At 39.3% G+C, this 72,089-nt stretch overlaps 1 protein-coding gene across 1 annotated transcript; it reads right to left on the bottom strand.

Annotated features, from left to right (window-relative positions):
* Positions 1-8,842: 8,842 nt before the first annotated feature.
* smarca2 (SWI/SNF related BAF chromatin remodeling complex subunit ATPase 2) lies at positions 8,843-52,314 on the bottom strand. The gene is made up of 33 exons (XM_026320721.1): positions 52,081-52,314; positions 51,597-51,726; positions 50,813-51,241; positions 50,061-50,162; positions 48,846-49,098; positions 46,692-46,818; positions 46,091-46,264; positions 45,487-45,660; positions 44,856-45,026; positions 43,683-43,733; positions 42,392-42,522; positions 41,579-41,636; positions 41,224-41,321; positions 40,660-40,807; positions 39,019-39,182; positions 37,578-37,644; positions 37,369-37,479; positions 34,500-34,742; positions 33,353-33,466; positions 32,056-32,160; positions 30,477-30,563; positions 29,889-29,935; positions 27,829-27,995; positions 26,350-26,513; positions 24,445-24,672; positions 24,004-24,081; positions 22,779-22,997; positions 21,558-21,781; positions 18,209-18,314; positions 16,223-16,324; positions 15,531-15,657; positions 14,899-15,032; positions 8,843-11,117 (listed from the first exon to the last, which is right to left on the bottom strand). The coding sequence occupies exons 1-33, from the start codon at positions 52,312-52,314 to the stop codon at positions 11,082-11,084; spliced, it is 4,803 nt and encodes a 1,600-aa protein (XP_026176506.1). The 3' UTR covers positions 8,843-11,081.
* Between the last annotated feature and the right edge of the window lie 19,775 nt (positions 52,315-72,089).

Here is a 72,089-nt window from a genome sequence, read left to right on the forward strand (position 1 = left end):
TAAAATTTGAGGTCAGTGTCAAATACTACCCCAATATTCTTAACTGCTGGTTTAAGAAAAGGGGCTATGGGCCTGAGGTTTAAATCAGATCTGCGGAGGCCACCAGAGGAACCAAATCTCCAACTGCTGTTGATTTTCCAGGTTTTGCCAGGTTTTATTAGTGGAACAAGAAAAGATGACACCTCTGGTGCTGCTGCAGTGAACGGATTTTGATCTTTTCTTTCAAGCTGTCCATTGTGTGTCACACTGAAGCATCAATGTGAAATCCATGACACAAATACAAACGTATCAGAAGGCATAAATATACAAAACTCCATCTGTGAGCATCGCAGAAACAGCATGTACCAACTGTCTTGGCAGAGTGAAATTTGGTGTGAAACTGAGGGTTATTTGCTTGTACTATTGAGACAGTGGTGGCAGCTCTGTTAACAAACTGCACTGAGGAAAAAAAAAAATCAGCTTCATTACATCAAAGCCCAGATGGTGCAGCTGCAGAGAAAATGTTATCAGAGGGTTGAACCGCTGAGCCAAAAGGCTGCGATTGTCTCTTTTCACAATCCAGCCACCTGCTTCAGCGGCCGTTTCTAATCCGCTTCTCTTTCAGACGTTGAATTCCTCCTGAGCACATCAGGGTCAAACGGTTGAATAAAGATACGACTTGTCAACACGCCACAACTTCTTCTCATCTGTTTCCCTGCAGTCTTTCTCTGTGAACCCACTGCTCCCTTTCAGGTGAGCTAAAAACCAGCCATTAAATGAAGTCAAGCACGGGCTCTTTTATAAACAGTTACATGATTTGTCAACAAAGAAGAAACTGATTTTCTACTTATTCAAATACTTCTCATGGTCAAAAGGCTCTTTACATGCTGTTTAAAACAGAACCTCAAAGTGACACACAGCATTAACACAACACAATCAACCAAGGCCACACATCCAGAAAGTGATATTAACGTACAACAGGAAAGATAGAAAATACAGTTATATTTATATAGAACATAATGGATGAATACAGACGCATTGAATATACTGTTTGTATATGTGCATGTCACAAAGTTTGCACCGTAATGCAAAGGCAATTCTTGAATCTTTTATGCGTTTCCACTAGGTTTGAATGACAACGGCCTGTATTATTTGACATTTTGCATATTACATGGCTTCAGGTTAAGGTTGTCTATGGCTAAGACACATAATCTCCCTGACATAGTGTAAATTAAAGAAGAGAAGCGTAACATAGCATCTTGGTATTGATCATCACTGTGAAAATGAACTAATCACACACAATCTAATCTGCTGCAATTTCCTTCAAGCTAAGTTAATCAAACTGTGATTCCTCTTTCAAAATTCAAATAAAATGCAATCATGCAGAGTATCACCAGCCCGTCCATTACGTTTTTCATACCTGCTGACATCTGCCTTGTGTTGTCAAATCTATTTTCCACACACTGTACCTGCATGTTTGAAGAACTTGTCTTTCATCTGGCGATTTACGACTCTGGATCTTCAGCCATGGGAAACTGGGACGTCATCTCCCTCGAACCTCTCACCAGAGTCGAGCACCAAAGCTGTAAACAAAATTCAATAATTAATACTAAAAACAAGCAGAGACATTTCCAGTAATGTCCCATTTCATCTGCAGATATTAAACACTCTGAAATACATGCAAACACACACACACACAACACTGCTGATTCCCCCACTGTGGGTTTATTACAATGCTCCTTTCCCTCGGCCAAGTCAAGAAGTCATAATGATCTAACCCACTCCTCCACATGGCCCTTCCTGTGGGCGGCTTTCACACCGGCTGAAGGTTTGCACATTACAGTGAGTGTGAGGTCTGATGTACATTACTGCTGCAGTGGGTTGTTGGGAGCAGGAGGATGTAGCGTCATTAATACAAAAATATCTCCCTGTCAATCACAGCACCTCAGATCCACAGAGGCCCCCAGAGAGCCCAGATTCTGCTGCAGCTGCTTCCCAGCCAGTTCAGTTCAAACCCGACTGATGTTTGCGAGACCACTGCAACTGTCGCGACATCTCCGCTGTTGCTCTTGTGTCAGCTCCTTTTCCTAACACAAGAGCAGGTGCTGAGATGGATGAGAAGCATTCTGATGCCTGCTTCTACTTTGTTTCCTGTCAGTCCCACTTCACACCAGCGTCCGGCCGTCCTTGAGGACCTCTTGTCTTAACAAACACACCCTCCAGGATGGATAAGATGTTTACACACTTTGACAAATTAAAGGTGTTTTCTGGGCCTGAGGTCATTTTCTCTGAGAGGTGAGGTATGTTTGGTGAAATGTAAAGATTTGCAAAGTGCGGGAAATTATTTTAAGCGTCCCTGGTTCCATGAAGTTTTGCTGTAGACAACCGTGCGTGATTCACAGCACTTCTATGGCTTGGCTAGGCATAAACTCTTCCAGCTGAATCATCAGTTCAAAAGATTTTCAAATGCATCGAATCAAAGGTCCAACCATGTGTACTGTACATAAAACACAAACCCAAGGAACATTTCTGCATGAAACATCCAAGTGTGCTACTTATGGCAGGAAGGAGATTAAGCTGCAGCTTAATTCAGTTCATTTCTGTAGCAATTTTGGAAGAACTGAGAAACTACTGAAACATCTTTTGCTCCCAAATGCAGCAGTGCAGCCTTTTAAATTCTCCCTGATACCTCTGACTGGTTTTTCTCCTCCACAGCAACATTGGCCCTGGCTCGTGTGTACTGTAGCATTCAGAGACAAAACACGAAACAAATCTGAAATGATTTAAAGCCGTGGTCATAATATGAACTCACAGGGTCATTAGATTATCCAGGAGACTATGTTACGTTTCTTAGCTACACTGAGGATATCATTTACGGAGACATGTGACATGAAAATACAAAATTAGGAAAAAGAAAAACACCTCTGGAAGCAGCAGCCCATCCCATCAGGAACACTGTTATCAAACTTTAGACTTGTAATCATTCTGAAAACCACGACATCTCTCAAACCCTCGGTTTGTTTGTTTGTGTCTCTCTCCTCATCCCTGTCCTCTCTTTTCACTCAGGCTCTGTGCTGGACCACCTGCCATCTTGGAACCTTTCTCCCCAGCTGTTGGTGTCTCACTCCAGATGTTTTGGATCTGGGTCTCCATCCTCTGCCTCGTCTCTCCTTCACTTGTATTCATTTAGTCTGTCTCTCTTTCAACTCCTTCTCCAGCTGCGTCAATGGTGTGTTCAGGTCTTCATGGCAGAGGGCAGGAGGTCGTGTTCCTCCTCCCGTCTATTGGTGCCATCTGACTGCCACTCAGATCACGTTCTTCATATGTTTTCAGTCAATCATTTTGTTATTCTGGCTGTTCATCCTGCGAATTTAATATGTTTATCTGTACACATGGCGTTTACTGAATGTCCGTCCATCCTGGAAGAGAAATCCCTCCTCACTTGATCTTCCAGAGGTTTCTTCCATTTTTTTCCCCACAATGTTTTTCCCTTATCTAATCTGGGGTTTCTAAGGACAGATGGCATTGTGTGCTGTACAGAGTGTCCCTGGAGACAGATTTGTGATTTTCAATAAAATTTGACTTGAGATCTTCTGCAGTTTTCCTTGAGCACACTTTCATGGTTGGTCTACAGTCTGTGACATACAGTACATCAAACCCTGAGATTACACCTGTCTCAGGGGCAGCTCTGCCTCTGAAAGTAGTGTTTTGTCTCAAAAATGTGTGTGTGTGTGTGTGTGTGTGTGTGCGTGTGTGTGTGTGTGTGTGAAGGACAACCTCCAGCCCTGACTCTGTGGGATGTCTTTCAGCATTTCAAAGTTTCATTAAATGCCCCAGTTAAACCTAATAAAAATAAATTGTGGCTGCTTGTCTAATGTAATTATGGGATAACAACAACTGAGATCTGTAACTAACGCACAGGTTGAGACAACATGACAAATGAACTCATTAACAAGTATTAGTGATAATGGGGGAAACTAATTCAACATTGCAGCAAGCAGCTTATCTTCTTTTGGCACAATGGGAATGTGAGCTGTAAGTCAAACCAACCAGGCACAGCCAAAACAGGCCACTTCTTCTTCTCTGCTTTCAAGGCTGAAGCCTCAAACCAAAACTATATACAGTCACACTTACAAATCTAAACAGACCATGTTAACCAGATTAATCACTTCATATTTTCAGTTTCATTGTTATTTTAACCAAAAGGTTTTACCTGGCTACATCCCACAGATGTCAGTAGACTGACTTTGTTCCACTGACTTGGATGAATCTGCCAGTTTTCACCTTTCATGTTCATCAACTCTGAGACACAGGAGTTCCACAAGGGTCCACTTGAGTCGAGGGTTATCATGGTTGAAACTGGCAATTTGATGGATAAAACTTCAACACAGGCCCAGGGTTTTTCCTATCATGCAAAGGATTAAGTGAAGTATTTGTGCAAAGAGCCTCAAATGAGCGTGAACAGCCATTTAGGCGATTTATCCGAGTGAACAAAGGGTGAGGATCCTGCGAGCCAATGAGATATTTCTCTGGACTTTTAATTCCAGTAGAAGGAAATCAAGGTGAAACTACAGGACAAACATGGGGCCAGTCAGTTCTATTAAAATACTGACGCTGTCGGGCGTCATCTGCACTGTGCACTGTATCTGACCACCTGAAGGGCTCAGGAATTACGCACAGGGACAAGAGATTAGGAGGAAGGGGGGTCAGAAAGGCATGATGCCTAATTTGTCTCAGGGTGGTGGAGATGATCAGCTTTAGTATTTGCAAACATATCACTGTCACAGCATCAGAGGGTGCCACGAATTACAAACAACATATTTAGTTATATTATGTTCAGTCATGTGTTTGGGTGTTTCAAAGGACAAACTAAGAAATGAGCAAACCCATATTATCGTGAGTGTCTATGCACGGCTGCTCATCCCAAATTATGTTGAAATAACCATTGTTTCCTGACTCATTACTTGAGGACAGATGTGTAGACAGGCTTGTGGAAATGCTTTTCATTGGGGCATTTATTCATGAGCTCTTCTGAAGACAGCAGAATGCTAGAAAGTGCAAATTAGCTTTCTGATTGCACAAACGCTGCTAGTGTGACGGATTCAGGCTCATCTGATGACAAAATTCCTCAGCCTGAGGCTCTGACGGGGCCTTTACCATCCATTCTTATTGGCTTAATCACTTCCACTGCTGAAACCTTCCACATCAGAGGAATTCAACAAAACGTTGCATTTTCTTTGCAGTGCATTAGATATAGTCTATGTATGTTCATGCTGCTTTTAATTTATCAACCTATTCATGTGCTTTCTAAATTACTGACACGGTTCTCAAACATGGCTACAGTAGTTATTCTCTTTATAAATAAAACCTTAAGCCGCATCAGTAACCCAGGATTGTTGGAACCAGGACTCAGATCTGGATAATTGTAGACCCAAAACCTGTTGTTTTAAATATTTTGCCTTTGATAATCTTGATGATGTGCTGGATGGAGATTAAACTTCTGTCTACTGAGAGTAAACGGCCCCAATAACTTGTCATAAATCTTACCTTTCTCCGAAGAAACAATGCTTACATAGCGCCGCTCAATTTTCAAACAAATTTTGAAGGAGGCCAATCAGAATGCACAAACAGCCGCTGTCACTTGACTGACAGCTTTTCATCCAATAAAAATCATGTTGCTGAGAGGCAGGCGCTCGCAGGAAAAAGGGCGGGTCTTCAAATCTCGACAACAAACCTGATTGGATAGTTTCTGCGCTAATACGTACCTGTGCGTAAATCACAGCTGCGCAGAAAGTAGAAGCAGATATTTTGGTTCATTCTGAAAATGTTTTGCAGATTTTCATCACAGCATATTTCTACTACTGAACTACTGAGTAATGTGCTATGTGTTATTTGTTGAAAGGAAACAAAATGAGGCATTGGCTGCCAATTGGCCCTAAATTGTTGGGTTTTTATGAAAAAACAAAACTTCTGCTGCTACACTGATTATCGTCAACACACTGGAGCTGAAAACAGCCCCTACATAATCAACACATGTGCCTGCCTTTCACATATTACACATTAAAATCACATCCTAATGTTTATTTATTAATAAATTGAGAATTAGAATTAGGTGAAATAAACCAGAAAGATGCAGAAAGCCCTAAGGAGTTTTTAGTCAGTCACAGTACATGTACATGTTAGTTTCAGGATAAAGTTATTATTCATTTCCCCCATGGGTTTATCTATTAAAGACGACCTGATGGCAGAACAGATGCTAAAAAGTGATTAAAAACAAATGATTCTTACACCAAATGACAGGAAGTATAGTTTTAATTTTTCTTGCAATACAACTTTGGGTTTTTTGTGTCACTTCCATATTGTGTGTACATGTGGACAAAAGCTGTGGGAACCACAGAATGTGCAGTTAAAGGTTGTATAGGCTTCACTGTGAACACTGGCCTTTTATTCAGGTACATTTTATCATCCTGGTGTCCAGTTTAAGCCGTAGACCTATGATGTGTCCTTTAGACGTTAGCATGACAACATGAAAAAGTAGCAGAAATAAATGATTAGTACAATAATAAAGTGATGATTTAATCGTTTGACAGGGTGAGATAATGTGCCTGGCAGGTCGAGCCATCGGCTCAGAGTAGAGAAGCAGCAGCTTGAGTGACAAAAGCGCTTGTTGCTCTCCACAGGAAGCTCATCTTGACCTTTGGTAATGTGCATGTAATCTCATGCTCTGAGTCACGGCACAGAGCTGTGGCAAAAGATGAAGGTCAGGTCCCACATTCCAGATGTTGGTCTGTGACACTGCCAGTGGTCTAGACTGATGTCTGAAAATGTTGACAAGCTGTTAGTTTGAGGAAAGTTTTATTTATACAGTCCAAAAATAAAATTACAGATATGGTTCAAAGGGTTTACACACTGTACAACATCGGACACCATCTGTCATTAAACCTTTGACTTGGATAAAGCAAAATGGCCTTAATGAGGGGAAAATGTCCCATAAGGGGAGGAATCCCCCTCCAGGATTATAGGTACACAAAGTCAAATTACAGTATGAAGAACTTGAACTACAATATGAGGTCAATAAAACAAACACAGTGAGTTGTCTCTTGTTCCTTTGTGCTTTCTGCACCATATTTTGCACCATTTAAGAAAATCAGTTTCTGCAAAATGTCACATCAGAAGCTGCAGTGATTTGTCAATTGATTAGTTGTTTGTTAACAAGCAGCGACTTTGATAATTTATTTTTTTTGGCTCATTGTCATTTTCAGCTGCTCAGGATCTGCTACTTTTTGTTTTTCTATTGTTTTGTACTGTTAGCTGGACAAAAGCAGCAAAGATATTGGCTTAAACTCTTTGAATGTGTAATTGTGAATGTTTGTTGTATTCCTAACATTTAATAGACACAACAGTCTAATATAGTACCAATATTAAAAAGTTATTAAAGTGGGACATTTGCTGTTTCTAGCTTGTCCTGCCCTCATTTGCAGCTTTTCTCTTTTCTATTATTGTAAACTGAATATTATTGATGTCTTGCCTGTCAGTCAGACAAAACAAACTGCAGGTGCCGACAAAGACATTTTTAAAAATTTTGTGATATTTTATTGATAATAAAACATCAAAACGTTTAATCAGTGGTGAAAATAATTTGTTGCATCCCTCCACATGTTAGTGTATATGTCCTGTGTCTGTGATATAACCTCCCAGCCTCCGTGACAAAGCTCTGCAAAGAAAAATGAGCCTTTTCCTCGATCATGCGTTAAACTGATAGTGAACCCCGGAATCTGAACGAAGACAAAGCCCGTTCGCACTCTTCCTTTTAAGTTGTGCAAGCGTTAGCATCGATAGGGCCTGTTTCTCGCCTTGAATGCAGACGGGTTACAACACAATAATAACTGGACTCTCAAAAAACAGAGAGCCACCTGGCCCTTTCAGATCACCATTCATGAGTCATTAGGAAGGAAAATTCCCTGAATCAGTTTGGGTTGGAGGGACCTGCATCTGCTTATCAGAGAATGTGATGATGGTGGAGCCCTGGACAAAAGCTACAGAGGAATAGCAGAAATCACTCAACAGCACTGGCACCTGACTTTTTCCAGCTGACATCTCTGGCACTCAGACAAGGATTAACATCCACTTTGCCCCTCTCTTCCTGGGCTCAGGTCTGTCCTAACAGCTCGGCACTTCAAAGAGGCAGATAAAAGGGGGGCGATAGATGCTCATTCTTCAGGGGGAATTGGCTTAGTGAGGCTCTGTTTAAAATGGAAGGAATACAAAAAGGAAAGATGTTTTGATGTGCTGCGGAGTGTGAGGGCCCGGTCAGCTGTACAGTATGATGGCCTGACTTCTGTCCTGCCCTCCAGAGTTGCACTGCAACGAAATACAGTATGAACCCGACAGAAGAAGGGTCACTGCAGTGGTGCAGACGGGCGAATGTAAATCCCTTACAGCGTGAAACTCCTGCGCCTGTTGTGGAGAACTTGCCCCAGGTCTTGTGTGTATTTAGGCTGTCTCAGCACCTTCAGTCCGTCAGGACATAAAGAGCTTTTCACTACTTGCAGACACCGGGCTTCTAAACATGCAGTAGTTTTGCAGTGATGGAGGAAGTATTCAGGCCATAAGTAAAAATACAAATACCATACCACAGGGATGCTTACAAGGGCCTGCACTGAAAGTAGGTTTTAAGTATCTGTGGTTTTGTACACTAAGAGTTGGCGTCTGTCAGAGACCCATCTCCCCTGATTCCTGGCTCCCTCTTTGTAAGAGTATTATCTAAAAGGAAGTCAGGGGTTTAACATGCTAAAATAACAAATATGGTAGAAATTCTTTCTCAACAATAACAGCAACCAAAATAAGTAAACAAGAAAACGTATTTTGTGCTGACAGTTGGTGAGATTTTATTTGCCCTGGGCTATGAGATACAACCACAAAGACACTGTGCAAAGAAAGCAAAGATTAAGTCACACTGAAGGAGAGTCGGCAAGCACATAATCACACAAAGAAAAACGATAGATCTGCATGTACACAGGATATTGCTAAAAGAGTTCATGCTACAAACAACATATAAACCGATAAAATGAGGATTCAGAACAGAACGAATACACAAAGAACAGAGACACCTCGATCCAATTGTATAAATCAATACATTGTTTAAAATATCTGGTATTTAAAAAACATGTTTTAACCCCTAATACTGTTTTTCTTTGTAATATTTATCCACCATCTGCAGAAATCCAGCTAGGACTTGCTTTTCACAACCTGTTTGATGGAACAGGGCTGGTCTGTGCTTTCAACAGCTACATTTACTGCTACGATAGATGCTGGTTGAATTCCACATGGCCAGGTGTAACTGCTCTGAAGGCCAGTTTCTCAGACACGATAAGAAAAGCGGTCCTTTCTGAGCGAGTACAGCAAAGTTCAGTGCTTCTGCTCCGACTTACAACATGACTGCTTTAGAAAACATACATGGACTAAATTATGTGCTGCCACGATGGAGTGGGGTTATATTTAGCTTAAAAACAGCGGTTTTAAAAAGCACTGGGCACGTAAGAATGAGTCAACCAGCTCTTTGCTGCGCTGACTGTAAAAGCACACACTGACAATGGTGTTGTCTTGTTACTGCCTGCAAAGCAACGTCTGTCAAACATCAGTTCTCAGCATTTTCAGCGAGACAGAGGTAGACAACAGCAGGTTGCATGTTTCTAAACGTCAACCAGTGATTTTGCTGGTTTACGTGACAACTGGTGCTGGTCGATTTTAACCAGCTGCGCCTACTTCCCTGACTGTCTTACATAAGCTTCATGAGTGGACAAGCAGAGCTGCAGCAGTCAGTCAATTTATTGATTAGTTTAGACAAAAAAAATCATTTTCTGTGCAAATTGAAGCCTTGTTTGATTTACATATTTTCAGACAGGGTTTTTTACTTTTAGGAAAAGGTGCTGACAGTGAGGACTGACCAGTGAGTTTAGCAAACACTGGCTGCAGTGTGAGCTTTGCCAGAGCCAGTAAAAAAAAAAGGACAGAGCTGCTAACATTAGTGAGAACTCAATGCATCCAGCAGCGACTCTGACACAGTGGGGAAATACTACACAGTGAGTGTGTTGGTCATGACTGGAGCTTTTTAAATGCAAGCTGTTACTTACAACCTAAAGTAGGTAATGATATGCTGCTTTTGGGAGTAATGCTCAGTTGGTGCCAGGACACCAAATGTTATTCTCTTCACACTTCTTCACATTTGAATGCGATGTCTGAGTTTTGTTTGATCAAAAGTCCGAATAACTAAAAGTATTTAGTGTACAATAATAAACATGAAGCAGGAAATCGTCTGACTCAAAGGCAGGACACTGGCACAGATTCACTAATTTTGTTAAAAAAGAAGAAGAAAATGACAAACGAGTGACAAACATTTTTCTGTTGATACATTATTTCAGTTACTACCAACTTTACTGCTGCTGCAGCTCCACCCTTCACATTCTTTAAAATGTTGGTTGCATCTCTTAATGCTGCCTCGTGTGCTCGGCTCAACATGTGGAGAAATCCAAAGCTTGACAGTCCTGCTGTACCTGGTCTCAGCTGCTGAGCTATGATTGGACAATCGCTGGCTGGGGGTGGGGTTTCCATATGTTTGAATGTTTGGCACTGCACCAGGTAAAACAATACATCAGAAAATTCAAAGCTTAACTGATTGCCTTTTTATATTACCACTGGCTCTCAACTGTTTCTACTTCATCACACATTTATAAAATTTGGATACTATTATTTCATCTAAAAGTGCAAGCAAGTACAAAAAAAGCAAGATTGCATATGACATGACCAATTCCCCCCCCCCACACTTTTTTTTTTTTAAACCGAACTAAAATCTTTAAAGCACAGGGTTAAAAATATACTACAAAATTGTCTTAAAAACAGGAATATAAGCAGATTGGTATTGCTGTAGCTTAGCGATTATTAGAAATACATTTCAAAGCTGGTGGGAGAAGGGACGTTAATGTGCACAATAGACATAAACAACAAAGTAAAATAAAAAAATACAGAATGTGTACCAGACCAACATGAATGAAAGATATTGTCCTCTTCGCTGTGCGATAAACAATATCCTTGTGCTTCTTTCCTCACTCGTCATCGCTCTTGCTCTTGTCTGAATGATCCTGCAGAAACAGACAGAAGATTAAGAGGGAGACTTTCAGTCAGAGAGAGCAGAGACGAAGAGCACAGCGTGAAGGTTTACTGTCTGTAGAGAGCATTAGCAAGAGGCAGTGCCCTTCATCACAAGCTGAAAACATCAGCACCCTGAAAGAAGAAGAATCTCAGGAGAGGCTGATGAGGAGCTGAAGGAGGAAAGTGAGGAAAATGAGTTCAGTTTTCAATCTGCAGTTCAGTAGTGAGAGAAACAGAGAAAGAGACAGACAGCTGAGGAAACCAATCACTACATTCACTTCCAGAGTCATTTGACTGTTCAATGATCTGTTAAAATTAACTTCAAACCCACAACAGATCAGCATCACTGAGGCTCCACAGCAACAGTGCCTCATCCTTTGGCTGCACACTAGAGTTGAGCTGGACCAGAAGCTCACAGAGGATAAATGAGGGTGGGTGGCTACAGACTTAGCTGTGTTCAATGATATCTAAGCTCTGAGATTCTAAGTTACAAATGCAAAGGGATCAAGAGACTTCTATAGCACAGGAGTGCACTGATTTTGTATTGTACTTCCATAAATTTGTCACAGCAACAGTCGACAATAAAAAACTATATCCAAACCTCTCAGATAAATAAACACTGCAGAGCAACTAAGGTTTGACGTACACGACCAGCAGGGAAAGCAGGAGCAGGGGGTGGAAGGAAGCATGAGTCCATCGCATGAAACCACTTGGTGCTAATGACATGAAAATGGCTTCATTAGTGGTGCTGGTTGTGGCTTTAATGCCCCCCTTATAAAGCTCCTCTTCCCTCTGATTTACAGGATGGAGGTTTTCATGTTTGATTAAACCACTCCATGAGCTGGCAGCAGATTTTACTTCAGTTTACATATATGAATATGCTTCGCTGACAAATTTGTCCTAAATAACCACAACAGCAGAAGATGCTGAATTGAATTAACTTTGTTGCATCTTATATATTTCCCCACATTCCCCTCTGTGGCGATATAAAACCACTGCTGAATTATCCCACTTCCCATCAGTCTTACTTTCTTTGCCATGGCTGCAGTGTCAGAGAGAAGCAAAGGAAACTTGGTGCACAGTCGCCTCTTTACTCCTCAAGCTGACAGACAGCCTGAATTTGAAGCTATTCATTCACTCTTTACTGGGTGAATTAACATGGAAATGATACAACTTTTCAACAATTTTTCTGAAATTTTGTAGACTAAACAGTCGACTTCTTAATTTAAAAAAGTACTGTTAGTTGAAGCCCTCAGTTCGAGTGACTTGAGCAATATTCAAAGACAGACAGATTAGGGTTGCAGGGTTCCTGTCTCTGTGAAAGGACTGGGTTATGGCAGAAAATATCTGTATCTCATTTCACATTTCAAAACTAAACTTTCTTATTTGCTCCTGTGTTTCTTTCTTCCACAAACACCCATTAATTCCACAAATAATCCCTTCCAGACATTTCAAATCATAAAAAAATTGATTTGATATGAAAAATGTGTTTTTTTCACAAAAATAATTTAATTACTTGAAAGGGCCTGAAAACACATCTGGCCTTTTTCCTTCAATGCAAATTCATAAATATTCAACAATATGCAAATGAGACCAGGCATTATACACTGCCCAACACCACTGCTTCAGAGCAGGTAGACTGAACAAAATCACTAGTTTTTATGGCGTTCTTTTCATAAAGTCTCAACAACTACAGTGGGTACGGAAAGTATTCAGACCCCTTTAAGTTTTTCACTCTTTGTGTCATTGCAGCCATTTGCCAAAATCAAAAAAGTTCATTTTATTTCTCATTAATGTACACTCAGCACCCCATCTTGACAGAAAGAAACAGAAATGTAGCAATTTTTGCAAATTTATTAAAAAAGAAAAACTGAAATATCACATGGTCATAAGTATTCAGACCCTTTGCAGTGACACTCATATTTAACTCAGATGCTGTCCATTTCTTCTGATCCTCCTTGAGATGGTTCTGCTCCTTCATTGGAGTCCAGCTGTGTTTAATTAAACTGATTGGACTTGATTAGGAAAGGCACAAACCTGTCTATATAAGACCTTACAGCTCACAGTGCATGTCAGAGCAAATGAGAATCATGAGGTCGAAGGAACTGCCCAAGGAGCTCAGAGACAGAATTGTGGCAAGGCACAGATCTGGCCAAGGTTACAAAAGAATTTCTGCAGCACTCAAGGTTCCTAAGAGCACAGTGGCCTCCATAATCCCCAAATGGAAAAAGTTTGGGACGACCAGAACTCTTCCTAGACCTGGCCGTCCAGCCAAAATGAGCAGTCGTGGGAGAAGAGCCTTGGTGAGAGAGGTAAAGAAGAACCCAAAGATCACTGTGGCTGAGCTCCAGAGATGCAGTAGGGAGATGGGAGAAAGTTCCACAAAGTCAACTATCACTGCAGCCCTCCACCAGTCGGGGCTTTATGGCAGAGTGGCCCGACGGAAGCCTCTCCTCAGTGCAAGACACATGAAAGACTGCATAGAGTTTGCCAAAAAACACATGAAGGACTCCCAGACTATGAGAAATAAGATTCTCTGGTCTGATGAGACCAAGATTGAACTTTTTGGTGTTAATTCTAAGCGGTATGTGTGGAGAAAACCAGGCACTGCTCATCACCTGCCCAATACAATCCCTACAGTGAAACATGGTGGTGGGAGCATCATGTTGTGGGGGTGTTTTTCAGCTGCAGGGACAGGACGACTGGTTGCAATTGAAGGAAAGATGAATGCGGCCAAGTACAGAGATATCCTGGAAGAAAACCTCTTCCAGAGTGCTCAGGACCTCAGACTGGGCCGAAGGTTCACCTTTCAACAGGACAATGACCCTAAGCACACAGCTAAAATAACAAAGGAGTGGCTTCAGAACAACTCTGTGACCGTTCTTGACTGGCCCAGCCAGAGCCCTGATCTAAAACCAATTGAGCATCTCTGGAGAGACCTGAAAATGGCTGTCCACCAACGTTCACCATCCAACCTGACAGAACTGGAGAGGATCTGCAAGGAAGAATGGCAGAGGATCCCCAAATCCAGGTGTGAAACACTTGTTGCATCATTCCCAAGAAGTCTCATGGCTGTACTAGCTCAAAAGGGTGCTTCTACTCAATACTGAGCACAGGGTCTGAATACTTATGACCATGTGATATTTCAGTTTTTCTTTTTTAATAAATTTGCAGAAATTTCTACATTTCTGTTTCTTTCTGTCAAGATGGGGTGCTGAGTGTACATTAATGAGAAATAAAATGAACTTTTTTGATTTTGGCAAATGGCTGCAATGACACAAAGAGTGAAAAATTTAAAGGGGTCTGAATACTTTCCGTACCCACTGTATATGATTTCATGTTGTCACATTGTTAAACAAAGGATGTGCAGATATTTGATAGTTTGTCAGTATCTATGATCAGAGTTGATTCAAAATGTAAGCTAGTAACAATGAATCAGGAGACTGGGTTACTGGCAGTGGTTAACCATTAGCACTTAGGCTACGACCAGGTACCCAAATGTAATGCTCCAACAACAGGACATACATAAACACTGATCAAACAGCGCTCAGTGCTATTGTCTCCGCAGCCCATAGAAAAACAATGACGAAAGGCTGTGAGATTTCCTAAAATGAGTTTTTGACATTAGCCCGTTCAAAATTATGAATTCACATGAAAGAGACACAGCTGAGCTTGAACTTTGAAAAATTTGCTTTTTCCTGTGCAAAGTATCCATGGGTGATTTCTGCTGAAATATGAGCTAATGACACTAACATGTAAAGAATGACGTACCATATCTTCCTGATCCTCGTCGCTATCATCATCGCTGACCACCGGCTTAGCTTTCCCTCGGCTTTGCCTCTTCTTTCCTTTGTCATGGCTGCGGCCCTCTTTGCTCAGCTTGATCTTAACCCGCACTGACTTGGCTGAATGAAGGAGAAGGGGAAAGCTAATTTAATTCTTATGTACCTGGTTAGTCAAAAAAACTGACAGATTCTTAAATTTACGCTCAGTGTTTGGCTGCATTCACCATCTAAAGGGCAAAAATTTGTTGTTGGTCCCTGTTTCATTATTTCCACAGTGACCAATAACTAATAAATGATCAAATGATTATTCAGTTAGTTAACTGACATAACATTTTTTAGGCAAAGAGGCAAAAATTTCCAGCTTCTCAAACGGGAATATTCCTTCATTTTTTGTGGCCTTGGGGTAAATCATATTTATAAATTGATTATTTCAATTATTTTTCAACCAGAAACACCAAGAATTCTGCTTACTAATTAGTTGCAGCCTTTATGTTAATGTTGAAACAAGACATGATTTTAAAAAATATCAAACTGAACATATTAACTATTCACCTGAACAACAGGATGTATGTTTGTGTGTGACTGTGTTTGTATGCATGTCATGACGGTGCATCTTACCCTCGGCCTCTGACTCATCCTCGTCGTCATCATCCTCATCGCTGTCATCGTCGCTGTCTTCATCCTTGGCAATTTTCTGTCTGGCGCTCTTGAACACAGACTGAAGAACAATGGAGTCCTCGTATATCTGCAGGAACGAAAGAGGAGCGATTGATATAAGACTGATGCATGTGTTAGTGCAAACATGCTGGACAACAGATTCAGATGCAGTGAGTAAGAATAGGAGGCAGCAAGAGAATAGATATAACAATGGAAAAGACAAAAAACCCAGAGGTGAAAAAATAGCCAAATGGTTAGAAACGGATGCATATTGGAAGTAGAAATAGAGACCTTCTCTTGAAACTAATGCACTGCTGAAAAGCACGAACTCTTTATTTGTCTGTTCCTTTGGGTTGGTTTATTTCATTACAGGCTAACACCACTGGGAAAGGTGTGCTCACTAAATTTCAGCCACTTTTCATTTTTCTTAACCTCAGCAGCAAGGTGGTCGATCTAATGAGACTATCAATCTAATCATGTTACTCTGAGAACCTAAGGGTATATGCATATAACTGAACTAAATTATAATCCACCACCAAAGAGTTTTCTAAAAACATAAACTGACTCACAAACTTCTGACTCCACATTAAATATCTGTGAAACACCACATGAGCAGACACAAAGAAGTGAAGTTGCAGGGTGGTGTTTCTGACCTGAGATCCCTCCAAGTTAAAGGTCTGGGCGTTGTGACAGAGCAGCATCACATCCTTCTCCAGGTCCCCCACACTCCTGTATTTATGATTTCTCACACGTTCCTGTTGACAGAAAACACCAGCACAGAGCAACATGTGACTCACATATATCTCTCTGTGCAAGTCTTCGATTAAGGTGGTATTTATGCTTTCCTGCTCTGTCACCTTGTGTTAATTTTATTATTCAGAACTGTGACAAAGCATCAACCTTTTTCCGTGAACTAAAGATCTGATAAAACAGACGTCCTCAAATAATAACTGACTACATCTCTGTAAACGTTTGTTGACAGATGAGGTAAATAAACTCCATCTATGCATTATCTACCACTTATTCCTGCTATGGGGGGGGGGGGGCAAACCCAGCATGCAGTGGGTCCACCCTGGACAGTTCAGCAGTCTATCACAGGGCTGAGACAGACAATCACATTCACACCTACAGGTAATTTAGAAAACCAAAACCAACCTAACCTGCATCTTTGGACTGTGGGAGCAGAGAACCGACACAGACACAGGGGGAACGTGCTAACCCCTCCCTCCACTGTACCACCACAGGGTAACAAAAATTAAGTTTAACCCTCTGGGGTCGACGCACGCGCCGGCGCGTTTTGACGCATCTTTTTCTGATAAGGCCGAAACAAACTGAAATTACTCCGTCAATTCTGATCGTACAGATAAAAGAAGTATATCATTCAAATCTGTAAAGGGTCTAGTTTTAGTGGTATACCATCATAATAACAACAAAACATTGTGCTTTTTTTAAATAAAGAAAGCCGACAGGGTGCGCTCTCGGACTTTTCTGTCTCTGTCATTTCTCTTCACAGACGCGTAAATAAAACAACCAGAATCTCAGCGAATACTTGGCTCATAAAAATAAGAATTATACGGCTAGAAAGCTTGAAATGTTTTCTTTTGAGTGAAACAATTCAAGTCAAAAACAAATCAGCACTTTTTATTTAATCCGTATGAACGTAAGGAGAAGTCCGTTTTTTCCTGTCTCACCTCATTACAGGTAATGCGGTCCCGCCTTGTACACTGTCCACTGTTCACATGTAAATAATCTCAGGTGAACCAGGTAAATATGTGCACGCCCCCGAGAAATGACACAAAATATCAAACTTCATCATAGAATTCACTCACTTTTTAGACGCGTTTGGATGATGGCGCGTTACGCACGTGAAGCGGCGCTCCTTACATTCCACACAGAGACAAATAGTTTAGCTTGTCCTCAGAGTAAAAACACTGATTTTAACTCAAATGAGGATCGTTTGCTCCTCATTGTGTTGTATTGTGCTGCACTAATCCGTCCCATCTACATTGACTGAAAGGCTCATTATGCGCGGCTTTGTCTGGACGTTCAGTGCGTCTTTTGTGTTCTCAGGTAAATCACATGACTATTCATCCTCAGACACACCCTCTTGCATATGGCCTTTCTGAACAAAAAGTGTCTTAGAAAATTTAAATCAGTGTATTGTTTACTGTGAATGTGTGAACAAGATGACATTCACAGCACTCTGAAGTAAACACTTTAGCCTACAACATGCTGGTCTCCAAAGTCTTGTGAACCAATGTTCTGTTTGTGTTTTATGGTCTTATTTCAGTGAGTAAAAAATTGTAGTTTTTCACTAGCCATGCATAAACACTTTTTTCTCAAAAACACAATAATGTATAAACTTGAAGCTCACATATTATTGTAGCCAATTTTGTGCTGATTACAGTGTTATTAGACTTTAGACATTAATATGTTTAAAAAACACTGAAAAAAGCACAAATGTCAGGACATGTCAAAATTTGTCCAGGCCCCAAAAACCCCCTCAGACCACAGAGGGTTAAAAATGAAAAATTCAAATGTCCTGCATAAGATCATGTTTGAACTGTTATACAAAATAGCATTCATAGTGTCGCTGGACAGACATGTTTTTCTGCTCCTATTCAACATATTCATCATACCTTGATCTTTTTGAAGTCTACAGGTTTCCTGATCAGTTCGTAATATTCAGGGAGCTCCTTCCTGGATGGGAGCTGGACGAAGACCTCGCTCAGTTGTCTTCCTGACCTGCAAATGAACACAAGTAATCCCACATCTTTATTACATTTGGACTCCACTCAGTCGAATAGCAGCCTACAAACTAAAACTCCCTCTTAATTTTTTAGAAAATCTTTTGGACTCTGGAGTAAATATTAATCATTAAACTATTTTAATTCTTGGCTTCTACATGTAAAACTATGGATATGGCCTCAATTTGAATCTACAACACATGAAAAATATTTCCAACAACAAATAACAGGAGGTAAGAACAACACCTACACAATAAACTGGACTCTCCTACAAAGTGTCATAACTGTAAATAGCTGTCATCACTTCAGCATGTGCTCATATAAGTAGGATGCTGAAGAAAATAAAAAAGCCCAGAGCAAGAACAAACTTAGGTACACAGCATAAAAAAAAGGTATTTCTTTTTCACAAACTCAGCTGTGAGTTGGAGGCTACTCCAAGTCAAAGCAGAAAAGCAGAAGTCATTTTACATCTTATCACCAACAATTATATTTACAAACTAAAACTGTCTAATAAAATCCATGCTAAGATTCAGCTGTTTTTCCAGGTCTTTGTCACACAATAAGCAATACACTGTTGCAAACATGAGCCTATAGTAACTTAATCCTGAAATCATTTGTTCACTTGCAACTGAGATAAGTTAAGTGCCATTAAGTGAGACATACTAGTCAGGAAAAATGGGAATTGACGCTTTTGATTGCTCATCTGCAAACAAAATCCAAACAATCTCTCAAAGATTTTCTCTGACAACACCAAATTGATTCATCTGCCTCAAATGATTTGTTACATTCGGCCAATGTCTCATGGTTGTGACTATGTTAGCATTAACCCCAGTACCCCTTTGGTAAATTTACACTAATCTGTCAGGACAAAGATCATTTTGGGATCCACTTGTTGCTTAGTAAGCAAACTAGAGGCCTGAAAAAAAGCAGGTGTTTGGTTGCACAGGACAGCAATTCAAATCCAGGACCAGCTGGCGAAGCCATAGAGCAGGAGTAGCCAACTCTGGTCCTCGAGAGCCACTGCCCTGCATGTTTTCCAGCTATGCCCTTTCAGCTTCTGACTGACTCAACAAGTATCAAGTGGTCAGAGTAATTTGCTGTAAAACAAAGAAAAAAAAACATGTTTCAGTTGTGGAGAGCAATTATCCAGTAAAATAAAGGGATCAGGGGGCAGGAGGATGGCCTAATGTCCCACCAGTACCTCTAAGACAGAACAGCATATATGTTTATAGTGCTTGTAAAGAAGTAATGTGCAAATGTATGAAAACAACATACAGTCACATCATCTGCTCCATATGGGTTGCCTGTCATGTTCACAAGGAATCTCTGTTTCATCCTAATTAAGCTAATTTGCTCACTAATTGGCAAAGATTTGATGTGTTTGCCTTTGTACGCTACACACCTGCTGTCAGAAGTGTTAGTTTGAAGTGACCTGGAGAAGTTAAACTGTACTTTCAGGTCAATTAGTGTTTCCTCTTTATCACTTTGTGCAATTTAATGAACAAATATGCTTCAAAGTCTAATCAAACCATCTATTCCATATTGCATACATTTTCTTTGAAGTGTGAAGTCCTACTGTGCATCATTCTTGAGTATTGCGTTAATTAGAACAAAACATAGAACCAAAAAATGAGCCACAAAAAGAGACCTACCACCTAAAGGGTGAAACTTCCAGCAGAGGAAACTCAGATGTTATACCATCACACCACTGCAGTGCCTCTGAGTTCTAAACAAGCTGTGAAGCTTAGACCCCAGTAAAAACTGTGCTGAAACCACAAAGGTGGATGGATGTTCAAAATAAGGTTTTATACATTGCCTCTCAGCACAGTGGTACGGTTGTGGGGACCTCTGGGAACAGACCTGATTAAAATTTCAGTGAAAGACACTGGAATGACATGTCATCCTGAAGGCATCAAACATGGGAAGTTGAATTCTTCTAATGGTTTGTGATAGTAAGACAGTAACGGAACTGTTTAAAACGATCTCTGAGTAACATATTGTATTTGACATCACAGCAAACTATCAGATGTATTAGAAATCGCTGCACCTTTACAACCGAATCTGGTTTAAGGAGAGTGTATATCAGGAAGATCTAAATTGAATAGAAGCTGCAGTCACATTCATGCAGTTGGTAGGTGCAGTTTGCTTTTTGTAGAACAGCACTGCACCGGAGCAGTGCAAAGTCCTTGAGCGGAAATTCCATACTGTGTCCCAGTCTAGTTAAGTGAGAAGAGTGCCAGAGCAATGATTGAGATGCTCTGGGAAGTACAACCATCAACTGGGAGAGGAAAGAATTTGACTTCTGGAAAGGCAGGTAGCAGTTTCCTGGAAACGCTCCGGCACAGTATTCAGCCAGTGCATTTTTGAGTAATGGGAACACAAATGCACATGTTCTTCCATGCACGGCTGCATATTACAAATGCAGAGACACACACACCCCCACCAAAAAAAAAAAAAAAAAAAATTGCAGACAACAGATCAGACCACACACACACACACACACACACACACACACACACACACACACACACACACACACACACACACACACACACACACACACTTTCAGGACTGTTGGACTGAATCACACTGTACTGTTCCCAAGACATGACTTCATGTCTGCTCATTTTTACCACAGTAGCCAGGGAGAATTTTCTACTGTGCCTATTTGCAACACTCACAAACAGAGGTACTTTTTTGCACTCAAAAGTACATTTATCTAAAGAAATGTAGAGATGCACCAGAAGAGAGACAGAATGAAGAGAGCACACACATATCTTTTGCCCGATATATATGAATTTGGATTTTAGGCAAGAGCACACATCAATGTTACTGCAGTAACTGCTCACTTGTAAAACCCTGCACAACTGCAATGATTTCACATTTTGAAAATCTGTAGAAGGACTTACCTGCCAAACACCTATTAATCAAACACCATACAAATAAATGTTTATTTGCCAGCTGAGAGAAACTACTACTACTAATTTGCAAAAGAGAATTTACCATTAAATCTTCAAATTTCCTCATATACCCTAAAGACATTATACTGCTCGTCATGACAAAAGTAACATGATTAATGTGTAGACTATAAATTGAGATATATCATTTGCAGCTGACTTAAAAAGAAGAAAAGCCTTATGCAAATAGAAAATAGTTATCATAAACACCAACGTCAGAATGAATAATGCAGTGAAATAAAAATGGCTATTCAGTCTCACCACATAAGACAAAATCTCCTCACCCATCTCTGTAGTTGATCACAGTATCAATGATGGTGTTCATCTGCTTGGTGAGCTTGGGTGGGTTGGGGGACAGTTTCTCAGCTGGTGGACGTCCACGTCTCTTCTTGGCCTTGGTGCCCCCGTCGTCTCTGCTTGACAAGTCTTTGTCCTGACGTCTCTTGCGTTTCCGCTTTTTCAGCCGGATCTCCTCCTCCATCTCTTCCAGGTTGCCATCTTCAATGGCCTGCAGTTGAAAAGAGACAGAGCAGAGCTGGGGTTAAACCTACAATCCATGTCCATATATGATGTGAAATTATTAAAACCTCCGTTTGATTGCTGGTCAGTAAGGCGTATACATGTCATGTCATGTCATGTTACGCAGATGTCATGACTCCCTATCAGCAAATGTCCTTGTATGTATGTGTCATGTTTTCTTATCAAAAACGGGCAGCCTTGAAGTCTCTACACATTTTCTTCTTGTAAGTGGAGTCCTAACACTTCAGCCCCCATCACCACGGTCTTGGTTTCTAGGAGTGTGTGTAACTACAGGGGTTGAACAATGAAACTGAAACCACTGGCCAATTTAGTGTTGGAGGTTTCATGGATAAATTTGACCAGCCTGGTGGCCAATCTTCATTGATTGCACATTCCACCAGTAAGAGCAGAGTGTGAAGGTTTAATTAGCAGAGTAATAGCACAGTTTTACTTAAAATATTGCAATGCACACAACATTATGGGTGACATATCAGAGTTCAAAAGAGGACAAATTGTTGGTGGGCATTAAGAGACAGAGAGCCACAGACACGGTGGGGAAGTTAGAGAATACTGAGATAGACTAACAATGTTGATTTTGGTCTTTACATTGGACTGAAAGGAATAAATAAACCAGTGAAACACTTAAACGATATGAATGCAAATTGGACTGAAATAACGAGTGAATGACTGAATGAGTATGATGTTTCAACAAGTGCAAATTACCCAAAATGAGTTCATGCTACTCAAATCAGTCTGTGGTAAACATGAATTAATGCTGTTAATTCTGTTACATTTAAAACGATTAAGGGACTGACAGTTGAGTGAGTAAAAGAAAAATGTACTTTTGCAGCCACTGTGGCTTCTGCTCATGCTTGCTCTTCCATTATTTTAAACACTACTTGTTCACAGTTTTACATTTATCACTTGCTCTTTTATGTCTAATAATGTTATATGTCACAGGTTGATATGAGACACTCAGACTTTACCCGCAGCCACTGTTTCTCAGTCAGAGTGTCACTGTAGTCCACGTCGCGACGACAGCGCGATCCTCGGCCGAACATCTTCTCCTCCTCCTCTTCATATGTGAGTCGCTCCACCTCAGCATCGTCTTTGATGATCCAAGACGGCAGCTCGTCCTCCTCCATTAGACGAGGCTTACGTTTCGGGTTCCTGGCGTCTTCCCGGCGCCGGTCCATGTCCATGCGCTACAAAGGAGAAAAGGAGGATAATCACCACCATCATTAGGCCAAGTAGCTGATGGTGACACTATTCTTGGCTCCTTTCCTTGAAATTAATAATGTAGCAGCAGTCCTAGACGGCTGCATAGTACATGATTGGGCCATATTTTGCTCTAATTATATCTTTACAGTTACTGTTTACATTCATGCATTTGTTATGTAGGGCAGCGTTGGGCTAAAGTTAATATAACTAGAGTTGCAACTCAGATGACTACGTCTATGTGTCTCCTTAGTGAACAGGAGACACCATAATTTCCATGGTGTTCATTGCCTGTCACAGACAACTGGGGCTGTAGTGAAAAAGGGTTTGCAGTAGAAATGCTTTTGAGCTGCATCCACTTAACACCTAGAGTAAATGTAAACCCAGCCTTAGGTTCAGTATTACTAATACTACACCCTCAAGCAAAGCTCTTTTTTAAAAGCCATCTTGGTTCTAACCACATTCTATGGCATCCCAGATCTTCATGATGGCACTGATCAGTTAAATACACACTTTTGAACAGCTGACATCCTGCAACCAGTCAGGGAACTGGCCATTAAGAGATAGATGAAAAAGTAGAACACCTCCAGGAGCCTCAGGTTGTGTTGTGTCATGTTATATACATGGAATTAATACAAATTTGATTTTAAACGTCCACCAGACTCATAGTTGAGCCAAGAGACAGAACACCTGCACTAGACATTTCAAACACAGAGCTGTAAAGTGTAAAACTGCCAAGTGGTGTACTGTGAATGACACACTGACTAAGAGTCCAGTCATTCCATCTGCCATCTGGCAGGGGACAGTGCTGGAAAGTGCTTGAACAAATAATGACCTTTAACCAGAATTATGGTCCTGAGATGATGGACAAGCCACAAATATTTAGGAGTGAATGTAAAAGAAAGAGCAGGGAGCATGTCAACATTTTAAGACTCTTCAATTCAAGAGTTTTACTTTGTTGATTACATCTCACAAATATGTCATTTTTCTTACCATGAAAAGCTCAAACTCATCTTCAATGCGAGCTATCATCTGGTTAAGGGTTTCGTCGTCAGGAACTTCATCTTCCTCCTAAAATTACAGTGGAGAAAAACAATCAAAACATTCACAATATAGTTATAATAAACAGTTTCAGCAACAAATTATGCTCAGTCCAAAATTAATCAGCCAAGTACAGTGTACAGATGTGATCAAATGCCAATTAAACCATATAATGAGTGGTGGTTAATTCCTATATTATACTGGGTCTGTAGCAATTTAATCAAAACAAGGATAAATAATTTAACTGGGAGGGGGAAAAACATAGTTAGGACTTCTGGTATTTATTATAGTAAAATGTCTGATCTGACACAAATACTTCATCATAGCTCTGACTACCCAGATAAATAACAAAACATATAAAGAAAAACACCACTCAACACACTCAGACTGTACCTCATTCTGCTCCTCGTGCTCTAAAATGGCCTGGAGGAAGGCACGACGCTCGTGGCTTGAAGACTTCTGGTCAAACATGCCTGCCTGGATAACCTTCTGATCCACGTTGAGTTTGTATTTGGCAGCTGCCAAGATCTTCTCCTCCACACTGTTGACAGTGCAGAGACGAAGCACACGCACCTCATTCTGCTGACCGATGCGGTGAGCGCGGTCCTGGGCCTGAAGGTCCTGGAATCAGCAAATGAAAGAGAAATATCAAATGTCAGTCATCAACTCATCAAGTGCAGTGTAAATATATACTCTCTGTCAACACATAACACAATATATATTTTTCTGTAGCTGCATCAACCTGGGAAAAACCTGCTACTAATCCAAAGCCCTTCACCATAAAACAAACAAATGAACCACATTTATGGTACTTTGAAAATGGTCCAGTGAAAATGGAGAATATCTCTGATAAGAAGTTGCCATGAGCACTAAAAGGTGCAGCTTTACTTTCTTTGCATTTAGTGTCTTGGTGAGGTTAGTCTGTTGTGTTTTGTTGCTGGAAAAAGGAAAGATGGAGAGAAAAATAATTTAAAAATTGACTTGACAGCATGACGGACCAGTACGTTGGTGCCTAATGAGCACTGATAAAGGGCAACAAAGCTGAAAACAGATATTCAAGGACCACACAGCGGCGTATGATGAGATGATTGACAATTTGCAATGTCAGATGCCTTGAGCTGCTGTTTTCATCTGAATTCCAGCAGTTAGCGATTTCATAACTGTATATTGCAAATGGTAATCCTGTCACAAATTACTGTCAAAAAATTTCACATAACAGCAGTTTTTCAATTTAAGAGTAAAGATGTCAGTGAGCACAGGCACTGTTGATCTGGTTTATATAAAGTGCTGCTCATTAAAATATGCTGTTGTTTGCTGCAGCTGAACTTACAGAAGACATGATGTTTTTAGAAGTACAGGCACGCTTCATCCCACAAGACAAAGACAATTAGCTTGATGTTCTCAGCATAACAAAAAGATTATTGATTAAAAAAGAGAGTCAGAGATGCTAGGGGGAAAAGCCCTTAGACCAGGTTATTTCTGCAAACGGAAACATTACATGAAATGTAGCCATCCCACTTATCACTGGAAGTTTCAGCCAAGTCACATAGAACCGAAGCAATTTAAAAATCAGGAAAAACAGTGTGTTGTGCTTTTTCTTAACCAAATGGTACAAAAATAGAGCTTTACGTCAACTTTTCCAGCAATGCTTGAGTAGAGTGATTTTTGTGCCAGAAAGAGAGTAGTTGAAAGAAAAAAAAAAAAAAAAAAAACAAGCAGGAAAACGCTCCAGGAAGCAGAAATGCAAAATCACAGGAAAAATAAAAGTCTGCTCTGTGTTGTGGTGCTGAGTGGACAGTTGTGGCACTAATTTCACTCCTCCTCGCTATTTTGACCTGTTTTTTCTGCTTCTCAACTTGAATGCAGTAAAATATAGACTATATGAAATCAAACATTTAACATGCAATTCAATTCAATTCAATTCATTTGTATAGCGCCAAATCATCACAATACAAATCATTGCAAGGCAATTTACAAAAACAAAAAAACCCAACAAATTCCTTTTGAGCAATCACTTGGCGACAGTGGAGAGGAAAAACTCCTTTTAACAGAAGAAAAAACCTCCAGCAGAACAGGGCTCAGTGTGGTCCTTTATTAAATAAGGAGAAACATGAAACCCTGACACAAATAATCCTTTTGAATCTACATATCTAGGGTTTTGTTCTTCATTAGTGGCATCTACCAAGATCTGTCAGCACGATGAACCGAACACTGCACACTATCTGTAGCTGTGTGTTCACACTAAGCGCAGCCACTGCCCATAGAGATTATAATCAGACAATCTTCTGAGGAACTGACCTGGTGGGGGTTCCAGTCACTGTCAAAGATGACAACCGTGTCAGCTGCCTGCAGGTTGAGACCAAGGCCACCGGCTCTGGTGCTGAGCAGGAAGATGAAGTACTGAGATCCTTCCTCATTAAATTTCTTCAGCAGTGCTGCTCGGTCTTCAGACTTGGTGGTTCCTGAAACATCAAACACAATCATTTTGAAACGCTCGGTCTGTCAAGTGAACTTCGAAAAGTCGGCTTGAACTTCTTCTTGTTCTGATCCAAAGTATTTTGTGTCCAGGAAAGCATAAATATCACATGTATACTGTGACTCATCTCCAACCAATTAAACAGTTTCAGGGCTGTCTGGAAAGGGCAAGTAGTTGCTATATTTAAACAGGTTGACAATGTGATGAAAGAACCAGTTTATATGTGACTAAATTATGTTAATTCAGATGGTTCACAATCCACAGATGCGTATCAGAAATTAGTCTCTTCATTTAGCTGGTTTCTGACAGTGCTGTCTGAGTGGTATAAAAGCTAATTATCAAAATGATTAAACTCTTTCTTTGGTTGTAAAAGAAAACACATGAATGATTTGACTGAAACATTTCACCTCTAAGCAGAATAAATGTGTTTTGTGCTCTTCGATTCAGCAGTTTAAAGACTTCTTTAAAAATCCTGAATTGCTGCCCACAAAATACATAACACACTAAACTGTGAGTTACAGCATGGAGGCGTGAGGCTGGATGTACAGTGTTCAGTCCAAATCTCTGGCTTAAAATTGAAGACCACACAAGTATGGCACTTTATTTTTGACCACTGGCCAAACTTTGAAGGTCTTCTTGCTTCAAATGTTTCTCATGTGCTGCAAACTTTTCTTTCTGCTGCTCACACACAGTAGTCAAGCAAAACGGAGAGTGAGATAAATTAAGTGTCACAAAGCACATTTTATTCTCTTTCAAAAAGAGCCCAAAAATCAATCGATAACATGCCCTTGGTGAACTCTGGGCCTCTGCTGCCAGGATTTCCTTTTATTTAAGATGCTGAGTGAATTCTGGGAATTCACCAACACCTCAGTCTGACAGATTATTATTTTACTCTGACAATTTTGAGTCAGATCTTAGATCTGCAATGACACACTGATCTTTTTTAATACCTCAGTTACAAAAAGGGATAAAGGGATTACAAGATCTGACTTCTGATCTGATCTCAGATAATGACCATGTGTCATGATGCAGGGACTAATTGGGAAAAGAATTATTTCTTGACATCATATCATATAAGAACTGTAATGAATCTGAATACAGCTGCAAAATTGCTCTGACTCCCTCTGATATGTGATAAATATACTACAAGATGTCCTGGTTTTACAACAGGCAAGGTGGAGACAGAACAATGAGTGGTACTTTCTCTGCTGGGGCATTTTAATGTCAGAAAACATTATCACATTTTGACATTTACATTTAAAACAATCACAGTTTAAATGTTAGCAGAGGTGTGATCTCACCATCAAGACGTAAATACTGAAAGTTGCGGTAGCTGAAGTAGTCCTCCATGATTGTCATGAGAGACGTCATTTGGCAGAAAAGCAGGACTCTGTGGTTTGTGGCCTGGAGCTTCGGCAGAATGCGGTCTAAGAGCTCAAATTTCCCAGACGCTCGATACAGATCCGGGCTGGTTGAAGGTGATGAAGCACAACACCACAACATACCATTAAAAACGTCAATAGTTTTGATTAAAAATCTTAATTAAAGTCACAGTGGCCTGTAGTTGTGTTGGTTCTAAGGCTCAGTGTTTTTACTTAGATGGTTAAATATATTTATTTACTACCACAATGGTGGCCCTGTCAGACAAAATCAAGACAAAATCAAGACAACATCATACAAAATTAATAGGTTTTAAATTTTTTTCCTTTTGGCACAGATAACCGTCAGTGGATTAGTCCAATTCTGCTGAAACCTTAACAATGTGATGATTTTCATGTGAGTTCTGGTATTATAAGGAATTCCTTTTTTCGATGATATCTAAGCAAGCTCAGCTCTGTTGCTGAGTAGGCTGTCCATGATAGCGGCAATGTTTAGTGTTATTTACTAACACCGATTCAAGCCTACCAAGTTTAGTTTCTCTGCTGCTGAGTGGGCTGTCCAAGCCAGCAGCAAACTTTAAGGTAAGCTTGACAACAACCATTTACGTTGCCAGTAACATGTAATGCTATTATCATCATACCAGAAGCCTGTAACTCTGAGTCAGGTCAGGAAAACACTGATCATGTAGGTAAATGCGTTAAAGATACACAAATTTTAATTACTGAATAAATCTGTACTATTTATTACTAATAAATTCTTTAGGAACTTGATTTTAGAAATGAACATACAACAAATATCCAAATATATAACACACGCTTTAAGGTTTGACACACAAGCTTGTGTGCTTGTATGGAGTGGATGCCTGAGTACATGTTAGTGGATTTGTGAGCACCCACACAACAGATATGCAAATGATACTGGATTTCACACTTACTCTCACTCACCTACAAGTAATGTGAGGTAGATGGAACAGGGCTGCTGTTAGGGCTCTGATCCCATAGTGACACACAACATTCATGATACTTAAGAGAGCTGGGGTTTTTAAAGTTACCTTACGGTTTCAATACACTGCACATGCTTGATGTTCCTGTTGTCATATTTGATTGCTGGTATTTTGCACAGCACTGATGGTAAAAGTTGCAGGGAAACTCCACTGCTTCATATCCAAATCTCTGAGAAAGTGGTTAAATATGATGCCTGACTGAACTGAATTTTTACTTGTCTGGTTTGAGATGAATTGCTGCTATGAACAGTTGACATGCTCAATTACTTGATATGCCAGCTTTTCAGATGTGAACTTCAGATGTCTGCCTAAATTAGATAATAAATTACGGGATTGTTTCATTGTGCTTTCTACAAACTCTCAGAGATACTGACAGAAACACTGCACACACCTGTAAATAAATATCATCTTGGTACAATCTACTATCGACTCGGTTTAATAGAAGAAAATCACCTTAACAGAGTTGAGATTAAGGCTCGTTTCCTATAAACCAGGGCGTTAACTTGTGATGTTAAAATTATTTCTCTTATGAGGCATTACAAAGGCTGTGTCTGGTTTATCTATAAAAGGAGCTTTGAAGATCTGACCGTCAGTACAAATTTCTAGCACTTTTCTTTAACCCTTTTATCATATACAGTACAGCCAGTATATAAACATCTACTCAATGGTATACTGATTGTAATGTAGTCATAAGCAGACACGACTATTACTCCTCCTATGGGTACTCGTAAGTGGTTGCTGGTGAATAAAATGTAAATAGTTTATTAAAATAGTAAAACACAGTTACTTTATAGCAAACCTTTTAAGATAGGGTTATGTTCACAGTATTTGTGGGCACATATAAAGAATCCTCATCCAGTATCAGTCTGATTTTGTCATGCAGGTACCAGCATTTGAAAAATTTCCATTTAGTTCCAATTCTTTTTAGGACAAGAGGTTAAAATACTGTGAAATGAGGTGTGTAACTTTAAAACTTACCCATTGATGATACCGTTTGGATAACCCAAGTGCTCAGCAAAAGATTCCTATAACAGAGAACGTTTACTGGTTTGAGAAACTAGAATTATATTTAATTCTACTGGACACAGACGTTAGGACAAGCCTTTGAACTATCTTAGAAACAAAAAGACATGCCCTGGGTGGTTTGTTACGGGAAAGTGATCAGCATGTTTTTCTTAAATCTACTAATCTAACGTTTGCTTAAGATCTCATACAAAAGTTTTAAAGGAGCATGGAAAACTTTCAAAATAAGGTCTATTTTACTGAATGTGGAATTAGTTAATGCAACAGAAATGCAAACATGGACACCAGTTTTAAAATTCTGTGGTTTAAATAGTGTCAGCATTTCCAAGGTTTTAAAAGCCTATAACCAGGTTTACTTCCAAATGTTGAAATAATTCACTAAGTCTGTGTCAATTATACATTTTGTGTCAGACAAATTAAGAATATTTAAAATTGTTTTTCTTTTTTTATTTTCTGATTTTTTCATTTCTCTTTAGATATTTTTTTTTTCCAAAATGAACATGCACAATAAAAACAAGTGCATGGAAACCCAGCAGAACTCACCTCAATGTGCTGGAACATGTATGGGTGGTTGCAGATCTTCTTCAGCTGCATGATGGTGTTCATCAGGGTCTTTGCTCCTCCTTTGCCCTGTAGAGGAGTATTAGTAAATTAATTTCCAGATCATAACAATGATTTCTATCTTAATGTGTATTTAGACATGCAATAACTTTTCTTTTGCCACTTGGGGGCCACTGAACACAAAATCCACAAAAATACAGAGCCTACTGTATATTACCAATTATTTGGAGTCAGTAAGCTATGAATTGTGTAAAGGCAAGGGAAGCTACAGATTTAGCTGATATTTCTCTGTGGTTTCATCAGGGTGAACAATCGCCTCACACTGCATTCACATTCTTGTTAAAATATCAATTAAAGATTATTCAATGGCTTTAAAACTACAACAAGCTCAGTTTTCATTACCAGTAATATTAAGTGAGTGTTTGATTACTCCTTTGAACACTAGAAACTGATTTTGCGTAATTTATTTCAAAACTTCCTTCTAACATGGCGAGCTCAATCATGCAGTGAGAATCAGAGAATCAAAGAACAATCCTCAGAGATGAACAAAGAGTCCTGCAAGAGATGGCGTGGCCTTCGTGGTGGAGATGGATGCTGGAACAACCTGTCTGTTAAGTAGGGATGGGTATCGTTTTTAACGCTACTACTACTCTTATCGATACTGTTTATCGATCAATTATTTTACCTGTGCTCTTATCGATACTGTTTGAGGAAGAAAGAAATTTAGAACATGAATTGCCCTTGTTACACTTGTGACAGTGTACAGTGTCAGCATCAATTTTTGAGAAGTAGGGCCACATTTTGAAACACACAGCTCTCTCCTCCATCCTTGAGCTTGCGTCAATGTGTCTGCTGCTGCTGCGAATGTGGGCTACGTCACGTGTGTGTGAACAACAGCTCCGCCTCTCTGCCCTTCACTTACAGACACAGCAGACAGGTAGTCAGAGTGAAGTGCTGAGAAAGGTGTCTCATTTTCTGTGCGAATAGTAGAAATACACAGATATTTGACCAACACGGGCATTTAACATGACTACTTCAATATCGATAACAGCACCGTTAAGGCTGGAGCTTAACGGTGCTGGATATTGTGGTCTTCCAAAATTTTGCCCCGGGGTTTGTTTAATACCGGGTCTCGGTACCCACTCTACTGTTAAGGACTAGGAAAAACTGAGGAGACTGAAGAAAACTGTTGCTGTTGTAAAAGGTGATCACAGAAAATACTGATTTAACTTTTTTCTGTGTATTTCACCTTCTGTGATGTCAAGAAAAAAAAAGAACTATTCAGATCTTTATTTTTGAAGTGTCATCACTTCAGAGCCTAAAATTTCACACATTCAGCAAACACAGTATATAGTTTCATTTCTTAGTGTGGTTTTTTTTTTTTTTTTTTTGCACACGGCAACTGCAGCTACATTTTTACAACATTTTTTACTTTTACTGTTCTGATAAACATCAGTAAACATCACCGAGCCCTAAGTCACATAGCTCAGTTTGTCAGCATGACACACACTGATAAAAGTGCAGTCGTACAGTGAAGCCACAGGGGTCTCAGTATATTTACCTTCTTGTCTTTCTCTGATCCATCAGTGAGGAGGATGCCTTTCTGCATGTGGCGGTACAGAACCTTCTGTATGGCAGACATGTCACACTTTATCACATACTCCACCTGTGTGAATGACAATAAAAACACTGTTTGAGTGAAACAGTGAATCAAAATGTTGAGAGAAGCAGTGAAGCTCAGCCTATGCAAGTCACTACTTTCAGAAATTGAATTTCAATAAGTAAAGAGTCCGCACGCAGTTTCTCAGTAATGACTGACTTTCAGTATAAAAATCAAGTGTAACATGCAGGAATCATTCGTCATCTGTCAGCTCATTGCCCTGTATAATTCTTGTTCCAGGGTGGGTGACAGTTCAGGAAGTAAACCATGACTGAGGCAGTTGTCACTGAAGGTAGACATTACTCCTCAGCTCATAATAGGCCTAACATGAGAAAAGAACATCATCTACTGTATTCTGTCATTAGTACTGTATTAGACCTTGTGGAGCTAACAATATATTTACCATAAATAAAAGAGGAGATACATAGAGGAGATAAGTTCTGTTTTAGAACAGACCAATATCAGGAAAGTTAGGAAAGAAGGATGATGACAGAAACTTACAAATCTGGTTTTTAAAATTAATTTTTGTGTCAGTTCATTTATATTTTTTTAGACACCATCTCCCTCTAGATTTAAACATGAGGATATATAATAAAAACTTACATTCAAATTGTAGCTTTTGGCTCCTATTGCAGGTCCAAGAATCTCTAATTATTCTCTACAGTTGGTCAGTTACACTGCTTTTGAGAAATGGCTCTTAACAAGATTTATAAGGTGGATTTTATTTTTCAGATAACTGCACAGCTGATACAGTCATCTCTCCACTGTTTCTAATTAATACTTGAAGGTGGAAAACTAGTGGTTACTAGTTAGAAGGCTACAGCTTCAACTGTTTATTAAAGAAGGATGCAGTTTTCAAGGTTGGCAAAGACGGTGCCAATGTGCCAAATACCAGTGGGAATCAGTCGTACCTGACCATGAACTAAGCAAGAAAAGACACCTGGGTCCATGATGTAAGAACACACTGTGCAGAAGTTAGTTATTAAACACACCACAGGACATTTTTTTGGTAAGGCTTATTGTGGATTATACTTTACACATAAAAAATATGTTGCTAATCATACCAACGTTTACTACACAAACACAGACAAATTTAGCCATTAAAAACAGTAATGTAGGTTTTCAGCAAGGCCAACAATGCAGCAAATGTAAATGTGCTACATCATATCAAATTAGAAATGTTTGGTTTCAATCTCACCTTCTCTGGCAGCTGAGACTCCACCTCTTTCTTCAGTCGGCGTAGCAGGAAAGGGCGAAGCACTTTATGCAAACGCCGAATAATCAGGATGGTCTCTTCCTCATTCAGATCAACCTAAACACATCACAAAGTATATGTGATGACACCACACACTGCTGTTCTGCATACTGGGTGCTTAGATGAAAGCAGTGTCACATGTTATTAAAACTGCAGTGACCAAAATACAATACATAAGGAAAGGTATATTATACAATAACAATTTGTGTGACTACTCAAACAGTCGTGTTTGCTTGAGACGTTTTTGGCCAATGGTGAGCCCAGTTATATTAAAGGCACCATGTGGAGCACTGGCAGTAATATTGAGCAAGTCTCCACCAAAGGGTTCCTAGTCTGCATTAGGACAGAATACATCACAATGTGATGCACATTCCTGCCACCAGTTTCATGCTATGTCTGCAAAGGCAGGGAAAGCTGACTAAAGTGCTGAACTACTATCTTTATTTTACTCTCGTCAGTCAGAACCCACCCTAAAACATATCTGCCAATTCAACTGAACCAGCAGCTTGAATGCTTGAGGTGGGATGAAACATAACGTGAAGAGACTGGCTAGATGAGGCAGCGGTTTTGCTTCTTTTTTTCAGCTGCTTTGACTCGTGGTTTAAAAACAGCAGCATTTGCTTTTTGTTTACAGCAAAGTGGGCTTCTAGATTTCTTTATCCCTAAAGGTGACAGTTCAACCTACTATGACCTTTTGTGAACAAAGATAACAATACTATCAGTGCTCATGGAAAGATTTTATATTGTAGTACCCCTGAATCACTAATAATGATGCTAGTTTGTAACTGATCTTGTCTCTAACATTCCTGAGGCCAGAATAACAGATAAATTTATCCTTTTTCAGAACGTTTTCTGGGGGCTAAATGTGTGTATACAATAAACCTAAACAAGTAATCAAATTAAACAACCTCAGGAGATAAAAAATTTATGTTGAATCTTTTTTCTGTCTATCTTTAGATGCTCTGTTCTTATTGTGATTCTTGTAGTCAAGACAAACACAACAAATGCAGTACACCTGTCTAAATAAAAGAAAATATTTGACCAAGATGAAACAGACTTCACAATCCAGGCTGATTCTCCCAGCACTTACCCTCTCTCCTGTCATGGCGAATGGTGCGTTGAACCACTGCTCAAAGGTGCTGCAGCTCTTGAAGATGGTGGGCAGCAGGAAGTTGAGCAGGGCCCACAGCTCTGGCAGCTTGTTCTGCAGTGGTGTGCCTGTGAGCAGGAGGCGGCGAGGAGCTACATAATGGGTGTTCAACACCTGGGTCAGCTTACAGTGGTGGTTCTTCATCCGGTGACCCTCATCCACAATCATGTACTTCCAACGGATCTGTATGAGCAAAAAGATTTATTGGCCCCTATGTTCAGGCTTTAGGATAGTGAATGCCCTACGTCTGAATGTGCATTTAAAATGTTTTTAAATCACCATAAAACATTGATTTCCTGCACTGAATACCCTCAGGTTACACAACATTAATGCATACAAATATGAAGTTTCTGCTCTTATTTCTCTTGTTGTAATACCTGTATATGCTCATGTACTCCTTCTTTAATCAAACAGCATGTTTGCATTAAATATACTGCAGTTTGGACAGAAACTATAAAACAATGTTGTAATTAAAGGTTTAAAGTAATATTTTGAACAATATAGTTCATAGGTGATGCTTCAGATCTTCAAGCTGTTTAAGGGACTTGCTTTATATATTCCAAAGCCACTTCAACACATACCTAACATGCACTTGCTGAATATCAAGTAGGAGCCACTTTGACTTCTAGAGTCACCTATATACTTGAGCTTATCGTCTGAAAAAGGTGCTCAATCATTTGAAGGCAATTCTGTCACAAGTCATGAATTTCCTGCATAGTATTCCAACCATCCATTCATCGAACCTTTTCCATCTCTTTTCAAAGATTAAGTAGTAGAAACTAGACACTTAAGATTCCTAAAGTCAACAACTGGAAGCAATCCCTGACTATACATGAGATTCCAGAAGCACCACATTCAAAGTTTCTTGGACTGCATATCTCAGAGACTGCAACATACTAGTATAATATACTTGGATACCAATTTTGTAGGAGTCTTAAACAGCGACTTTCCACAAACCTCACACCGAATAACTCCTTCCTTTGGATAGCTACATGTTTGTGAGTTTATGATCGAGTTATAGGCCAGGTCCATGAAGGGCTAAGGAACTAAGCTCATTTTCATTTAAATTGCCTTTCAATCAGTATGCATGTACCTGTACACAAACAGAGCACACTAATGTCAACACAATGTGTGATGCAGCCCTGATCCAAGAATAAAGCTTATAGCCTTGAAACCAAATGCTACACAATTGAATTTGCTCAGTCCAATCCAAGCTCAGTGTCCAGCAAACATGGGATACATCCTATTAGTGCTTCTACATTCTGGCAGAGGATACAGAACAATCTTGCAGATTGTGTCAGACATGTCAGACAGACACATGAACAGCTTCTGATTATGAGCTGTAGCTGCCCTGAACCCCCCACCAAACCTGTGCACCAGGCACACTGCAAGCTGAACCACAACAAATTGGACTCATTACTCATGAACTTCTTTTGTATATTAAATTACTTGAACAATGTTTTTAAACCACTTATCCAGGCACTTTATTTTCTACAAATCTGGCATCTAGCCATTTAATATATCGTACAAGATATAGTATATTAGGTTTTAGTGACAGCAGAAAGTTTCAAGTTGCCAAACAAACCTTCATCATGTTGTGTTGGAACTGATTCTCGTCTAACCTTCCAGTCACATAAAAGAAACGCACCTTTCTATAATCAAAAGAACAATAAGAACCAGCCATTTTCTTTGTCATTCAGTAACTCAGAAGCTTGTGTATTCAGTGATTACAGGCTGGATTGACTACAGCAGATCTCCCTGAAAAGTCAATAAATCAATTACGGCTCATACAGAGTGCTGCTGCTGTCAGAGTTGAACTGAAACAAAGAGATCACCTCACACATTTTAAATTCAGCACTGGTGTTAATTTCATTTTTAATGATTCAACTGTTTGTCTAGAGCTCTCATGATGGGCTAGCCCTTAATTATAGTGTCTGTTGCTGTATGGTGCCATATGTGCCTACATATGTGTAGATCTAGAGCCTCTCTGCTCACTGTACCAAAAACACACAATGACCGATGACCAATTCATCTCCAACAGCATACTGTATAACACTAATACAAGTTGTTAGTCTTGAAAAGTTTCAAATATGCCCTCGCACCTGTGGTGAAACCTCAGGGCATCAGTGCAATGAAAGCTTTGGAAAATAAAATGAATGATTTAAATAAAAAAAAAGCATCTGCTGGTAAATGATGTAAGATATTCTGTCTAAGAGTATGTGTGTGTTTCTGAAAATGCATTTTCTTCCACCTGTTTTAATTTCCAATTTAGGCATTAAAAAACCTTAAGTGAAAAATTAAAAAAAAAAAAAAAAAAAGAATATTGCAAAAAGATTTTTATGCTTGGCTGAAGATAACATTCAAAGGAAAAAGACTAAGTGAATAAATCACTAACACACGTGAAGCATGTGACTTAAAACATCCACAGAAGTTTCAACTGAAGAGACTGAAAAGAGCAGCAAAAACATCAGATTTGTGTGAAGCTAAACATTATCAAATTAAAACATGAAACAAACATAAATGCCATATTTCCTTTATGTTTTGCTCGTGCTCATTTGAGGAAGTTTTTGAAGCACTGATTTAAATCATGTCATTTTGCCACATTCTAATAATAAATGCTGCTCTTTATCTTGATGAATTAGCACTTAACATTTGCAATAGTGGATGGAAATGTGCATGGTTTAGTTTGGTAAAAATACTGACTACATTTATGGACAGTTGGCTTTGAGAGAGAGTGTGTGAAAACTTATGGCAAGTGCATGACAGAGACTCTAATGTACATAGAGGACAGAGCTTTGTTGTCTTTCACCTTAGCCAGTATGTGCTTGTCCTTGATGATATATTCATAAGTGGTCAGCAAGACATTGAACTTCCCACTGCGGAGTTGAGGCACGAGCCCACGGCGCAAAGCAGGGGTGCCCTGCCAGAGACAATGAAAAAGAAACCTTCTGTCATTCTGTCATAAGACAATCAATCAATGTGTCTTTGATGGAAAACTAAAAATGCACTTTTTCTTACCTTGTAAGCAATTTTGACCACTGAGGGTGCCCACTTGTCAAGTTCGTAGACCCAGTTAGACAAAGTCCTGGAAAAAATGAAATCAATGGAAATTATTACGCATATAAAAACTACTCTGAATTTAGAGAGATTTTAAAGTCACTCTGTGTTTGACATGAGAAAAAGAGGCAAGAGCCACTTGAGGGGACACATATTAAGGTGAGAACTTTATGAAATAATTGGCTGGATAAAAATTTGAAAAAAAAAAAAATCTCTTGCAATGTCAAAGGAAACAGCCTTTAAAGGTTCAATTGCAGCTCACAATGACAGACTTAGAGAGGGCTTTGCTTAAAAATGGGCCCCCTGGCAGATCAATCTCTGCCTGTTTTTAATTTCCCCACACACAACTATAAGTGAAAGAGGGAAGTTTAAGGTTTTCCTCCACATTAATTCACTTTGCATTTTAACAAGCAGATTTAACACCGTGCATAGTTTGACTCCAAAAAGCAGTACAGAAAAAAAGAGCCCATTGTTCATTCTAATCCTGTATACTGACAGTTCTATATTATCACTCAAAAGAAATACTAATTAGGTGAAACGTGAAAAAACTGGAATTATTCTGAACTCTAAATCTATAAAAGACAAATGTGAGTATTAAGGGTGCTTTCAACTGCAACGTTTAAAGAGGCTGGAAACAACCCTGGAGCATTAACCCATTGTTATTATTTTTTAAAGAAGTCGGGTTAAAACTCCAGCAGCTGCACCTTGGTCACCTTAGAGAGACAGTGCCCTGCTGTTTGCAAGAGAAGGCTAGAGTGGTTTGTGCTTAAAGGTGTTTGAAGACGTCAAGGGAATAATGGTGGGAAAACAGTCAGCAAAATCACCTATTTTGTGAAGTTGAAAGACTGACTGAAGATATTTGCATGCTTTCAACTGAAAATTAACAATAGGTGTTTTCAGACCATAGGGAACAAGGTCTAGGAATGACCCCACTTCACAAAAGTGGCAGATTGGACTTATGGGTTTCCCTAACGGCTATTTTAGTGTTTCTTCTGAAGGCAAGAGTAGGGTTGTTATTATATTATCAGACACATTGTTCTGTATAGTCAGACCAATACAGTACTACACTATAGATAATTCCTTCTACAATGGGTGTATCCACAGCACACTTGTCTATTCAGCAGTCAGAGTTTTCACTTTATGCAAACTGGATGCTAAAGTATAGCACCAGTGATGCAACATGTGTACACTTGAGTTTCTTTCATGCAAACGTGCATGTGTGTTTCAATTAGACATGGAACTCCTGATTGTTTTTTTACAGCCCTATCACTGATGACTGATAGGTTTGTGCCAATCTAAAATGACTTAAACACTGTACATCTGTCCTTTGCTCAAAAAATGTTAGGGCATCATAACACTGCACAATATGAGTCCTGATTGATAGCAGCAGAGGAGTACTGACGAGAGAGGAACGATGATGAGATAGGGACCGTTGAGCCTCTTGTGCTCCATCAGGTAGGTGATAAGAGCAATGGTTTGGATGGTTTTTCCAAGACCCATCTCATCAGCCAGGATGCCGTTTAGATTGTTGTTGTACAGGGACACCATCCACTCCAGCCCTTGGATCTAGATAACACAGAGAAATATAGACATACCTGAAAATATGCTTGCAAAGAAAACATCAGCCACTCCACCTGCTCCACATCACAGCCCTTTTAAGTACTATTTCGTCTCCCTCTGTGCATAGCAGACAAGAAGCCATAAACAGATCACAAGACAAAAACCCTTTGAGCAGTGAAGTGTCATTTCAAAGAAAATTATGCAAAAAACATTTTAAATGGCAAAAGTTCATTGGTAAAGCATAGGTGTGATAATCTGAATATCAAAAGGGGAAAAACTGAAACCATCCTCATGGCTCAGATGAATAAAATGCATAACATCATGGCTAATATGCTGCTCCGCTCTCGCTTGTTAAATGTCTTGTGTTAATTTTAGCCATGACAACCTAAAAGAAAAAATGACCAGTTAAATGTGTTTCCTCTGCCTCTTCAAGTAATAGCACGGCTCTTTAGATGTATTTTAAGTTAATATGATGGTTTTCACAGATGAGCTTTGAAAATGCACTTTGATCTCATTGCTACAGAAGCATTTCACATCCCAAATCTACAACAGACAGTATGAAAAACCAGCAAGTACAGCAGGGCACCGGCAGCAGAAAAGGGCACTGGCCAACCAATTACTAACTCTTTGTTAGTTAACTAAACTAAAAGCAGAGCTGATCCTAGAGAAAAGGCTACCTGTGGCTAACATTAATTAACAAATAATGAACTAAAAACTGTAAATGTGCAGCTTTCAACATTCTTGTTGGTAACTCAGTCCAATTATCATATACATGAAATTCCCCCAATTTCCACTATAATATGGCACACCATAAGTGCTAGGACTACAGCCTGATTGGAAAAAAATAAAGATGTAAGCAGCAACCAATTACCAAATCAGTGTCTGTAATGATATACTCTCTCTGCCATTTTCAGTAATTAAAATAAGAATATAATGTAATGGACAGGCAGCAATCTTGAAGGTTGATTAAGATGATTAGGCACTCCACTGCTGTATTCTGTATGTTTCTCCCTTTATATGAGAATAACATGTATTTTACATAGCTGACAGCTATGCCTTGAATAGAAATTAGATTTCCATTCAGTTCAGATTTTCCATTACAGTCACCTCTGTTCAGCTGGTGTAAGTAATTGTTGTGTCAGACACAGCTGCCATTTAAAAACCCTTTTGTGTGATTAAGTCAAGGACAATTCATCATCCAAGGTTTACAAAATGTTTCAAAACTTATTTTTTCATGAGTCATGTTGTTAAAAACAAAAACAACCAACAAGAAATAATGAGTGAACCGAGTGAAAATGTTTTCTTCTTTTATTAGACTGTTTGTCACAAAGGTAACAAATATTCAATATGAAATATATTTGAAGGATTACTAATCTAAAATAAAAGCAACCACAGTTCAAAAGTGAGAAATAAAATGTTGCAAAAAGATGTTTAAGGTCTACAAAATAAAAGTGAATGCAGGTCAGTGTATGTGTGTGGATACCTGGTACTGTTTGAGTGTGCCATTGATCAGCAGTGACGACTGCTTCTCCACCCTCTCGATGACAGCATGGGCCACACCGTAGTACGACTGGGAGCTGGTCTGTCCAGTAGGAACACTGTATTCATCATCCACGTCTTGCTTAGCTGACCTGATGATGGATAAAAGAAAGAGAGCAAGAGAGCATTTGAAACCCCTAAACTGTACTGTCTTTAAAACCGATTTCAATAATTAGTATAAAGTCTTAGTCTCAGATTAAAACATCAAATTTATTTATTTGCTTATTTTATTTCACTTATTTCAACTTCAGTATCTATAATTTTGACTTACACCCACATGACTTCCATGTGCTGAGAAATCTTGAAAATGTTTCAAGATAAAAAAAAAACATGTTTTTAACAATATTTAATAGATATTCAATATTAAATATCTTCTTTAAATTTGGTAAAAATACTTCAACAAAGATCAATAAACTCCCATGCCAGGAACTGGAACTCAAAACCATTTTCTAATGCAGTTCCTGGCAATTAAATCTGAATGGAGAGATGGTGGAAAGGAACACAATACTCAATGATGTTCTTGGCAGCTTTCACAGTCACTTTGTCTCCATTGGGATCAATTATCTTCTTCTCCTCTGTTTCTGCCTTGGCCATCTCCTCTTCCTCCTTATAAGGCAGAGGTGACTGTGAGCATACTTAATAGAATAAAAGTAGATCAGTATTTCTGATGGAGATGAAACAAAAACATAGCAACACCACTGTGTACAGCTACAGCCCCCTGGTGGATTTTATGTGTTTAGAGTGAGTATGTACATGTGCAGTTGATCTGACAGATATGTAAAAAAAACCCTTCTAATCACAGGGGACGGAAGAAGAGCTGAAATAATCCACTGTTGAAGTTTATTAAAGTGAAACCCACTGACCTCCTCCTCAAACTCTGAGCCGCTCTCCTCACTGTCTGACCGTGGGGCGACTTCATATCTGGTTTTCAAAGGTGAAACCGTCAGGAAGAGAAAAATAAGGGAAATACAGAGAAATGGAGTCATGACAGGCTATGACTCTCACATTTACACCTTCAGCACAACTTATGCCATAACAAGCAGAAGCCTCATTTATAGGAAGGTAAGGGAATATCACCTTGTTAGGGATGGCAATTGAGTCCTCGCTCAACTTAAGCAAAGTATACAATATTTAAAAGCACAAAGAACTTGTAACTTTAAGTGTAGCCATTTTCATGGATTTCGCTTTGAGGACAAATATGTGTAAGGTTGAGTGTTTGAAAACATAGGCAATATTGTGATCTAGAATATCTGGAGCAACTTTTACTGCAGTGTAAAGCATTCGTCCATGTAACATGTAGATTGTTAGCACAGTGTGACTAGTGTTAGGGAGTGTTTAATTACAGTTTAAGCTTGTGGACAGAAAAGGAGCCGCTTGTTGAGGACTTAATTGCAACTTTAAGGAAAGCACTAAAGAAATGCTCTTTTCTAAGAGAAATCATTTGGCAAGCAAGATTTCTGTGTTTCTGCCATTAGTAACAATGGTTGGTTATTAAAAAAATAAATAAAATCAACAAATTAGTTACAAGCAGTAGTAATGGCTGAACAGAAAAAGTTCCACCAACAGAAACTCCTGAAGTAGACTTAATAAATCTTGCCAAAAAGACAAACAACACCTTCATTTGAAAGAGATATCAGAGTTTGAAAACAGTACTGTGCAATAATATGCCTCCTTACCCAGGATTCATTTCAAGCCAAGCCTCCAACTGACTGGATTTGGGAGCATCAGTTCCCTGCAAAACTTTCCCCGTCTCTGTCTGAATCACTTTGACGGGCAGCTCGCTCATCTGACTGCTTTCATCCATGGGCTGCAGAACAAACAAACCACAAGCGTGAATCAAATGGACCTCATGTCGTTCCATTTAACGTTCCGTTAACATTTAAGCAATGTTAACGTTTTTAACATTGTCCTTCAATAATCATTCAATTTTGAAAATATATGTTCTAAAATATATGATCTTAGGCTCTGTCAGATATAACCATGAAATACAATAACTTTAATTGTCCAAGTATGCATATGATTAAAAAAAATAGCAAATAGAGAAAAGATCATTTGTGTAGCAGACAGGAGGATTATACATAAGCAGCAGTAGCATAGAGTGTTAGAGGGAAAACAAGGTATTCACAGAAAAACCGACAGAATGCATATCTGGTAAATACACGAAAGAAATAAACCTGGGAAATTCAGATGCACCTGTGTTTTCCCTTTGCTTCACTGAACCATGCATTTAAATAATATTGAAAATGAGGTGGCGATAATAAATCCTACTCCCAAACCCATCATGACCCCATAAGAATTCAACATTTGGGACTTTTAAAGGCCTCTTTAAAAATTAACAACCACAGGGATATTGATCAGAGATTCTTTTCTTGCAAAATTGGCCCTGAGGGCCTTAATGTATCTCTCTGATGGAACACAGAGGAGAACAATACAATTAAAAGCTGTTGGAAGATGTGAATCAGGACAAACATTGAAGATTTCTATTGAATTTTTTTGCATTATTTATAAGATGTCTGATTTGCTTCAGCTCTACTATTACCTGGGGTGCTGTCTGACTGCGAAAGGATAATTACTGTTCGTTTGATCTGATGTTCAGATATTTCAGCCACAGCACATTTTGAGAATTGGGGGAGTGTATGTTTGGTTTAACAGCAGCCACTGCACAAGCACTAGTCAAAGTGGGAGAGCAATGAATATCAACCAGTTTTGCTTTAAAGTTAAATACACTTAGAGGACAAAGGACAAAATTAAAGCCATGTGTAAATTTATTTGAAACTTTAAATGTTGGATAAAACTGCAAAAATGACCTTAGGGTAACAGAAACAAGTTGTGAACATGGTACTGATATATCATCACCTAGACTTCAGAATAATATAAAGAAGGTTGTTTAGAGATGTCATTAGAAGCACTGTCTTAAAGAAGTGTGGATTATAGCCTAGCTGCCTTGCCTTAAACACTGCAGCTTACCTCTCCATCTGGTCCAAGACCACTGGTACCTTCACCATCTCCATCCAACTTCTAGATGTCAAACACAGAAAAAATGTCAGCTGCCATATTGTTACAAATACTGTTATTCTATACCATAAAATGGTTATGTACAAATGGCACACCAAACATCATGAACAGCTCAGAGTCTGCTGGTGTTTATTACAAAGATAACACCAGATGAGTTCAATGATTAGTTCTGCCTCTGTAGGAGAAGGTGTGAAACTATGTGAGGTGTGGTCTATTCTCAGGCTGCTGAATGTGAGACCCTTTTATCACATTAAATCACTAGAGTCTCACCGATACAGATTTTTTAAAACTGATAGGGATTCCAATATTTGATTTTAAAACCTGATACACCAATATATCGCCTGATACCTTTTGTGATTCCCCAAAAATATAGCATTAGCAAAGATTTCCCCTATTCTTTGCTTTGGTGTATTTTTCCAGTCATCCTCTCCAACACAGCTTGACATGCAGTTTGAAATTAAACTTGTAGTGATACTGAACAGGATACGAAAAGAACTTGAATGGCACTCAGGTATAACATCACTCAGGTATAACACTGAAGGATTCATCTTTTTTTTGTATTTGTCATTTTATGCTGATACCAATTTATCTAACATCTAACATTTAACAGATCATATCAGCTTCTTGTATTGGCACGCAGACTTATCGGTCAGGCTGTAAAAGGACCATGTGATCTTGGACAATAACCACATTGTCATTCTGGAGGACGCTTCGGATCAACAACAAAGGAAAAACACTGATATTATGGTCTGGTTTTCCTCCTGCGCTTGACACTCATTAATGTCAACTTTCAATCGAAGCCTTTGATGTTACATTGAATGCTCGTCTCCAGTTTGGGTTACTGCCAATCATTGATGAGCCATGCCCTCAGTAGGTACAAAAGAATAGTGGTCACAGTGCAGGACAGTGGACTCCATAACACATACCTGCTTTGTGCCTTTCTGTCCTTGAGAAGGATTTTACGGAATGATAGGGAAAACACTGACCAACACGTTGTTGGAAAAATACTGAATAATGAAACATAAAGTAAAACTCTTGGAGATAAAAAGGCTTTTCAGAGCCTACTTGAAAACGACCAGCAGTGTAAACACAATTGCTGTAACTATTCACCATTTCCCTTCCTACCTTCTTCCTCTTCCGCTTCCTCTTCTTCTCTTTAGCAGCTTGGGCAGCTTTGTGTTCATACACCAGGGTGGTGAGGTTTGCCACGTACTCATCTGTCTGCTGCAGGAGGTAGGCCAGACGCTTGTCTTTCTTTTGGTCAATGAGTTTTCTGTAGCCTTCCTCATCTTCTGCCTGAATGGGGGATGGTGACAGAAGGTTAATGGTGGAAGAGAGCCCGAGCTTCTTGGGGATGACAATCACCACATTATTGTCTACAGCATGATCATATTCATTTGGAGCTAGTTAGTCCTGGTGCTAACATATCAGATGAGCGCTGGTGGAAATACTAACCATATTAAATGGGTAATTTAGCTATCCATAACAAATACTTGTTCTGAGTCACTGTCACGACAATTAGTCCAACACATATCACAGAACTGTACAATTAAAAGTTTGGCACGCACAATTTGAACTTGGTATCAGTTATTGCTTAGTGTGGGATGAAAGGTACACAACCCCATTTGTAAAGAATTAAGCAGGTCGCAACACAAGCAGTGGTTTGGAGCTGTTAAATAATATAAAGCCTGCATCCAAAATTTCTTTAGGGCTGTCTTTCCTTTATTCACACATTACTTAATTTTTAGGTCCTTACCATAAGTCTCCTCATCCTCTCTTTCTCAATCCTCTCAGTCTCCTTCTTCTGCTCCCGCTCCGTGTTGGTGTGCCAGGTGGCAATAGCTCTGGTGAGTTTCTGGATTTTACCAGAGACTGAGCGGTGATACTCTTTGAAGTCCTTAGCATGCTGAAGGATACTGTTGAGATATTCCTGAAACATATGCCATAAAACTAAATGCACTACCTCAACAACATGGCACACTAGAAAATTTCATTAAGCACTGTGCTGTCCTATTTTCAGCTGTCTGACAAAGTTGAAATTAGTTTTCAACTTGAATGTCCAAGAAACAAACTGCTGAAGACTTTTTTTATTTTCTGAAGTCAGTCTTAACTTTTTCAGGTGCAGCTGCAAAAAGTATTAGTTGTATTCAGCATTAACATCTCTGGTATCATACTTGGTTATAAAGTTCAATGGCATTGCAGTCTGAACAAGTAGAACAACACATGGTGGAAAACAATGGTGCTGCTGTACTGGTTCAATATTTAAACTAAACTAGATCAAACTAATTTAATTCCTAGGCCCAGAAACTACACCTCTGGTGTTCCCTGCATGTCATCACCAACACTTCAGTGTGGCTCACCTGATGTTTCTGTCTGCGCTTCTTTTCCTGCTCAAGCTTCTGTTGCTTCTCCAGCTTCTCAGTCATGCGTGCCTCCCTCAGTGTCTGCCTCTTGCTGCGTCTGTAAGCCTTCGAGTTGAGGGCCGTCTCAAGGGTCGTGTCTCGCCTCATACATGCCACCACATCCTGCCTCAGCTGGAGAGATGCACAGGTTACGCATCACATCTAGATTCATATAAAATACTGTACATATACTGTAAGTTATTCTGTTACAAAATGTGCCCCCGTTTTTCTCAAATACTTCCTATCATCAATTATCCAGTACTCACCAAACTGGGTAGAAATACTGTTGTAAGGAAATATGAAATGTCATTACTATAAATGAAAAGCATAACATCACTCTTTCAACCCTTTTGGCTCAACCTGTCTGAAAACAGTCCATGAAAAAAACTCCCTGAGGGCCTAAACTAACACCTTCTGAGTAGATACAATGAATATGAATCAAGACTGTGGAGTGCAATTATATGCATTAAAGGAAATGCGGTGATAATAAAAACGTTTTTCTTCAATATTGGTACAGTCACAGTAAACTAATGAATTATACATGGTAGCTTTTGTGTACCTGCCGCTGGAAGTTGAGCAGACGCAGTGCCTTAAGCTCCACTGTGGCTTTTGTCCTCAGGTCAGGAGGCAGGGAGCCTGGCAGGCTTTCCAGTTCCTGAATTCGATGTGCAATCCGAGCCTGCAATCTAAAGAATACAGTCAGACTGTAATAAACTGGACTAGAAAGTGCATTCTAGAAAGATCAGATAAGGAATAAACTGTTTTTATAGTAATTTTTGTGACTCTTGGCTCCAAAGCAGAGACATACAATTATTTACAGTATGTACGAAAGTTTCATACACATGCCAACAAAAAGACTAATACTTAGTCTGATCATGTATTTAGCAGGTGATGGAAATTAGAACATCTACAGCAGAGGGGACAAAACATCAGTTAAACTGTAATTTTTTGTGTTGTTCCTGCATGGGAGCACAGTGGAAAATGTACTGAGGGGGTGTGCAGGGTTATGTGCTACAGTGCCATGCAGGTGGTGGCTCTGTTACAGATATCTGAGAAGTTAGGTGTTGGGAGATCAATTATTTTTGAAGCAGTCTGTGCAATACTCGTTGCCGACAGACAGCTTGGTGAGAAAACAGGCAGCAGAAGAGCAGGATGGGATGGATGATACTTTGTCAGCAGTAACAGATGGTGAGGGGGACAGAGGGGGCTTTTATTTTGTGAATGGCAGCAGAGTCTTTACTGGCAGTGTTTGTGGATGTCAATGCTGTGGCGGTCAAAATTGTATTTTGTTTATTGTATAGTGTAATTCCATACCTGAAACTAACAGTTTACTCAACAGATCGTGTTCATAGTGACAACAACATTATTAAACAGACCTGGGTGAAGGTTAGGGAAAGAGTAAAACCACAACTGGGGGACTATTTAGTTGCATATAAATGTGATTTCTATGATATGGTACTGACAAGTGTTGGCCCTCTCCAATACTTCAATGTCCTGACATCTAAGATGCATGATCTGAGTTCATTACTTTAACACAAGCTTTGTCCATTTAGAAATACTAACCACTACATTTTTGTAGTACTCCCCTGTAGCTTACCTCACCTCACACTAACCCAAGGGGAACAAAGCATAACTCACCACTTTTGATTATACAAATGTCTGGGTGCCCTATATGTTGATTACAGTGTAGCACTATTAAATGTGGCTGCTTTTTCAAAGAGTCTCACAGAGGTTCTATATGTTCACATGGTTTAATTGTGCAGATAAAGTGAAGACAGGTCAGCTCTCTCTAGTCTCTAAACATTTCTTGATCAATACAATTGTCAATGGTGAGCTAAGAACAGAAAAAAGAGCTCATTAAAACAGCCCTGAAGTCATGTGAAGAAATACAAGCCTTAGGGTCAGAGGAAGATTGAGCCCTCAGAGCTATTCTGTCTCCATCAGCCATCTGCATCAGAAAATGATACAGCTTGTGGGCTGACATCTCAGGGGATAACACTGAGCTGTGATTGTGTATGCACAGCACCTTCACCAAAGGCCAGAGTGGCTCCAACCTACATGATTAAGTTACAGGTAAGCCATTAAAGTTGAGACCTGCACTTCACTCCAAAAATCTGGAAGCAATCTTTTGTGTCAGGACCTTGATTTGATTTTCTGTAGAAGTCATGACATTAATCTGACTGGATAAGACTTAATAAGAGCTAGGTAAAATTTTCTTCACAGCTCAGAACCAAATTAAATCAGTTCAGACAACAGGATATGGTACTCCAGAGGTTGAACATCCATCTCTTTCTCTCTCCCTTTGTGCTACTGGGCCTCTAGTATGTTTGTGTGCAAGGTTCTTCCATCACATACAGACGTACTTTCACCCCATCTGACTCGTGAAAAAACTTCCCAAATGGATAAAGTATCAGACTTCACAATACACAAAGCATTTTCTTGACAAATCAATTACACTGTGCATTCTATGTACTTCCAAAGACCCAAAAGTCTTCAAGTAAAACACAGATCATGTTTTATCATGTTAGTGTTCCAACTATGTTTCCCAAAAGACATAATGGTTTAATGGTTGTTTGTGGTATATGTAGGACCAGAGGATGCTATATTCAGAGGTAATAAAGGCAGGAATTGTTCATGAATTACACAGTATGTGCAGTAAGCATTTTAATACAGTGCTGTTTGAAGAAACTAGTGTGAAAGTGGTGAAAAATACCTGTACTCTCTCTCCTGCAGGATCCCCACTGGGTCCAAACCCTGAGGCTTCTGGACTGGTGTGATGCGGTTCTGCTTCTGCTGCATTTGGAGCATGGGGGACACCTGCTGTCCAGGAGGCTGAGGAGTCACTGAACTGCCCGGCATGGGTCCAGCTGGTGCAGCAGAGGTTTGTGGTGGTGCAGGGGATGGGCGTCCACTGCCAGTAGGGGTGAGGTGCTTCTGAGCGTTAGGTTGATTTTCACCACCCTGACCTGGAGACCAAAGACTTGATCTATTACTGGGTCAGTTCTGAGTAGGGCAGGTTGATACAGACATGTCTAAAATCACAAACAGGATAATTCCACCTGTGACTGATGCAGAGACCTGGAAAGAACCTGTTGGTTTGAGTAAATACTGTAGTGATAAAAAGCTACAGAGAACTGGGAACGTTCTGAGATTAATAAAAATCCTTTACCCCTGGCATAATATCTAATGATTACACACAATGGTTAGATAAAAGAATACTAAAACCTACTTCAAACACTAAGAAATCAAAGAATAGATTTGTAATGCAACAGGAGAAAAAACTAATTGGGAAGACTCACAGGCCTAAATGTCTCATCCTACTGGCAATTTATTTTACTTTAATATTTATTTAATATTTTGCTCAAATTTCCATTAATATTAATGTGTGTGGGTCTCTATATTGTACATCTGCCCATAAGGATTTAGGTCTTGCTCTTCAGAAGTTCAATTTGTTACTGGCTTGGAGAGAAAACTGTAGGGTGGTTAACCCTAACCCTAACCCTAACCCTAACCCTAACCCTGTCCACAGTGAGCTGAGTAGATACGTTGCAACATACAGTAAATAACTGAGTTTAAGGTGGGAAATAATGCAGCATCTTCAAACTAGCACTAGTTTCATTATATTTGAAGTCAGCCTTGGATTGCAGCATCTTTGCAATCTATCCCAGGCAGCTTCAAAGAATTCACTTCAGTGTCGTTTCAAAGAGAATCTGATGTAAGACTATATATCAAACAGCGAGGTATAGCTTGAAGTGAGTCAAACCTTTCACTTTCATTCACACGCTGGATTTTCATGTGTAGAATGACAAGATGGATCCTAAGTCAAAGTTAATGCAGCTCATCATGGCTGAAGCTCATACCTACAGTTCATCCTTCAGCCCAGCTGCGCTACAATATACACAATCATACACACTTTTACAGTACTTACCATCAGACCAAGGCTTGGGTCCTGTGCTTTGACTGTGACCTTGCATTGCTGGGGTTGGGCAAGGACTTGACTGAGGTCCACCGACAGGTGCCAATGACATACCTTTCAACAAAATATTTTTTTTTAATTGCACATCTGTCTCTATACACAGCCCAGTTTTATTTTCAATTTCTGAGCCATTTTTGTGATTTAAACAGATAATGTGAGCCTGTGATGGGATGGTAGTTACAGGCTGACGAAAGTGTTTTTATTGTCCTGTTTGTTTGCTTGTGATACACATTAACAGTTTCCTGTTTCTAAATTTCCTGCTTTTCTGTTTTACATTGTTGGAAAGTTGATAAATATTTAGATTCTGGACTTTTGTTAGTCAAAATTATTTATTTAAATATGTCAACTTGAGTTCTACAAGATTTTAATGAGTGTTTTTTTACTAGTTTGTGACATTTTATAGACTTAAACATTATTCAATTACTAAATCAGTAGACTAATGAGTGATTAAAAATATCCATTAGCCATAGCCCCAAAACATTATCTAATGTATGTATCAAATATGAAATGATAATGGTTTATGGTTTGGGGATGCAACATGACAGCTGATGAAACACTACATAATTATCTAGTTATGTTTATGTTTGACCTTTAATCTTAAGAGCCCTTGGACTTTTACAAGAGAGTCTTGTACAGTACAGATTCACTGACTCACAATACACAGCATGCATTATCAAATTAGACAACTGTGAAACTCTTCTTACCAGGAGCCCTGTTGTAAGGACTAGCACCAGGTGCCTGCTGCTGTTGCTGCAGCTGTTGTTGTTGCTGTTGCTGCTGTTGCTGTTGCTGCTGTTGCTGCTGTTGTGGTGGCTGCTGCTGCTGTTGCATTGTGGGTAAGCTCCTTTTTCCCTGAACAGCCAACTGGAGGTTTTCAGGCAGGGGCTGTCCACGACCCAGGATCTTATAGGCCAGGATCTGAGCTCTGAGCTGCTGCAGTTGCACAGGACTGAAAGCAGAAGGTCCCCGTCCCATGTTGGACATTCCTCCTTGGGGATCCATGGGCATCATGGGGCCAGACTGTGAGGGAGGCATGTGGGGTGGTGTGGGTCCCCCACCACCTCCACTTCCCGACATGGGGCTGGAAGCATGCTCATGGACGCCCATGGGGGATGGATGGGGGGACATGTATCCTACAATAGACAGGAAGGCGTTTTAATGTTTTTAACGAACCCAAAATTCACATGTACATTTTTAAAGCAGCAGTTCCTAACAAGACAGAATACCAGAAACCATGTGCTCTTGAACTGAATTGAATTTCTGACATATCACTAATCTTTGCTTTTTTTCTGTTGAGGATTATTTGAGAAAAAGTAAATGCAATTTGGTTGATCTGCTTATAATATTTAAACATATGCAATCAGTGAAGAGGGACTGTTTTAACAAGGCAAAAAGTCTGCCTACCACAACTTATATTAAACTCTCATACTTACATTTGCCCGTTTGGAGAGCTTACTGCTCTTCATTTCAATTATAGAAATAATTTACCTTGGCTGTGCTGGTCCATGGGACTCTGCGGAGGCCCCATACCACCATGCAAAGATCTCATCCCGACACCTTTCATGTGACCAAAGTGCATTGCGTCTACTATGGTCTTATCATTCATCCCCTCCATGGGCTGTAAAAAAGTTAATGAAAAGATCCATAATTTCTTTGTATACAGCCTACTTCCATTCAAACTATAGTTTCAAATCTGACATCTAGAAAAATGACGACTGTGATGATCTGTCCATAAACACACTACATACTATATAAAATATTATTGATGTTCTACTACTTGGACAGAACAGAACCAAATGTCTCCTTCTAATAAGCTTATCTCATAACTCTGTCAAAAGTTGATGAGTGTAGATTGACTACTTTTTAAACTGATTTCTTTGGTGTAAATTTTCATTTTTCAGTTTTAATTGACTTTCATTTATTAAAACATTTGTAATGTCAGCAAAGTGTTGATATTAAAAGTTCACTGTACCTTGTGCAGAGGATACATGCTATCTTGAGAGTAATCAGTTTGACCCTGGCCCTGCATGCCATGAGGTGCATTAGGTGTTCCAGGTCCAGGACTGGGTCCCATCATACTGTGTACAGAGCCTGGTGAAGGGTCTGGTCCAGGGCTGGGGCCTAAGATGGGGCCTGGGGACAGACCTGCCCCCGGAGAAGGGCCAGGATGGGACATACCACCTGATGTATCTGAGGGGGTGGACATCTACTGAACTGCTGGATAGAAACCAGACAGCTCTGTGCAAAAAATCAAGGACATGATGTTATTACCATGAAAACAATACAAGTTCCATATCATTTTAATGTACAAAGGTGTATACGCTTAATGTGACATTTGTGCTAAAACTCAGGTGAACCATAAACTTCTGTGTTGTATTATTATTGTTTCTCTACACTGCTCATTTGTTTAAACATATTTAATCAACAAATCACTTTTGTTTGTATTTAGCAATTTAAGATAAAATACATATAACATTTCCTGTGTGCTAGGGGTTACAGATTGTCATTTACTGTAATGGACCATTATTCCCTCATACAGTTTTAACTATTTTATTGTGTGTATGTACAGAATGTGTGCCTGTAAATCTTTTAGTCATGAAAGATGATAAGAACACATATAAACATTGCTGAGAATAAAAGTAATGCAACAATGTTGAACCCAAGACAAACATTCTTAGTGAGGGATTCTGCCTGGTCCCAAATTCATTCTGTATCTTATCATAACTCTCTGTTTACTGTCAATAAAGGCAAAAACCTCCAAATAATTCTTAAATAACAGGCATCACTTCATATCAGCAGTGTGTGCATCTTAAGATCTGATATGTTTAAATGCATCTTTCTGTACAAAACCAACTTTCAAGCCTTATTACGGACCAGCATCATAAACCTTAAATCAACCATAATATACTGTACACTGTACTGTGCAAGAGTTCAGGTACTTTGGTTTATTATCCATCGGGCAATACCATCAAGGGGTCCTCTGAACAGTCCCAAATTCCTTCTGCAGCATGAGAACATGCTCAAACATACAGAGTCATAAAGAACTATCTTCAGAGACAAGAAAAAGGAGTCCTGCAAGAGATGCTATGATCTCTAGACCCCAGAGACAGAGGACCCTGAGGCCGCCTAAATCCACAAGTTCTCCAAGTGTAGCTTAGAGAATTGATGCTGTTTTAAAGGAAAAGTGTGTTCCCACCAAATAACGATTTAATTCAGATCTTCTCTGTTTATTGTATTTTGTAAGAAGTTAACTCATTCACGCAATTATTTGTGAAAGCATCCTCACTTTATTTCAGTGCAATTATTTGTGAAAGCATCCTCACTTTATTTACAGTGCACAGCATTGACACAGAGCTGCAGTAACAGTGGGGACTGCAGACCTTGGTGTTAACTGTTATCAGGATCAATCAATGTGACCACTTCTCTCTATCAAACCAGAAACTGACACTCTCTCAAACATACAGCCGCAAATATATCGTTTACTATACGATCACTCATACTGATTAAATTAACGATGTCAATACAGTAATCACGATTCTTACCATTGCTGACGACGCATTTCCAGCAAAAGTAAGGCTTAAAACAAAGCTGCGCTGAAACAGGGGTCTAAATAAATCAATGATCAATGAGAGGAAGAGATATAGACTTTGTAAGGAGGCCCACAGTCCCGTTATTTCGGCCGCTAGTTAGCTCGGTAACTACCCCTCTGCAGAACTAATGGCTTCCCCCAAGCCCGGTGGCCATCACGGATATGCAGTCAAAATCAAAGTTTAGATGAAAGTCAAGCTCATGATACGGTCCCAGCGACATTTCTAGACACAAAATCAAACTTTTATGTTAAATTTAGAAGTCGGTGGTTACGAGGAACAAATATTTAAGGTGTTTTTTAGCTTTGTCTGCTTCGCCCGACCGTTACGGAACTTGGCTAACGGCTAACTAGCGCAACGTTAGCAACTAGCCCGCTAGCTACTCCGGCTGGCGATCTATGTACCTGTCAGAAAGTTTGGACAGTTAGCAGTTTGCTGAGCAGTTACATGTCACTAATAATCTAATGTGAAGCGTCGTTAGTCGATTTACCTTTCGGCTGAACGATATCAGCTCACAATTAGATGAAAACACAATAATCTTTCTTCAAAATATGACTGCTGTCCGTAAGTTCACTCCCACTCGGTGTTGTTTTGCTGACATATGTGTCGCCATTACTGATTTGTCAATGTCACCGGAAATCCCGCCCACCTCGCCGCCGATTGGCTGTGTGACACGTCAGTCATCCTGCTTGCTTCTTTGGGCGTGTATCGACCCGGCACCCATTGCTGCAACTTTTCAGGTTGAGTGGCCTCGGCTGCAAACAAGGCGATTATACGCGTTTAAAAGTTTAGGAGATGTTGTTTGAGAAACCAGGGACGATGGAATTAAAGTAATATTGTATTAGTGCAACTGCAAAACAGGTTTTAATCTGCCAATAGCGCTGAAACCCCCTTCCTGGTTTTAGCAATAAATCGATTTTTTTTTCATTGCTCTAACAATTGAGTTTACAGCTATTTTTTTATTTAGTTTTACAGACTAAAAGTGGGAATGCATTCAAACTAATGCCATTAAAGTTCTGAATTATATGTGAACTTCATACAAAGTGCAGTGAACAGAAAAATCTAGATCAAATCAATCTGACCACCCTTTGCCTTTAAAACAGCACAAGTGCTCCTCAGAAAACTCAACGGTTATACTGTTGTAAGCATCTTGTTACATTATTGTAGATTTAGGATGTCTCAGTGCCTTCTGTCACACCATGTAATCCCAGATCAGACCTATGTGGGGCCACACTATCTGCTGCAGGACTCATTATTACCCTGAAAATAGTTCTTAATGACTCAGGCTGTAAGTTTGAGAACACTGTCATGCTGCAGAATACTGTACTGTACTGTACCTCAGTATGTATGTTACAGAAAAATCAAGAATAGATAGATAGATAGATAGATAGATAGATAGATAGATAGATAGATAGATAGATAGATAGATACTTTATTACACACACTTATTTCTGGATATGATCTCAGGTGAACCACAATCTTATTAGCAATGTACAGTCAGGCGAATACACAGACACTTGTGTTAAAACCTTTGACCCATATTTTGCATTTAATAGAAAGCCTAAAACGTCTGTATTTTCATGTATGTTGGTCAGCAAAAGCCTTTCTATGTGGAGTCTGCATGTTCTCCCTGTGCTTGTGTGGGTTTTCTCCAGGTACTCTGGTTTCCTCCCACAATCCAAAAACATGTATGTCAGGTTGATTGGTGACTCTAAATTGCCCATAGGAGTGAGTGTGAGTGTGTGACGTTGTTTGTCTCCATGTGGCCCTGTGATGGACTGGTGACCTGCCTTTCACCCGAAGAGAGCTGGGATAGGCTCCAGCAGATCCCTGTGACCCTGGTTAGGAATAAGCAGATATAGATAATGGATGGATGGATGTTGGTCATGTTGAAATGTTGTAAACCAAGTAGATGTAGTTCTTAAAGTGAACACAAGATGGGTGTAGTGTACAGCAAGTGGCAATGGAAACCACCTTCTGCAGCTCTGTGCTGTAACACAGTAGAACCTGGCAGGTAATGAATTACCACATCTGACCTCTAAACAAACATGTCAAGTCCAGAGTGATTGATGCTCACCCACATTTACATACACTTACTTAGTAAGGATGATGATATCACTGTGGAGTTCCAAAGTAAGTCATGCAAATAAAGCACACGTTTAGTCAAGCTACATTTGCATCCTTATGACACCAGAAACTTTATTTTGTCGTCATTCTGGAAAGACAAGGCTGTGTTTACTGGATATTAATTTGTTTAAACTTAACAGAGCAATTATGTTTTTTTTTTCTACATTGTACACTTCATAATTTGTCTGCATTTACATCAAGTGTATCTTATCCAAATACATTTGAATTATTCTAAATAGAATTTTTTTTAAGATGGAAACATCAATATTCAAAATGTTTCTCTGGAATCATTCATATTTTTTGTGCAAATACTTGCTGTCACATTTTCAAAATCACATAAGTAAATAAATGATCTTAATAGACAAAGATAGACTGCTTTGCCAATAGACAAAGCAGTTCACTTTCAGTGAAGACAAGAAATGTATGAAATATGTTTCTGCACTAGTTTTAACAATTAACAAACTGACACAATGAGGCCTACACTGATCAAATTACTAATTTAATATGTTTAATATTATTTATATATATATATATATATATATATATATATATATATATAATGTAATATTTACATAAATAATTAAAACCAAAAGATTAAAAAAAAACATGAGCTACATAATTTTAGAAATACTACAGAAATAAAAATCAATAGTATTCTGATGCTGTATACTGATACTATTCAAAACTCAACAGTGTTTTAATACGTTTAATTTTACTTGGTACATGCTGTCTATCCATGATAATGACAATCCAGTGACCTTGAAAGACATTCAAAGCACTGCATCGTGGCAGCCTGTCATTTGAATACCTGTCAGATCAATAAACAAAGCCACACATTTAAACTTTGATCTTAACTTCCCCTCCTCAACAATTCTGTCTTTTCTCATATGTCTCCATAAAGGATGCGCACAGAGTTCCTGAATGTAAATTTTACCCAAATAAACAAAATATAATTAACTTTGTGGTTAAAACCGCCACCCCCTTCAGATTCACCGAGCCAGGAAAGGGCTCGGCCACAGTCATTTGGCAGTAAAAGGACTAGTGGTTGTGGCTGCCATTTACCTTGAACCCCCCTGTAAAAGGCTCCGGTGAATCACTGGCGTGACATTTTATTCAAAGTAAAGGTTTTTAAATGGATGTGCTGAACAATGAAATTCATATTTACAGATGCAAAGAAGGTCCATTTAACTTGTCCTTCTTCATCCTTTTCCTTTAATAAATCCTTTTTTTGTTCATGTGTGTGTAGATAGGGCAACTGGAATAATTTGAACCGGAATTAGGATGCCCTCAAAATGTAGACACCACCATTGTATGTGCAAGGATTCAATACTCATTGCATTTTTGTTGCTAGTTGCCTTTTAAATACCAATTCATCATCTTCAGCAAAAGTGCTGTAATAAACTAAATTACTTAGCAACATTTAAACAATTATTTTGGCAGAAAGTGATTTGATAGCTTTAATTAGGAATTATACACCAATAATATTGGAAACTTAAGATAGATTCACTTGTTCCTCTGAGGGCATTTGTTTAAGACTTTAGAATATAATTATTAGAAAATAATGTATAATTTAGTGTTTGTGTGTATGTGGACTCCTCTGGGTCTTTTCATGCTGTCATCCAATCCACTTTATGGGCTGCAAGGCAAAACAATTAAGTTATAGATTGTATTTGACAGGAATGGTCCTAAAAAGATTTGTATAAGACATGGAAGATCAAGAATAGCAAATTAAGCAAAATTAATTGAAAAATTAAGAGAGACAACCCGTCACTTAATTTCATTTTTTAGAAAATATATCTAGCATCCACTGTACAATGTAGACTATATGTAGAGCTGCCAATCTGGATGTTTTATTATTCTGCTGTCTTTTAAGGAAATATTTTATTAGACAAACATGCCAGGCTGCTTTAAAACACAAAAATGAAAAATTTGAAAATAGCCATTTCACAAAAAGAAATGCCAAAATCTCTATGTAGCGTATATAAAACAACAAATGTAAAGTATTAATTATTATCTCTTTAAATTAAACACATTTCTAGCACTGGTTCTTATATAAATATGATAATTATATCATGTTTGTATTCACAATTTTTTAATAGCTTTACAAAAGACAAATTCTGTCTGCTCTGTGAATTTAGTTTTACTGTGAAGCATCAGACGCACAGTGACATTTATTTTTGTACTTATGTGTACTGTATATATCGTGATGTACGACTGACTATCTGAGAGTCACAGCACACTCAAATTCCTTATGTGTTCAACATACTTGGCAATAAAACAGACTCAGATTCTGATTGTTCAGAAATGCTCATGCACTTTGGTGTTATTCACAGGCGTGTGCAAACAAAGGGTGTGCTGTAATTAGTTTTACATGGGCCACATGTTGCAGCGAGCTGTTTTCTTTTTCTCTGTGCTATCTGAGAGTCCCATTTGAATAACCAATGCTTACATTGTGGTGTACTTATTTTATTTCTGAGTGAGATGATGGCGCGTCTGTTTAAAGAGAAGAAAGATGCCATCAGAATAATAAAGAGGCCATATTTACTCTGAGTAGACTTGCTTAGTGTGCTACAGTTTACATTAGATGTGTTGCCATCTGGACTGAGGTTTTTTTTTCTTACATACAATTTATTTTTATAGAAATTAACAGCAGAAAGAATGATCATCTTATGTCCTGTCTTGTCTCCCTTTTCTTTTACTTCTGACACTCTCATCTATTTTATTTGTACTCTTGTAATCTTATTTTTTGCTTCAACATTTTGATTCTCTTAAAGTCACACTAGACAATAGGAATCTCATCCATAAATCAGCCAGTGAGCTAACTGCTAACAACAAAACTAGCTAGTCACAATAGCTGTCCCAGCTTCTTTCAGTTTTCTTTTTACTATGCAGTCTAATCCCATCTCATGCTTTGTCCTGAGGTTTGCACATCATTGAATTCAATAAAATGAAGAAGGAAAAAAGCTTGTTAACTTCCAGTTAACAAGACCTGTTTGCAAACGGACAGCAAACTATTATCTCAGTTACTAACAGGCCAGAACGTTCATTATTTAGAGTTTTTTTTAGGTGGAACTGTACGATCGATTCTTGCCTCATTACTGTCTGCAAACTGACTCACTGGCTTGTCTTGAAAAGCAGTTTTTGATACCTGAGCATTTCAAGCCTTTAATAATCTTCCTATTAGTCAACAAAGCTAAATTGTGTATAACCAAAGTTGACCTTGACAATTTGCACAGAGTTTTCATCTTTTTAAGCTGTTAAGTCTGAATTATAAGTAATATTTGGTTTATTTTTGGTGAAGGATGTCCTACTAATTATTTTTAGTCAACTAGTTGCTCTCTTGGTTTTATCCCCTGGCCGTCTAAGCAGTGTTTGTTATTTTTTTCTTTAAGTGCTTCTCATGAAAGGAAAACTTCAGCAGGATTTACGGGCAGGTGCACTGTGCCCTCCTCTGTACCTCCACTCTCTGTATCTGCCTGCTGGGGCTCCGTTTGTGAAAGCTGCTTTTGAGCACTCTCAAGGGACGGGCTTCCAATCCAGAGCAATGGCGCTGAGATCTTTTTCCAAGATGCTGCTGGGGTCATGTAGGAGGCTGCGAACAGAGGAAATGCTGTCAGAGGAATCCTCTTTGTAGTTGCTCTTGTTGCAGGTGTTCTGCCATTCATTGTTAAAGCACACTGTTTAATATTACAACCTGCCTGACGTCTGGTGGCCTGGACCAGACTAAAGCAGCAGAATGAAGATCAGGGATAGTCCCGGCCTGGTAATATCATCTCAGAGAATCACCTAAGCACAGATGTTGTTTATTAGCAGGTAATATGTGAGCATTCTGCACATACTGTCCAGTATTCTGACAGAAAATGTGCAACAAATGTCTATAAATAAATCCCAACTTTTGGTCCTACTGGAGAATCAGGGACAACATATGTGGTTTATCTATCCTCCAAACATTTTCTAATCTCAAACTCAATAGGCAGGACAACATTATCTGAAAATGCAAAAGTTTTCTTTCCTGACACTATTACGGTTAAAATTTGGTTATACATTAGTACAGAAATGACTCAAGAAAATCACACTAATTTCTAATTTACTTTCAGGGGGTATGAGTCACACAGCTCTAAATGAAAAAATCCAAAATATGGTGACACATTCCAGAAAGAGAGAATAAAAGTAAGAAAACATTTCCACTTAATGCCAAGTGATACAGTCATAAAGTAATAGGTTAATTTACCTTCTTTCTCATCGTGGTAGTGAAACTGTTACAACACTAAGTCTAACCACATACTGTAAACACTGCAGCAGTTGGGTTCATTTTCTGTGTCAGCTAAAATATTTTATCCACTTTTTGGACAGAGCATTTATTACTTTGCTGGAATATATTGCACAATAACGTCTACATTTAATGCAGCTCTTCTTTATTAACAGACACGGGGTAAAACAAGAAGATGTTAAAGTGTGTTTTAACCTCTGTTTTGAAGGATTGCTATAAGTTTTGCTAAGGCAACAGGTGGCTTTCTGCTTAAAACAGCACAAACAAAAACAAATGGCCAAAAATATGTTAACTGAAAGGAGAACTCTGAAAAAACAGCACAGAATCTAATAAAAAAATCAAACTGAGGTCACAGTCAGCAGTAGCAAAAATCCACTAAACATTTTACTGTAACTCTTTGAACTAAAAAAAAAAAAAAGACACTGCTTCTGACACGTCTGTTAATGACATTTGTAATTGAGTTGTGTTCAGTTTGTAAGTGGATGAAACAGATGAAACAGGGCGGAATAGCTAGTTTGGCGTTTCCAGCTTTTTCAACTTGTAGCGAAGCTGTAAGTGCAAAGCCAGCATGTGTTTTGAACTTGTCACAGTGAATCGCAGCAGCTCAGGGGGGATGAAGTCAGGCCTGAATACCTGCTCACCGTCAGAGCTTGGTGAGCATCTGTGAGCTGTTAAGACCACTGCATCTTAAGCACATCCACAGGAGTGGGGTTAGTGGTGCTAAGGTGTAAAGAAAGGTACAGTGTCTGTCTGCCTTTGTAAAGAATGGATATATTGTTGCATGACTAGTGTCGAAGAAAATGTGCAAATTGTGTTTTATTTTGTAGTTCCTCTCTGATCTGGTGCAGAAAGGTGAAGCTCAGGAATGGTATGTGTGTCATGCTGGGACTAATTGCTTGTTTCCAGTCACTAAATTTACCGTGGAGTCCTAACGATAGGTAGTTTACTTCTATGGAATAAACATTTTCCACCCCTAAATCATCCAAAGTGCCATTGCTGGAGGAATTCCTGGTTGTTGCAATGGAAAACTGGAAGGACACGACTGAAATAAGTGTTTGCTTTGTTTGGTAAAAAGTCTCCAATCAGATGTCAACATGCCTAGTGGATGTGCAGTAGTCCAGTCCTGGTCTGATGCATACTTTAATCCTTGGATTTATCTTTATTGCCACTTTCCAGCCTTCCATAAAATTTCTCCATCCAGTCTTTATTAATTCCCTCCACAGCCCTACACACATTCTCTGTTCTTATAGTCTGGTACAGAAAATTTGCAGACACTCTTAAACACCTAATTTGATTCTCAAGTTTCCATCCAAAGTTTAAATTTTAAACAATATCCAGGAAATCGTCAAAATACAATGCAAACAATTCATATTTCCATCTGCCATTGTGAATGTTAGGAGCTGGCTTCATTAACATTTGGTGACATTCATTCTCCATTTGGATGCTGTACCCTGTCATATACCCGTCATACCCTAACTAATGGAAACCCTTGTGCACAAAGCAATGGAAATATATTTTGTCTTCATATTCATTTAAGGAAGTTCTCATTCCTTCACACAGATGTGATCTTTTTGTCTGCTGCTATTTTTCATGTCCTCAGTGAGGCATACAGTAAGTTTCAGTGGCCATTTGAGGACATGCTTTATGGATGTCATGATTTATTTGCTAAATCTAATTCCTTTGCACTTCCATCACAAATTTTCACAATATTTCAAGTTTCTGTCATTTTTACTGAGGTTTTATGTGCAAATTGAGAACACAGATAAAAACAGGTGAATGGAAATAGAAATTGAAGTATTTCATTCTTTGTACTGATAAAACAAACAAGGTGTACAGTTGCATGTTAATTTATGAGCTTCAGAGGGACTGATACATTCCCTTGGACTTAGCCAGACTAGCCGTTTCCCCCTGTTCCTACTATTTGTGAGGAGCTAAACTAACCGGCTATTGGCTTTAGCTCCACATTCAGAGCATGGGAGTTGTATGATCTTCTCATCTGACTCTCACTCTAGACCGTCTGAACCACAGTACATCAGTCTTGCAGTTTGTAAAGACTTGACATTGTGTGTTTGACCATCTTGACAGATATGATATATTGTAGTATTATGTGGCGTATTTTCACATGGATTCTGGTCTCTGTGTAAACTCTGCTCCATTTGTCTGTCTGTGTACTCAACAGTCCATCATGTATCTGTTGTCTGTCCAGCTTTGGGTTTGTTTCTGTTTGGACTGTTTTTATGTCTTTTCTGTATTTCTCTCGTTATGTTAGAACCCTGAAATTTGAAATGTTTTAAAACTGCACTTTGATTTGTACATTTTTTGTAATTACATATTCCTTTGTATTTTTACAATTGTATAACATTACATGCACTTGTGTTAAATGCTGAAAACCAGATTTTCTATGTGGATAGCAAAGTGCACTTAAGGGACAAAAGGGTGATTTGGTGAACTTTCAGACTTACTATGTATTGTGTATTAGTGTTAGGTATGTATACAGGTTATCACTTGCTGTAATGCACACCATTCTTATCAGAGTTAACAGTGTCGAAGTTGAAGGTGATGTATGTTTTGCAAGCCCTGTGCCATCTGACAGGTCTCGAGGCTCAGCCCATTACTGAGGTAACGACAGATGTGTTTTTGACAAACAGGATCAGGAGCTGCATTCAGATACACCAGCATTCATCTCTTCACTCAAGACTCAGATCTCACTTTGAGAGAACAATACAAGAGATAAGTGTTTAATTGCTGAATTGAAGCCTGTGGTATTTCACCTGGCAATGCAGCCTATTGACACTGACAGTGATGGCGGCCACCCGGCGCTGCAAATCATATGATTCCTCTGCTCACAAAGAGCTTGTCAACGTGCTCCGCCTCGCTCCTCTGTGTCCTTTCACAATACAAATCCCCTCACCATTCTCTGGACTGCAGTTAAAGGCGGTCGGCATTTCCCTTTTGTGTCTCTCAGCAGATGTGTAAGTAACTTTTTCACCTTGGACAGGAATCTTGTGATGGCTTGTTGTCGCTCACAAAGTGCCCTGTCATATTTGTCAGGCTCATGTTTTGTTACAGCAGGGTAACCTGAGTAATGTTCATTGACTGCTTCCTCCATGTTACTGTACATCAATGTCAGCTGATACACTTTCCTATGTGTTACGCTTCGACTCTTTGAATATCAATTTCAGGGAATTTGGGAATTATTTCTAACAGGTAGTGATGAGGAAATAACATATACCAAGTCTAATTTATGCAACCTTAAATTATGGGAACGCTGAGCAACCACGGGATACTCTAAGCAAATAAATAACGATCTGTCCCAGGGGCACAGGAAAGACTGCACGGATGGAGGGATGAATGGATTCCACTAAATATCTGCAAATTCTGGATGCAAATGTCCTGCTGTCGGCCAACAAAGCGAAAGGGAAAAGAGGCTTTTGCAATAGGACAACGATCCAATGTGTAATAGGTACACTTAGGAGGGTGTTCTAAGTTTTTATTTCTTTTCAATTTTAAGTCAGTTTACAGCATGGGGTTATACAGACTTCGAGAAATTAGAGTAAAACTTGCCTCAGAGGAACAATTTTGCTTAATGGCAACAGTCAACAATAATACAAATATAGTACAACAGAGAAGAAAAGAGCACAAAACCAAAATAAATAAGACTAATTGTAACCAAAATCTGTTATACTTACTGCCCAAAATGAAAAACTGCAATGAATCCGATCCTGATTTTTATTTTGATGGGATTTTGCTGTCTGACACACCAAACAGCGTCATAGCAGAATCATGATGTATGACGTACCGTAAGACTCATCTCAGTTTCCCTGGTCTAATTTAGACCATCGACAGTGTCCTGACTGGGGCAGTCTGGGCAGAGTGGAGGATTAAGCTGCTGTGTAATCGCAATCTTCCCGGTTTAGACCTTTGCCTTGGCCAGACTTGAGCCTCTTCCCTGATTTCCTGTCAGCTCTCAACTGTATCCAAACCACTGAAGGCAAAAAATGACAAAAACATGTTAAAAAAAAAAAAAAAGAGGCTCACCCCCAAACCTGAGCTAAATCTGACAGTGATGTAACGTATGAGCCAAAGTGAGTCATTTCACATATGTTTCAGAAGAAGTCAAGCATGGCAACGCTGAGGCACAGACAGTGGTTTTTCAATAAAAAACATCTTGGGATCCAGCTCTACTTCTGAAACTCATTCAGCTTCTGTTCCCAGTCGAGCACGCTGCTCCATGCTGCAGTAATTAACCACAAAGTAAATCAGACCAGGCACCAGCAGGGCAGGAGGTCAAAATTCAAATGTTGCTGTTTTCATTTCCACACTCGTTGTAGCTGCCAAATATAGTCAGAATGTTGAAGGTGTACAATGATGATTAAATTGAAACAGATCAAATAGTGTTGTGTGTTTTTGAGGTAACTTTAATTTGCCCAAGCCTTTCTTCATCTACATTCGGCAGAGCCAGAACACTTATCTGTACTCTATCAGATAAGTACTGGCATGTTTTTGGCCATTTTTAAACTACATATCCACAGAAGCACAACATCAAACTCTCAAAAAACTTCAAAAGCAGAACCGTCTGTTCCATTTTTATGGAAAAGTTATTTATGGTGGTGTCATTTGTGTTACATTCAAAGCCTATATTATCCTGCTATTCATCTCCTGACAGGTTTCCGCTAAACTCAGTGTTACTCGTCTGAAGAGATAAAGCTCACATGAACTGAATGCCATCTCTGAGAGGTGTGCTGACATAAGTCAAGTTGATTCTATTTTTATTCTGACTCAAATAACACAAGTTACAGGAAGGAATATCTCTGAAAATCCATTTGAAAAGCCAAGCATGCCTGAAATTGTCACAGTGATGTGTTTTCCAGAGGTTTAGCCATACAGCTGGGTTAAGTTTGTTCAGGCAAATTGCTGTGAGTCCATCAGTGAAATGTAGACAGGCCTGGCTCAGGGCCAGAACATAGCAGGCCCACTGCAGTCATCAAGAGGAATTCGCTTTGCAGTCAAAGCAATGAGGAGGGAATAATGATGTGACCAGTAGAAACCTGTTGATGAAAGAAGGTGAAAAGTGTGAACACTGTTAGTAAAACCGAGCGGCCCACTGCTGTTTTAACACCGCAGAAAAATTCAGTTTTAGTCATTACTGTTGAAAATATCTCAACCAAACAGTTTGTTTGTATGATTTCTCTTTGCCCTCAGGACACTGACACTACATGCAGACACGATGAGAGATGAACAACACTCCCAGAAACTCTCCCAGGTTCTAACCTAAACTAGCAGCCCCACCCACCCACACACACACACACACACACACACACACACCCACCCACACACACACACACACACACACACACACACACACACACACACACACACACACACACACACACACACACACACACACACACACACACACACACACACACACACACACACACACACACACACACACACACACACACAGTCTCAGTTTCAGACCACAGATGTTTTGCTGTGTGTTGAGCTTTTTGCAACTAAAGCAGCAGTAGAGTTATAAACTGAACTCTTGAGAGAAATGCACACTGATGGCATCACAGCATGTTGCTTCATGTGAGCAGCAAGCATTCATTGCAGGACTGAAATGAATATTTCCAGTTTGATTCACCAGACAATTTCTTTTCTAATATTATATTTATTATAATGTCTAGAATCTGTGTCATACTGCTCTGGGTATTTTTCAGACTCAACTCACTAACAAGTTTTCGCTATCCATTTCATTATTAGTCCAACAGCCAGAAGGCGACAGAACATGTTAATCCAGCTGGGAAATTAGGACAGTAAGGTATCCTGACGCGCATCAACCTGCCAGTGTGCAGGCTTACATAGGAATTAATGGGTGCGGGTGTTTTGACGCATGGTACACACCACCGCTGTGTGTGTTGCCCTTTACTCTGAAAGTCTAAGATGATTTTGGTCCCATTTTAAGCAAAATATGATTACTGTTCCTGTAACTTTAGCTAAGCGTGACAAATTTATCGCTGTTTTTTCTATTGATGGTGTTTATACCAAATAAAAAGTGAGAAGAAAATCTAATAATCTGAGCATCTTTCAACTCCTGATGGCTATTACATGTCAATATCCATCTTTTCATACCCTAAGCTTTTACTTTTTTGGGTTGGTTCATTTACTGTTTAATCAGTTAATCGACACAGTTTCTTGGATGTCACTGTGCTGTTACTTTGTTTAAGGAAAGGAGGATTAAAACGTTCAATTCTACCACAAAACTGCTTTATGTGGATATGCAGCAACAAGCTAATGCAGGTGGCAGTGCATGGAAGCATTCACCAGATGCTCAATACAGCTCTAAGTGAGCGTGAATATCATGTTTTTAGTTTTCATATTTTCTCCTTTCAGTGTTGAAAGGTTTTTACTTACTGTGACAACATCACATGTACTGAGCCCCCTCATTTCAGAAACAGTCAAAGCACTGAAATTGTTTTCATGTTCAACCTCATCACTGGCTTTCTATGGCCCTGCTGTTGTGTACCAAAAGAGCTTCACATGCATGAATCAAATGTGGTGAAACATGTAATTAGTTTAATAACAAACCTTTCTTAATGTACATCCACTCTTAAATTTTGTTTACAATGAGTAAAAAAGAAGACGCTAAATGTTTCTCACCTCATTTTAATGAAAACTTTGACCAAAAACGATGGAACAGACGTGCTGACAGCACTGATTTCATCTTACTTCTAAAATATTCAGTTAACAGTAACATGGTGTGACTTAACAGGGAACAGGTGTACCTCCTTAAGCTGTAAGAAAATAGCAAAAGCATAACAAGGCCCCTGTGGTTTCCTAAGTGTGCCCTCATTTACCATACACACCCGCATATATCAGGGTTATAATCAAATGTTATGGTTTACTTGTTTCACAGAGCTCAGCGGGAACTATTTCCTTTCACTGCAGAGAGAAATCAAACGGGATAGAGTTGCGAATAATGGCTTATTTCTCAGCAGTTCCTCTTTTGGGTAAAGCTCAGTGTTGAAACTTTCCCTCAGTTGCATATGATTTAACATGTGTGACACATATTTGAGTTTTAACACAAATGGGAAAAAAAGTCAATTTGACAGTCCTCCTGCAGGCGCCATTGTCCCGCTTTACCCCAAAATAACGATTAGGACTTCTATCAAATATCACTGGGGATCTTAAGTGGCTGTGTGGCGTCACATTGTCTTGTGCATGCCTCACCTCGACAAAGAAATGTGATCACGCTACGGTAAGCGCCGCTGGGAAAAAAGTGGAAGCGTACATGAGAAAATTGAATACTTTCAGAAGGTAACCATTAGACTTTTTAAAACATACAGTAAACTTTCCATGCAGCGACATGCAGTGATATCCCTCTTTTGTGCTCTGCAGCGAGATCACTTCAAACCTCAAAGGGCCACAAACCCAGGACCGTTACAGCCAGCCAATCCTAAAGAATGACACCACTGGTAAATATACCTAAACAAACACTCTTAAGAAGTTCATTGCACAGCTTCAGACAGCCGTAAGAGTCCCCCCTTGTCCAACAATTACTCTGTTTAGGATTGGCTAATCCTGAAATATGGGCCTGTGACTAATGGCGGAATTTAGCAAGAAATCAGCTCCAGTTTCACCAGGCTTTATTGACTCTAATGCATGATGCAGATACCTTTGGCTATGATGAATGAGCGTGGGGATACTGTCAGGCTCACTCCTCCTCCTCCTCGTCTTTCACTGTTGCTTTTGTGCAGGTGATAATGAAAAGTGTCAGAGAAGCATCTAAAAGGGCCTTTTCACTTACTTGCCAAAAGAATAAGCTGTCACGTCAACAATGATGTTGAATGAGAACATTTAAGCTGTTTGATTACTTGTTGTTTTATAGGGCGAGGTGCTTAGAGAAGTCTTTTTAAAAATCTCTGTCTTTAATAAAATCCAATATTGGATCCTGTTTTTGAGCATGTGCCAACCTGCACTGACATTTCGCTACAGCAGGACTGAGCACAAATCCCAAGAGAAGGGTTTAGCATATTTTGCTACACAAACAAAGTATTAATCATGGTCTGAATGTGGCTGTTTGTGCAGGATCAACAATATTACGGATAGGTGAAATGCTTTTGTTTGACAGTGACAGATATTGTGCTGATGAATTAGTGCAGATCAGAGAAATTTGATGTACTTTGTCAATATTTGCCTGCTTGCACCTGTGCAATGAAAAACGTAGATAATTAAACTGTCAGGTAACTTTAGGGTGAGGTTTGCAATTCCTCGTATTGCAATATCATTTAGATTTGAGATAAGATTAAATTTCACAGACTGCACTGGACAACAAAAGCAAAATGAACAATACAGAGTCAGCCCAATGGAATTTAAGGAAAAATATGCAGCTACATGGTATATTTATATTTCCATATTTTTCAAGCAGAATCACATGCTACATACAGTATGTGGTAAATGTGTTGTACCAGAAGTGTGAAAGTAATCAAATTTCAGTTTAAGGTTAAATATTTTAAATCATTATATTGTACAGCTATAGTTATTATGGCTTTGTAGTCTATATATATTATACAGAATATACAAATAAATGAAAGATAAACTCCTAAAATAGTGTTTTAACAAAACCTGTTAATACATTGTCCACAGAACTTTCTATTTAATGAAACTTAAGCAAAGGCCGAATATAGAAAATCTCTTCCTTCACATTCTGTTGGGGCCTTAAAATATCTCCACAATCCTGCCGCTTGTCTTTCAGATCGATGGTGCCCCATCACCAGCACACCTCCACTGTCCAAAGCTTCCACTAACCACCTGCTGGCTCTACTCTATAACCACCACCACCTTCTACATACAGGCCTATGCCTAATGACGCCATTTTACATCGAACTAATTGCCAAAAATATCTGTGTTGCTTAATTCAGTACATTTTGTTATTCACTTCTATGTGATTTCATCTCTCCCTAGTGAACTATTTTCCACCACCCAGTCATCCTCATGAAGTTTGTTTGAAAAATAGTGAGATATTTGGGTCCAACTGCTGCACTTGTTTCAAAGTCAACAATAAACTTCAGTGTTGCTAGGTAAAAATCGTCAGCTCCAAAGTGTCATCATGTCAGGAATTGGGTAATTTATTATTTTTTTTATACATATGTAAATACATCAAAAAGTTAACATTCTGACAAGGTCTACTCTTTACAATGCTTGTACTCCCGCCTCACTGCTTTCACTATAATTCCTCTGAGTGAAAAAAAAATCAGCAGTCAAGTCAGTTTAACTTGTGTGCTTTTTTTTTTTTTAATTTGTTGTTACTTCCATGTCTTTCCATGCTGTAAGCAGTAAATGTATCTCAGTGAGCAGCAGTAGCAGCAGCGGGTCCATCACACCTGAAAAGCTTGAATACATATTTACATAATACACAAGCAGCGTTTGACCACAACAGCCACTGCTGCCACTTGTTTGATGTCAAATAGGAATTTCTGATGAAAGAAACGGTACCCTTTCTTAAAAAAACTGTTTTATAAATAAAGTGAAACCTACGCTCTGTGGATTTTATTTTATGAATAAACAAGAGTATGTATAATTTTAATAAGAAATAAAAAGTTCTGGAAGTACTGAGGCAACAATGCTAAGAATTTGAAATACTGACAGATTTAATATCCAGTTACATGTTGGGGGTTTAATGAAGGACTTGAGCACACTTGAATTTAGTAGTTAAAACTTAACCCAGTAAAATATGTGTAAAATGATGAGTTTATTCATCCATGTCAGACTGAACATTTGAGTTTTCTCCTGTATACTTTTCTTGCTTTGTGTCATGTAGAGGTCCTTCACACAGACACTGAGAGAGATTATATCTCGGCAGTTGCAAAACCCGACTGTCTGACCTGTCACAAAACAGCCAGAGAAAACACCAATAAGTCACGCTCATGAACCCAAAAGGCAAATATGATCAGGTGTTATTTTCAAAGCAATGCAAATCAAGCCAAAGTGATACATGTTGATGGGCTGAAGCTTTGGAAGGAGCTATCTAAATCTTTTCTTTCATCAGCAGGCAGGATGGGAGACACAAGCAGAAAATTTCAACCTCCTCCTTTGCAGTGTTAATCTCCTCTGTGCTGTTAAGTAAACTAGTTTCTAATAGTCTGATTGCAGTATTCACACATAGAAGGTGTGTATCTGCTAAAACTTGTGTTTGTGTATCCTGGATTAACCCCATCTCATGCAAGTCCGTCAGCAGCCTCCTCTGCTCAGAAACAGTGAAGGATCGGCCGTGCTGTTTAATGACACTGGATCCCTCTTTATTGGAAATGTTAAGTACCAATATGAAGTCAGGAGCCCAGTAATGACCCCCTGGGGAAAGAAGCACTTTGGTGAATGGGGGAGATCATAAACTCTTGAGTATTAAAGTGCTACAGCAGCTGCAGTGCTCTCATGACAAATGGTCCTCTGAAGCTTTCTGTGCAGCCAGTTTTCCATGTATGTCAAACTGTTTTAGAGCTACAAATAAAGGAAAACAGTTGTTTTTTTATAACAAGATAGTATTTATATTTTGAAACATGCTTTTTTGTTTGATTGCCTATCAGTGTCAGTGCCAGGAAAGATTAGAACCAGGACTGGGGGTTACAATACTACTGAATCCCAGAGTACTTCCAGCAAGTATACTTCGTGCTCAGCTACTTCATATGATGAAACAAACACTCGGGGCGCTGTCCCACACGGGCTACTGTCACATCAGCACACACTCCTCTCCTGAGTGGGGTTGCTCAGCTAGTCTAGTCACCCTGACCACTGAACAAAATACGACTATCACTCGGGTCCTCCTGTGACACCGATTCCATTACCTGGGCTCCTCCGGTCAGGGTTTTTTGTGGCCAATCACTGAAATCAGTATTGCTGATACTGATACCAATCGTGTGGTATCACATATAATATATAATCCAAATACCTGCATGCCCGTAGTGGATCTGAACTTGAAGCTTGCTTAACACTGTTTATTTACTTATAATAATAATAATAATAATAAATTTTATTTCATGGCGCCTTTCAAACTCTCAAGGTCACCTTACAGAGACAAAAAGGAAGCATACAGCATGAAATACATAGAGTGCATTAAAACAACAATAACAACAATGCATAAACAGAGGGCCAGAATGTAAAGGCAAAAGTGCAGAGCATCCAGGAAGTGGGCGATGTACAGCAAAAGCAAATTGAAACACAAAAACCCAGATGACAGAACAACAAATATGAAACAATATGAGACAATATGAAATAGGCAGAGGGTGGTAGAACATCATGGGCTGCTTTGGGAAGTTAAGAGAGTTAGGTGGAAAACGCTATACGGAACAGATACGTTTTGAGTGATGATTTAAAAGTGATAAGTCCGGAGACGACCGGATGCGATGAGGGAGAATGTTCCAAAGGCGGGGCGCAGTGTGGCTGAAGGATCTAGCGCCCATGGTGGCCAGGCGCACTGTAGGGGTGCAGAGGAGAGTGGAACTGGAGGAGCGGAGAGTACGAGGCGGAGAATAGATATGAAGTAGATCAGTGATGTATGGTGGGGCAATAGAGTGGAGGGCTTTGTAGGTGAGGAGGAGGATTTTATAGTTTATACGGAAGGACACAGGGAGCCAGTGAAGTTGTTTAAGGACAGGGGTAATATGATGTGAGAATGGAGTTCTGGTGATGATTCGGGCAGCAGAGTTCTGGACAAGTTGTAGTTTATGAAGTGATTTGAGAGGTAGACCAGTGAGGAGTGAGTTACAGTAGTCCAAACGAGAGGTGACAAAGGCATTAACGAGTATGGCCGTGCTATCGATGGTGAGTGAAGAACGGATGCGGTTTATGTTACGGAGATGGGAGTAGGCCGACCGGGTAGTGGTATTGATATGCTGAGTGAAGGAGAGAGTACTGTCTAGGATGACACCCAGGCTTTTAACTTGGGGGGAGGGGAGGACAGTATTGTTGTCAATTAGAATGGAGAAGGTGCTGGTTTTA

This window comes from Mastacembelus armatus, chromosome 9 (genome assembly GCF_900324485.2).
Source record: "Mastacembelus armatus chromosome 9, fMasArm1.2, whole genome shotgun sequence".
Taxonomy (NCBI): domain Eukaryota; kingdom Metazoa; phylum Chordata; class Actinopteri; order Synbranchiformes; family Mastacembelidae; genus Mastacembelus; species Mastacembelus armatus.

Bases quoted from the DNA above. Each gene is read 5' to 3' on its own strand.
- smarca2 (XM_026320721.1), bottom strand. From the start codon at position 52,314: ATGTCCACCCCCTCAGATACATCAGGTGGTATGTCCCATCCTGGCCCT. The intron at 16,325-18,208 runs GTATGATGAATA...TTCTGTCAACAG, and splicing joins TAGACTTCAAAAAGATCAAG to GAACGTGTGAGAAATCATAA. The intron at 11,118-14,898 runs GTACGTCATTCT...CTGTTTCTGCAG, and splicing joins ACGAGGATCAGGAAGATATG to GATCATTCAGACAAGAGCAA.